The sequence below is a fragment of the Saccostrea echinata genome, unplaced genomic scaffold, assembly GCF_033153115.1.
Source record: "Saccostrea echinata isolate AGI-Se365-2 ecotype Australia unplaced genomic scaffold, CSIRO_AGI_Sech_v1 ptg000001l, whole genome shotgun sequence".
NCBI lineage: Eukaryota > Metazoa > Mollusca > Bivalvia > Ostreida > Ostreidae > Saccostrea > Saccostrea echinata.
Genome location: NW_026889750.1, coordinates 49,313,037 through 49,385,125, shown reverse-complemented (window position 1 = coordinate 49,385,125; position 72,089 = coordinate 49,313,037). Strand labels below are relative to the sequence as shown.

At 32.6% G+C, this 72,089-nt stretch overlaps 5 protein-coding genes across 5 annotated transcripts in view; 3 read left to right on the top strand and 2 right to left on the bottom strand.

The window, feature by feature from the left end:
* Positions 1-1,628: 1,628 nt before the first annotated feature.
* On the top strand, positions 1,629-8,361 carry LOC133193825 (heat shock 70 kDa protein 13-like). Its single transcript, XM_061329759.1, has 7 exons — positions 1,629-1,737; positions 5,140-5,229; positions 5,760-5,865; positions 6,466-6,610; positions 6,732-6,951; positions 7,380-7,550; positions 7,677-8,361. Exons 1-7 carry the CDS (start codon positions 1,713-1,715, stop codon positions 8,216-8,218), a joined length of 1,299 nt encoding a protein of 432 aa, XP_061185743.1. The 5' UTR covers positions 1,629-1,712; the 3' UTR covers positions 8,219-8,361.
* Positions 8,362-24,380: 16,019 nt separating this feature from the next.
* On the top strand, positions 24,381-25,007 carry LOC133198211 (acanthoscurrin-2-like). Its single transcript, XM_061334339.1, has one exon. It carries the CDS (start codon positions 24,381-24,383, stop codon positions 25,005-25,007), a length of 627 nt encoding a protein of 208 aa, XP_061190323.1.
* Positions 25,008-38,434: 13,427 nt separating this feature from the next.
* LOC133198202 (prisilkin-39-like) lies at positions 38,435-39,122 on the top strand. The gene is made up of 2 exons (XM_061334330.1): positions 38,435-38,862; positions 39,001-39,122. The coding sequence occupies exons 1-2, from the start codon at positions 38,439-38,441 to the stop codon at positions 39,120-39,122; spliced, it is 546 nt and encodes a 181-aa protein (XP_061190314.1). The 5' UTR covers positions 38,435-38,438.
* Positions 39,123-53,812: 14,690 nt separating this feature from the next.
* On the bottom strand, positions 53,813-54,775 carry LOC133180437 (ctenidin-1-like). Its single transcript, XM_061314968.1, has 2 exons — positions 54,218-54,775; positions 53,813-53,881 (listed from the first exon to the last, which is right to left on the bottom strand). Exons 1-2 carry the CDS (start codon positions 54,771-54,773, stop codon positions 53,862-53,864), a joined length of 576 nt encoding a protein of 191 aa, XP_061170952.1. The 5' UTR covers positions 54,774-54,775; the 3' UTR covers positions 53,813-53,861.
* Positions 54,776-65,600: 10,825 nt separating this feature from the next.
* LOC133193814 (thioredoxin reductase-like selenoprotein T1b) overlaps positions 65,601-72,089 on the bottom strand; it is a 12,160-nt gene continuing 5,671 nt past the window's right edge. The window contains exons 2-5 of the mRNA XM_061329750.1: positions 68,085-68,322; positions 67,553-67,640; positions 66,993-67,118; positions 65,601-66,629 (exon numbers count right to left, since the gene is read on the bottom strand). Coding sequence (XP_061185734.1) covers positions 67,012-67,118; positions 67,553-67,640; positions 68,085-68,322 — 433 coding nt within the window. The 3' untranslated portion in view covers positions 65,601-66,629; positions 66,993-67,011. The remainder of the gene's footprint in view (positions 66,630-66,992; positions 67,119-67,552; positions 67,641-68,084; positions 68,323-72,089) is intronic.

Genomic DNA, 72,089 nt, shown 5'->3' with positions numbered 1-72,089 from the left:
CTTACATTATCAATAAAATTAAAAGGAAATAATTTATTTGTAACCATTTACTCATCAAATACTATTTCATCCATACTCATTCATTCAACCAAGCAAATGACATATAAAGTGTTAGTAAAAGAAATTAAAGAACTTACTGTGATCAGGTCTTATAGTCCAGTCAAAAAATATTTGTACTGTATATATAACTAATCAGACAAGATCCCAGCACTATGGCTTGTGGCTGGATTCAAAGTGAATTTCAAAAGACAAAAAGTAACTCACTAAGGAATTTGACCTCAATGACCTACCAATAAAATCTCTCCAAAACAAGAATAGCCAATCGACTATTTCTGACCTCTAAACTGGTTCTCATATACTAATGAATAAACTAGAGAGTTCTAACTATGAAAGATAACTCTAAATCTAAAATAAGTATACCATGCAATATGTGCAGTAAGGTTAGTAAATGTAATTATCAAACGGAGTTTAAGTTTAAATTCATATTTATTTATGGCAATGTGTTTATTTATTAAATTATTTTATATTCAATTTATTTACAGTTTAAAATATATATAGCAAATAACCCATTATTACATATTTAAAACAATAATATAGATTATTAATCTATCTAGGTGATATGGAGCTGCATAAAGACAGAGAATGTAAAGAATATCGCTAACATGATAAGTGTATACCTGATTAACCTCAAAAGTGCAAGGGCATAGACTAGACTGTTTGAGTTGAAATATGGAATATCAATTGCTTATATCATGTATATTTTGAAAAGTGCTGGTAGCTGATTCCGGTCTGCATAACATTATTTTTTATTCATGTCAGAATTTAATCGAAGTGGGAACTTTTAGCTATTATACGCATTTGCGGCAAAATTACGAATATTTCCGAAACAGCTCAAACTAGCTCCCAGCACTTTTTGGGAAGCCGATGTAATTTTTTTTTAATATGTATAATTTTTTTCTCCAAAAACATGCGTATGCCCTTGCACTAGCGTCATTTTCTTCATTCAGCTTAACAATTCTATTTTTATACCAGCCACGTGATACACAGCTGATACATGCGATGTAACTGGTACTGAGTATGCCACAAACCTATCCATTATGGTTATCTCTATTACCTTCCCTACATTTATACAGTTACTTTGTTACAAAAAATTTTAAAAATAATACATATTAAGAATGTACTAAGATCGCATTTTCCATTTCCCTCCTAACATAGCTGAGAAGGCCATGTTGTTGATTGAATGGATATTGTACGTTGTGTGGATTCAACTTTGATTAAATCGTAGCTCTCTTAGGGCTAGATTTTGGTCCACAATATGGAGTAAAAAAAATATGAAATTGAAGAAAAAAATCAGCTGATGAAGAACAACAATGTCAAAGTGACTCGGGTGAGCGTTTTGGTCCATGGGCCTCATGTATTATGTCTGAATTAAGAGGTCACTTGGGTAAAATTTAATTTTATTATATATTTTTCTTATTTGTCGAACAATAAGCATAATTTTCTGCTTATTTATCCGTGTTTTTTTAATTGTTTATTTGGAAAATCCGGAATTCTGCGGTCATCTGCCCGACTTCTAACATTCCCTGAGCATGAACACGTACACTTCCTGTTTTGCGAACATATGTTGAGTTGACTTTTTTCTCTTGTCAATAGTTAAAAGCAAATTAGAGGGGGATATTGGATTGACAAAGATAAAACTCCACTGAAATATTATGAGTAGTACATTTATTATTCTAGGTGAGTCGTTTGTAGTGTTACATTAATTTTTAATTTGCTTTTTTAATCGGTCTGGAACAATCAGACAATCACTAGATTTAGCTGCTGTACGTAGCTAAAATTACCTACATAGCTTTATTTACCTACCTGAAGTAGCTTTATTTAGCTTCTAAATCAGATTTATTTATTAAATTAGCATTTTTATCAGGATATGCAGAAAATCGCACATTGATACAGTGATCATTTTCAACTTTAAACTCATCTGAAAACAATTCATGAAAAAATTACTCTTGAAGGGTGCTAGTCACTGCGCCCCAAAACCAGAACGCCCCATGCATGAGCACCCCAAAGTTTTTCACCGGCGCCCAAGTAGAAATATGAGCGCCCCAAATCTAAATCACGAGCGCCCCGATCTTATTTCATGAGCGCCCCAAATTAGCACTTCGAGCGCCCCAAGGCTTATTAACTAGTAAATAAATAAATTATTGCTTTTATTGCATTTTTTTAATTACATTTCAATGTTAAAAAATATTGATATGAACAATTGACGAGCGCCCCAAATTATATATATCATTAAGGCACCAAATTTTACGTAAAAAACGAACGCCCCAAATATTTTAAACTAGCAGTATATGAAGTTATTATAAAATGTACTAAAATTCTTTCCGTGTTCATACCTACATGTACATATACCCGAACCATAATTTGTTATTTTGGGTTTTTTTTAATTTTAATTTAAAAGTGCTTATAAGCAGGTTCATCACAAAGAGCTACTATGCTGTACGAATAGAATAGAATAGACTTGCATTTGAACACTTATGTGTATTTCTCCAGTAATTAGGATTTATAACCCACAGAAAAATTTTAAGAATGTCATTTATTTATAAGTTTAGAAATATTTATTTTAGAAAGATGTGGTCTTGTAGACCTTATAGCTTACATGTATCTTCTGTAAATCGGTGTACCAATTATTAAAAAAAAAAATCATGCACGTGTATTCAACCCATCCATCCATATAAAAAAAGTCATTTATTGAGTATATTTGTTAAATTTTTACTGATTTTAGTGATGTGGTTCAAAATCTCGGTATATCCATGATTCCATCTTGGAGTTTGTATAGTGCACATGCCTCGTGTTTTCATTGATTGTCGTGTACCTGATTATGTAATACCACATAATATTACACACCTATCACTAGATCGATAACTTAACCCAAGTGGGATTAGCAGTCTGTTTATACACAGTAAACATAATTTCAGGCATCCACATCATTTCAGACCAAGTTTTACAAATATACACCGTAATTCTGGTCTTTCTGCGGCATTTTTAATACTTATGCAACCTTTCCATGTGAATTATATCAAGCATGGTTACACAGATGGATCATACATTGAACAGTCTGTTGACAATTTTTCTCATCACAATGTGGTAAAAAAAATTATGAGATTTTAATTGGGGGTTTCTTTTATTTGGGATAACGGCGGTGCTCAGACTTTGATACTATCATTTTTAATTACACAAAAATAATTAAAAGTTGATAATTTAAAAGAATATTACACCAGTGTTCTTTTGAAGAAGGAAATGCAAACAGAATATTTCGTACAATTGTTTGCAACTAAATATGTCAATTTCAACATAGATTCAAATGAAATGTTCAAAAAAAAAAATAATATATATAACTGTTGAAGTGCTACGTAAAAAAATATCACATAATGAGCACCTGTGTATCTGTTCCTTTAGATCGGACAATATTATTTGGGGCGCTCGAAATACTAATTGGGGCGCTCATGAAATAAGTTTGGGGCGCTCATGATTTAGATTTGGGGTGCTCATACTTGTACTTGGGTGCCGGTAAAAATCTTTGGGGCGCTCATGCATGTGGCGTTCTGGTTTTGGTGCGAAACGACAGTAACCCCTCTTGAAGATGTGTCATTTTCTGCGCAATTGCAATCAAAGTTCGAAAAGTTTTGGGACTATATACAACAGTTAATTTGTGACCAAACAGTTACTTCTTAGATGAAATAACAAAGAAGAACAGTTCTGGTTACCATGATAATTGATTGGTAATTATTCATCACAATGTGAAGAAATCATACTAACCCATGCCTCACTGCACATAAGATAGTGAACAGTTACTTATCCAAACAATGGAATTACATGTTTTGCTTCAAAATGTTCAAACACCGCAATGTTCATACTATCTCTGCTTTGGATTACTTTTTTAAAAATCCCGAGTATAAATAAAAAGCAAAATTGTGAAAAGTTGCATTGAAATAGCTAAATAAAGCTAAATAAAGCTACCTGAAGTAGCTAAATAAAGCTAAGTAGGGAATTCTAGCTACATAGCTAAATGTACTGACTGTACTTATCGTTTTTAGCTTGTGCTGACCATGAAATAAATTGAATGAGAGATTAATCTGTTAATCATTGTTGTAATTCATGTTGAACACTTCGAACTGTCATTGGTATTTTGTAAGGCTGGGCAATAATACCGATATCTGTATATTTCAGTTCGTTCTCAAAAAATATCGTATTGTGATACAATATGTTTGTGTAGTACCAATATAGTGGCAAAATGCTTGAACCTAGGATTTCAGTTATAAAATTTATGCAGTGCATCAAAACACCGAAATGATTGGTTTTTAGTGAATTGACGGTTGAATATCGTGAAATGATCGACTGATAAAAAACTGCAATGACTGTGGATTTCAATTCATAGGGTTAATAATGCTAATACCTTACAAGTATAGACTTTTTTTAGTTCAATCCTTACCCTTAGGGTTTTATAGCCAATTTTATCGTAAATAAATCTGAGGAAATTGACCACCATTTATGGGTTTAATAGTATACTGTATACCACGTATTGTTTTTTTCATGATATTCAACCATCATTTCACCAAAAACTGATCATTTCGGTGTTTCATGTCACCCAAATTTAAGAGGTCAGAAACGTTTGCGTTCCTTGTTCCCAAACAGTAAGACATAAGCTGTTGTATTTGTGCGTTTTGGTGCATCACTGTAATTAAATCAACAAGACATTTTTTTCTTGGTTATTTATCATAGTGATGTATATTCTGCATACAAGTAAAAGTAAATAAGAAAACTCCATTTTAATTTTATTGAAGATATTGCAATACATTTCACAAGACAGGTAAAAATATCACAGTAATTGTAATACAAAATTTAAGCTAGATTTAAGATAAAATTTAAGATAATACCCAGCCCTATTATTTTAAGAACAACAAAGTCTACATTAGGAAAAGAATATTTGGCATCATGATACAAAATTGCTTAGATTGTGATAATGTTTGTGAAAAGATAATTTCTGAATGGACCCCTATCTTTTGTCCAAAAATACTTCAAAAGATATATATAGAAATACGAATTTTGAGCATATTTCTGAAGTTGAATTTACCTTTGCAGGTACATCTATTCTAGCTGTGCTGTTGGCAGGATATTTTGCCCAAAGATATCTACCTCCTCCAAAGCCTAAAATAGTTGGCATTGATCTAGGTAAATAGATTTCATTGCAACTGTATATAGTAACTTTTAAGTCTTTTTCATTGAAATTTGATAGGGCCCAAATTTTGTAACAATTTTGTTACAATAATATTGATATATGGTTCACTACATTAATTCATAAACCCCAAAGAAAATTTGGAAGGGCAATTTTATTTTTTTCAGGATGATCAGTGCCCTAATTTTCAAAATTACAAAAACTCTGTCTTCTTTTTGTCAAATAGATACATTGTTATGCAATTTCAAGCTGTTATGTCATGTATAATATTATAATGTGTATATGATAGTAAAATCACTGTTCTCAAGTTTAACCATGTTAATAAGTAAATATCTAAATAATTTTTTTTTTATCTTTCAAATTTTATTACAATTTTATTAATATATTACTCATTAACTTTACGACATATCTCCCTCTCTCTTTCTCTCTCAAGAGAGATGGTACAATGTATATCTAGTAGAAATTAAAGTTTCTTGTTTTTCGTTTATATATAAAATTCAGCAGTGTAAAGTTTGATTGATTTCAGGAACAACATTTTCCTGTGTGGGTGTTTATCATGCAGTGAGTGGAGCAGTAGACATTCTAGAAGCCCAAGATGGTCACCAGTGTATCCCCAGTGTGGTAGCTTTCAGGTAAATTTTTATAAGTATTGGTCACGTACAAAAATTGGTGTATTCAAATTTAGCACAATCACACTGGGTATGGAGCTATTGGCTAAGTCAAGAATTAGCACTATACTTGTCTGTGCTGTATATTGTATTTATAAATGATTTCTTAGCAGTATTCATGAATTAGTGCATCAACCAAAGCTGATAAATGAGAAGCTGGCTTTTTTAAGTACACACACAGTATTTTTCATGTGCAAGTAAAATTTTGTCAACATATGTAGTGTATTAAAAAATTGACACCCTCAGCACAGAGATTTCTGAAGTATATAGCAGGTTATGCAGTTGAAAAGCTAAATTAAATAAACTTTGTAAACTTTGCTGCATTATACATATTGCACATGATCCACAGTATATTTACACCTTTGTGGAAGGTATAAGGTGCATATAGACGATGATTCACAGGAACTAAACATTTAAGATGATCTCCAGCAGTAGGTAGCCCTTTGTTGTAGATATCAGCTCTTGACAAAGAACACATTCACTTTTTTTACACTTGTAAATTCCTCTGTAAAACAATTTTGGAAAACTGCAAGAATTTGACAAAACCTTGTAAATATTTTTCAGTGAGGATGGGATTGTGGTGGGGTATAAAGCTGTAGCGCAGGCAGAACACAATCCTAAGAATACCATATATGATGCCAAAAGATTTATAGGAAAGAAATACACCACAGATGAGCTGGCACAGGCACAGAAGAGATACCCATTCAAGGCAAGTACTCTAGCTTAATTGTCAAAGAAGTTTTCATGTTTGTGGATGTCATTGAATTATCATTTAGATAACAATTCTATACAACTCTTGTAAACAATTTTGTCAAATGTTTTAAATCTAGCTTGAAGCTGATGAGTATGGAATGGTGCGGTATGTAATGAACGTCAATAAAACTGAGGTGAGATACACCCCTGAGCAGATTGGGTCTGTCATAATAAAGTTCTTGAAAAATGTAGCTGAGAAGAACCTAACTGCCCCAGTCACAAAGTGTGTCATGTCTGTCCCAGCAGAATTCGATGAAATGCAGAGAAATTACACGAAGAAAGCAGGAAGTATTGCTGGTAAGATATTCAGAATTGAGACATTTATACATCTTTTTTTAAAAATAAAACAATTTTTTATGTACAATAGTAGTTTATGGTATGTATTTCATAATGCTTTTCCCACACTTCTACATTTTTTATATATTTCTTTTTAATATAAGCAACAGATTATATCTCATCAGAAAAAAGAAAAGGAACAGAAACTCATTACTTCTGTGTGTGCACACATATACATGCCTTTTGTTCAAAGCTTAGAGATGACATTGTCCTGCATTTGTCAGAGTCAGTGTTGACCTATATTAAAAAATGACTTAACCTGTAATAGGTGTGGTGTTAAAGTCAATGCAGACCTAAAGTCAATGTTGAATGACTGTACCTGTTACAGGTCTGGAGGTGTAGCATTTTTCCTGAGTCAGAGTTGATCTATTTTGATATACCTGTTACAGGTCTGGAGGTGTGGCGAGTGATCAATGAACCAACAGCTGCAGCCTTAGCTTATGGACTCCACACCAAACCACAGCTGAAGACAGTCCTGGTGGTGGATCTAGGAGGTGGGACTCTAGATGTGTCTCTACTCATAGTACAAGGGGGGATGTTTCTCACTCAGGGGATGGCAGGTAGGATTCCAATTAAATATAGACTAAGATAAATCAAACTAGATCATGTATGTTTTTTTATTATAGAGGAATGATGATAGGGTTAGGCATTTAGTATCCTAATATTTGTTATAATTGTTATTTCAGGAAATAATAGACTCGGTGGACAAGATTTTAACCTAAGATTGTACAATTATGTAAAAGAACTAATAGAAAACAAGTTTAACCTGAATATATCAGACAGGGAAGACTTACAAGCCATTCGATTGGCTGTTGAAGAGGTCAAAATTAATCTGACCCACCAACAAAGCACTCCACTAAAGCTTTACCTTCACTCTCTGGGAAAATATTCCCATATACAAGAAACCATCACTAGGGACAAATTTGAAGAATTAAATAAAGATCTGTTTTTAAAAGTGTTGGAGCCAATCAGGACAGTGTTGGAGGCTACTCATCTAGAAAAAGATGATATTGATGAGATAGTATTAGTGGGAGGATCCACAAGGATTCCAAAGATTCGTGGTTTGATTCGAGAGTTTTTCAATAAAGATCTGAACACTCATGTGGACCCTGAGTTAGCTGTAGCCATGGGTGTGTCTATACAAGCAGGAATCATAGGAGGGATGTGGCCCCTCAAAGTTAGTGCTGTAGAACTCCCCAACAGAGTGGTCAAGATACAGGTCCATTGATCATATTAGATTTTAGTAGGTGCTTATGAAGATATTAATTTATTGATATATGTTAAAATACTGCAGTGCGTGTATTAAGATACACAATGTTTTCAAACAAAACAAATGTTAAACATAAAATTTAAGTCAGATTTTCTAACTTATCATCACAAATGTTAAAAAAAAGTAATTTTTATTACTTTACTTTTTTTTTGAAATTATTGTTTGTTCAAGGAAGAATTGTGATTCAATGGTGCAAACAGTATATGTGATGCAAGGCCAGGGTTGTGTGTTTTGAATATTTATTGTACATGAAGCAAGGGTTTTGAGTGTGTGTTTAAATATCAGTTGTACATGATACTAGGGTAACAGTGTTGTGAGATCCAGTAGACCTTTTCACAGAATATCTTAACACTAAGACAAAATTTTCTAATTCTTTAAAAGTATTTAGGCAGCAGTAGGCCATAGAAGATCACTAAAAATCCTATGTTTCTATCACATAAGAATGTATATCTGGTGAGTAATCCTTTAGAAAAAAATTATTATTAAACAAAGAAATAACGGAGTTGTCAAATTTTAATCGTAGTTGTAAGATTTTCTGTGGAAAGGGCTATGGTTGTCTATACCTAATATTGAGAATCGAGTGACTGTGTGAAATAGGTGTCCTGCATTGTAAAGGGAGAAGCTGTTTATCCTTTGTTATCGGTAAATCAAATTTTCTGTTAATATCTCGGTTAGTTTTATTAGCTCACCTGAGCTGAAAGCTCAAGTGAGCTTTTCTGATCACATTTTGTCCAGCGTCCGTCTGTCTGTCCGTCTGTCTGTCTGTCCGTCTGTCTGTCTGTCTGTAAACTTTTCACATTTTCGACTTCTTCTCAAGAACCACTGGGCCAATTTCAACCAAACTTGCCACAAAGTATCCTTGGGTAAAGGGGATTCAAGTTTGTTCAAATGAAGGGCCACGCCCTCTTTCAAGGGGAGATAATTAGGAATTAGTGAAAAAATAATGGCAACATTTAAAAATCTTCTTCTCAAGAACCATACGGCCAGGAAAGATGAAACTCATGTGGAAGCATCCTCAAGTAGTGTACATTCAAGTTTGTTCAAATCATGACCCCCGGGGGTAGGGCGGGGCCACAATGGAGGATCAAAGTTTTACATAGAAATATATAGGAAAAATCTTTAAAAATCTTCTTCTCAAGAACAGCAAAGCCATGATGAGTCATATTTATATGGAAGCATCCTCAGGTAGTGTAGATTCAAGTTTGTTCAAATCATGACCCCCGGGGGTAGGGCGGGGCCACAATGGAGGATCAAAGTTTTACATAGAAATATATAGGAAAAATCTTTAAAAATCTTCTTCTCAAGAACAGCAAAGTCATGATGAGTAATATTTATATGGGAGCGTCCTCAGGTAGTGTAGATTCAAGTTTGTTCAAACCATGACCCCCGGGGGTAGGGTGGGGCCACAATGGAGGATCAAAGTTTTACATAGAAATATATAGGAAAAATCTTTAAAAATCTTCTTCTCAAGAACAGCAAAGTCATGATGAGTAATATTTATATGGAAGCATCTTCGGGTAGTGTAGATTCAAGTTTGTTAAAATCATGACCCTAGGGGGTAGGGCGGGGCCACAATGGAGGATCAAAGTTTTACATAGAAATATATAGGAAAAATCTTTAAAAATCTTCTTCTCAAGAACAGCAAAGCCATGATGGGTCATATTTATATGGGAGCATCATCAGGTAGTGTAGATTCAAGTTTGTACAAACAATGACCCCCGAGGGTAGGGCGTGGCCACAATGGAGGATCAAAGTTTTACATAGAAATATATAGGAAAAATCTTTAAAAATCTTCTTATCAAGAACCACAAAGTCATGATGAGTCATATTTATATGGAAGCGTCCTCAGGTAGTGTAGATTCAAGTTTGTTCAAATCATGACCCCCAGGGGTAGGGCGGGGCCACAATGGAGGATCAAAGTTTTACATAGAAATATATAGGAAAAATCTTTAAAAATCTTCTTCTCAAGAAAAGCAAAGCCATGATGAGTCATATTTATATGGAAGCGTTCTCAGGTAGTGTAGATTCAAGTTTGTTCAAATCATGACCACCGGGGGTAGGGCAGGGCTGCAATGGACTATCAAAGTTGTACATAGAAATATATAGGAAAAATCTTCTTCCCAGGAACAGCAAAGCCCAGATTGTTCATATTTATATGGAAACATCCACAGGTAGTGTAGATTCAAATTTATTCAAATCATGACCCCCGGGGGTAGGGCGGGGCCACAATGGAGGATCAAGGTTTTACATAGAAATGTATAGGAAAAATTTTAAAAATCTTCTTCTCAGAAACAGCAAAGCCCTGATTAATCATATTTATATGGAAGCATCCTCAGGTAGTGTAGATTCTATTTTGTTCAAATCATGACCCCCGTGGGTAGGATGGGGCCACAATGGAGGATCAAAGTCTTAAGTAGAAATATATAGGGAAATATCTTCTTCTGAAGAACTGCAAACCATGATTAGTCATTTTGATATGGAAGCATCCTCAGGTAGTGTAGATTCAATTTTGTTCAAATGATGACCCCCAAGGGATAGATGGGGCCCATTGGGGGATTGAAAGTTTTACATAAGAACATATAGAGAAAATATTTCTTCTCAAGTACAGGAAAGCTATGTTTAGTCATATTGATATGGAAGCATCCTCAGGTAGTGTAGATTCAAGTTCAAATGATGACCCCTGAGAGAGGGAGGAGCCACAATGGAGGATCAAATTTTTACAAAGGAATATATGGGAAAATTTTTTTAAAATCTTTACAAGTACAATAAAGCCATTTGTTATATTGACATGGAAGCATCATCAGGTAGTTTAAAATTCAAGCCCCCCTCCCCCCCAAACCCCAGGTAATCTTTTCAATACTGAACTGATTTGTGCTTTTGCCTAGCCAATGTGCTCAGGTGAGCGATGTGGCCCATGGGCCTCTTGTTTTTGTATAGATAGAACCATTCCATTATCCCTGTAAATGTAGGTATCCAGTGACTCGGTGATTGTAGTAAACACCTACCTGTATTTGATATGGAACTCCTACTTGACAATTAAGTACTGGGATCTTTAAGATCTGACCCTCTCTTTGTACAGAACCTAATTCAAAATTTTAAGAACAATCTTATTAAAGTTATATTTTTGAGAAAAAACTTTGACCTCTGACAGATATGACAATGATGATGGGAAGCACACCATCCTGCTGTCATCTATAACTAAGGGAAAAAGAGTTGTCCAGAAGCCTGCTCAACAAAGCAGGCACCAGAGTGCGCTCAGGATTATTTCTGGTAAAGAGATAAAGAATTTTGGAGAGTTCTCAAGAATTGATGAGCATACCTCAACTGACAGAGTTGAATGCTGGTAATTTTAGAAATGTAAGCTGATTTTATATTTATTAGTCCCCTACCGGTAAAACCGGAGGGGACTATAGGTTTCCACTGAGTCTGTCCGTCCGTCTGTCTGTCCTTCTGTCTGTCTGTCAATCTGTCCCACTTGGTTTTCCGCAATTTTCTTCTAAACGCTTGCAGATATTGAGCTGATTTTTGGTATGTGAGTGTATCTTGATGAGTTACAGATCAAGTTTGCATTTTGTTCCGCTTCAGTGATTTTTGACAGAATTACGACCTTCTCAATTTTTCAGGGTTTTCCACACTTTTTTTCTAAACACTTGCAGATATTGAGCTGATTTTTGGTATGTGACTTTACCTTGATGTGTTATAGATCAATTTTGCATTTCATTCCGCTTCATTGATTTTTGACAGAATTATGGCATTTTCAATTTTTAACGGGAACCAGATTACACTTGCCGGTAGGGGAATAGTATTGCTAATGCAATACTCTCAGAATGCTTGTTGTCTTTGTAATTTTATGAACCTGTACATTTTAAACCTTGCCGGAATGCTTCTACTTATTTTCAGTTTGTCAATATTTTTGCTGTAGACACAACTCAAATTACTGAGTTGGCTACAGTCATTGAAACAGTATGTCTGTTGCATTGATACAGGTAACAGTTTACTACAATTTGTGAACTACAGGATTATAATACAATGACAGTGGAATGGTAATAAATCTACAACTGTGGAAAAATAAAACGTACAGTATTAGTGATACATGTACACCCAGAAGGAAAAAAAAACAATTATTAAAAGCATTGCTGTGTATTATACCATGCTGGCTAACCCCCTCATTGTAATATGTTTCTTTATGAAGGTGATTAGTTTCGGTTTGAGAGAGATGAGTAGTTTGTATGATCTGCAGTAATACAATATTATTGATCTAGTCAACAAGTGCTCTGTACAGCATGACAGCCATTCCATGATGTTATCATTTTATTTCTGGCCATTTTTGCATTTTTGTTTATCATGCAAATTTTATCATTTTTAACTTTTATGTACACCCTGTGTCTCTATACATTGCCAGATCAGTGCAATTTTTCTTTCATGATTTATTATTTTTTCTTTCTTTACTGAAATGTGTACTGTCTTGTGCAATGTTTTGATTGGTGAATTTTCATTTTCAGATGCCTGACACATTTTATATTGTACCTCTTCATTTTTTAAATTATTTTATTTCCTAATGTTGTAACATTGCAGTTTTTTTAGGATTAGAAACTATTGCAAATGGATATAAATTATTGATAATTATTTCCCAGTATTTTATAAAATATAAGCTAGGGCCATATGTATTGTACAGTGCATGAATTCAATAAATAAAATTTACCTGTAATAAAATATTGTTTAATGAAAGAAGTAGAAAATTCAGTTACTGGTATCTAAGAATTGCTTTAAGATGAAGGTATAATAGCATTTTTGTTCAAGTTCACAGGGTTTAAAATTATAGATTGTTTGTCTAATAAGGACTCTAATTTATGTAGATCATGTTAACTCCCTTTTTTAAATCTTAGCTTAACAAATGTGAATGAGCAATTTCTTAGAAATTATTTTTTTATGCACATTTGATTGTTGATTGTTATATATATCTTTTGTCATGTTTATTGTTATTGTATGAGTATATTTTACTTTTGAAAAATATATTTATAGAATGTTAAAGAAATGAAGTCAGAACTTTATTACGTTTCATGTTTTGTTGATGAAAAATGTCCATTTAGTTCCTCTTCTTCTTTTGGTTCATACACTTAAAAATGTATGGCATAAACATGTTTTGGACCAAAGGACTACATTTATGTATAATGCATACATGAATGTTGTCATTCTGTAGCAGAAAGATATTTTATCAAAATATAATAGTGTGAACTAGACAGAAGGTATATGTGTACTCAATTCTTATAATGTAAAACAGTTTTGGCAAAAAAAATATATTCTTCAGAAATCATAGAAAGTAAATTACATGTACTTTGTGTTTAATTTCTTTGGAGAAAAAAAGCTTCAACCGAGTGTCTTACATTACAATATTGCATTTGATTCTTTTTTAAATATTGTATTTTTTAAATAAATTATCCAAATAAAAAATGGCATCTATTAAAAAAAAACAGAATTTGTAGAACATAGGCAAAAAAAAAAGACACAAAAAAAAGAAAAGCAACTTCTGTAAAGTAAACTAATCAGCCTCTTGTCTGGCTTTATAGAAGGAGTGACTTTCTTCTGAGGCTTCAAACATGAATCAAATGAATAATTAGATCAATGGCAGCATTGACCTTGGCCTATAAGATTCGCCCATGGATCAAAAGAAAATCAGCATATTCCAAAACAGGAAATAGTGTGAGGTAGTTTAAAATTTTTGTTCTAAAACCTTACCAGGCCAGAAATTACAAAATTTATATTAAAGTTTTTCCATTACTGTGTAGAAACTTATAAATGAAAAAAGGTGTGAAGATAACAAACAGTGGTCGATATAACCCCCCCCCCCCCCGAAAAAAAAAATAAAAAAAAAAACTACAGACAATACAAAAACAGGGATTTAAACAGACTCCAAGAAATTCCAAAGGTAGGATCAGGTGCTTAGAAGGCGTAAGCATCCTCTGTCAACTGGTCAAACCCGCCGTGAGCTTTTTTGATCAGGTAGATGGAATACTGCAATCAAATTTAGTATAAAAACAAAGGAAATTGTTCATGAAGTCTTTCTTATTCTTTTTTCACCTCCGATTTAGTGAAAACGATTTTTAATATATTTCAATATCACTTACATCATTCTTACAGTGCTTAAGTCGTCCCCTTCATATTTCGCCCAATGTTTGGCATAATCTTCAACAAAATTCATTATTGAAGTGAAGTTTTGCCACCAATTGAAAGACCAGGGCTCACTGTAATTAAGATCTTTTTAAAATGATTGCTTTTAGGTCGTCATTTTCAACTATATTAACATCACCAGCAATGACGTATCCAGCGGGACTGTAGTTGAAAAAGAGCGAAAACACATAAAGGTGGCAGGGGATAGTTTCGTACTAAAGACCCGGTCAAATTTCTTAAAAAATTGAGATATCCCCTGTTTGATGTGATATTTTATGTAGAAAAATGATTAGAATAATTATGGGACACATTTGCAGTGTAGCAGAGTGCTTGCTGAAAAAAATGATGTGCAACATGTAGGTGTCACTATGACGCTTATCATATACAGAGTTGTAAATGCGAAACTAAGACACGTGGTCAGTTGCAGAGGAAATTCAGCTGAAAAGCAGTAGGCCTTAGAAGAAGGTGTGTATCTCAGAGGGAAGGTGAATGACCCCATATCAATTGGTGAATTTTTATTAGGGCTTGCATTGATTTACAGACAACTGGGTGTTTTATCCTGCTCGCTCGGGCCTGGGGGTGGGTTGTATGGGTATGAATGAGGCCCAAATCTTGGAAAAACAAGCCAAAATTTGGGGAGTCCCCAGGTGCATTTTTGGTACATGTGCACTCTAATACGCAGATTACATGTAATTTGTTGACATAATTTGTGAGCCATGGGCATATGAAGTGTAATTAATTAGCCCCTGGAAAACTGTCCCCATGTACATGTTTTTATGGATCGCATGTATATGTGTACCCCCTCGGCACATGTTTGGCATTTAAAAAAACTATCCTCTGCCACCTTCAAAGATTTATTTTAGATGTTCATTATATAGGCACTGTACACAAGGTTTGTTTATGATTTGAAAGGTTTGAAAGCAACAGGTTGGGGATATGTCTAGGAAATGCATGGTTTAGACTTAAACTAAAATATATGGTGGAGAATGCCAGACTGACCTTAATTATAATTAAAATGTTACATTTCTTCACAGCAAATATTCCTTTGTTGGCAAATTTAATTTTTAGGAACCGAGGATTGAAACAAAATTATTGTTTTCCGACACATCAAGCGCATCGAAGACCCTGTGCTGGACATCTATAATCATAAACACCAACTTGTCTTCTGTAGTTGACGAATCCAAGTATGAGCTTGCTTTAGCTTCTTCAAATAGTCCATTAAAAATTCAAGGGAATCGAATAAAGTCTAGTGTGAATGTGATGAGAACCTAATTGTTTTTTGACGTTGAGTGAATCAGCAGAGACATCATGTATATTGGTCTATTGTATGATCGATGTCCATGAGTGATTTGTTAAAAATTCCCATCTCAGTCACACAGGAACATTGTAGACTTGAAAGATTCCCTATACTGTAAATTCCTAAATATACACGAAGAATTATTTATCGCGTAATTTCGCGAGAAACGTACGCCCCTCGCGAAATAAAATTACTAGCTTTTATTTTCATGGTGCAAAAATCCATGTAAAAAATCTCTTGATCAACCGTCCACTCGCGAATTATTGTTCTCGCGATTTGACATTAAAACGCCATTTCACGATAATAAGTACTCGCGAAAAATAATGAATCTACAGTATTATTTATTCGTAAATGCACTGCCAAGTTTTCTGATTCAAATTCTCCTTGTCTACAGAATGGAGAACTTAAAGTGAGACTACATGTAGTAGTTGGATGATATTTTTTTCTCCAAAATTGTAAACCTCACATTGAATTTAGGATAGAGTGATCAGGCGAATTGAAATATTTATAAAGATGTTGATGGCCTCCATTATTCGTTTCAATTTGCCCGAAATGAATGTGATGCATAGGTGTTACGATGGAGTCAGGTCTGAGAATAGACTACATGAATATTGTCACCTTTGAATTGAGACAGAAGATCCTTTTAACTTCTAAGGGACAATAAAGCTAAACTTTGTCAGTAATATTCAAGCAATATTATGAAGTACACATTTAAATTTGTTCAAATCCTGACTCTAGATTGGGAACAAGAGAGGGTAAAAATTTACCCCCAAAATTATATATTAGAATACAAATTGTACTTCAAAAGTCTTTGTCACAACAAGAGTGAGGCTACAATTTGTCAGATTATTGTGTAAGAGTAGTTGAAAATAAATTATTTTAAAGAGGTCCAGAATCAAGAAAAGGAAGCCCTGATCCTTCAAATTGCTGCAGAATTTTATATCAATTATAACTATGTATGCCAGAAGATGTGCCATCTGTAGCGGGAAAGACCTTGACACTTAAAAAAAATCGTTTTAGACAATATATAGGAAAATGCGAACCATCTATCACTTCGTTCCTAGAAGAAGAATTATAAAGATTGCATAAATAATATGGTATTGTTCCAGCTGACGAAGCTTGTACCAATATATAGCTTGTTTGTAAAGCTTATTATTTCAACAACGTTTTAGGAGGACTTGGCTTTAACTCCACATCTAGAATCCAACTTATACTCACTGTTCCCTTTCAAAGGATAAAATTCTTCAAGTTCAAAATGCAGTACTATATTACTTATAAACTTCCAGTCATTGGACGTTAATTTGATTAATCGTATCAATACTGTATTTTATTTTCCGCACCTTTTCTGTATTTCAAAACTCTAGAATCATCTATCTTCACTCCTCACAGAAATACTAACAGTGAATGAGACACTTCAAACCTGCTGTGTCACAGTATATCCGAGAAGTGTAAATTAAATATGGATTCTCAAGAACTTTTGCAAAATTTAAAATTACATTTTTTTTTTTCAAAATCAATAAAATATATGAAGTTTCAACACTTAATACACACAATTCTTTTAAAATTAAGAATTAAAGACCAAACATTATTAACAACCTCTTCTTCAATAAATCAAAATGGAACTCGGAAATATTCAGATATTGTGAATGGTCACCTTAAAAGAACCTTGTTAAATTCGAACAATTTCTATATACAAGTACTCTTAAACGCAGAAGTTACTCGTCGACAATATCCCTTTGGCCTTTGTAGACCATGTCTTCCAACACTCTGTTGGAATTCAATTTGATGATAATTTGCTCATTTTCTTAGCCGGCCTGGTTTTATAATCCTATGAAGAATATATGCAAAAACTTCTACATGAGAAGAAGAAAACTCTTGCGACATACAATTTGACATACAGTTGACATACAGATATATCGCCGACGTTTTTTTCAATAAAAAAAATATTTTCATTCATATGTCGACTTAAAATATGCCAGTGAACTTCAAATAAAAGAAACCACGGAGTCATTAGAAACGGGATGGTTTAAATTTTTAATGGCCAACTTCCCCTTTTATTTTGTAATATTCTACTATCACCTGCTGTTCATGACTCTCCCAACTGAACTTGTACACAAGACCATGCTAAAGTACAATAAATGTTTAGACTGATGGAGGCTACTGATGAATAAGTTGATATTACGTACATGCTTTCTATAATCCTGTTTAGAGTCAGCAATTTGCAAATCTTATGGTTGTTATAAGGACCCTGTTTGCAAAGAAAGGTATGTCGATGTTTTGACTAACATGATTTTATACCAATAGTTAACCCATTGCTTTTACAGTAATTTTGACTAATGGTCGACGGTGGATTCTTAAGTTTCCGTGGTTTTTGCCCTATTTTCAATTTGTATTGATTACAGTATTTACCTGATACATGAATTTAAACACTGTTCGTTATCTTCATCTTTTCATTATTTTACTGATATAAAATGGATTTAGCATGAAATATATGGAGATAACGAACAGTATTCAAGCTCAAAAGTCCATTATACAATACAAAATAGGAGCAGAGCAAACACGGACCTCCAAACATCAGAGGTGGGATCAGGTGCCATGGAGGAGTGAGCATCCCCTGCTAGTTTCATTATTTTCGAAAAAAAAATGTTTGTACCAAGTGACTTTAGTCCATTATTTAACTTTTCAATTTCTTAAGATCTACTTTAGGATCATTTCCGATGACAGTTTTTGTGGCAACGATTTTTGAGCATGTATAAATTGATAAGTAGAAAATCTTGATTTCTTTGAATACTATAAGTATGTTTTTGGAGGTCTGTGTTTGCTCTGCTCCCTATTTGTATTGTTTTAATGAACTTTGATCTTGAATACTGTTTGTCATCTCCATATTTCATTGGAAGGTTTTGCCCATTCTTGAAAGTAAAATACTTGTGGACATTTACCTGACGATCCTGAAAAGTCCAATATATCGCCATCACGTGTCAAGGATGTAATAAATATCCCCCTTTTGTGGTACTTGTATTCTGTTCACTCTACTAATGACGTTCTTGGGTTTACTCGATGTATTCAATTAATATATGGCATAATCAGGGAATAAATTGTTCAAACTCAATACAGTTCTCGATATGAAAGGAATGAAATGGAGTTAGTGAAAAGTCTTGAACAACTTTAGAACACTATCAAAACTTACAAAAAGTAAGTAGTTATTTATCTATGGCTATCACTTTTCACAAAAGGGAGGTTCATAGGATCTTCATAGAATCTTTGGTATTCAGTTAGGTAACTGGTTTCCTGGGTTGGTTTAGTATCACTAGAAGATTACTACTGTCTACTACTGCCTTTTAATTACTCCTGTCTACTACTGCCTATTAATTACTACTGTCTACTACTGCCTATTAATTACTCCTGTCTACTACTGCCTATTAATTACTCCTGTCTACTACTGCCTATTAATTACTCCTGTCTACTACTGCCTGTTAATTACTCCTGTCTACTACTGCCTATTAATTACTACTGTCTACTACTGCCTATTAATTACTACTGTCTACTACTGCCTATTAATTACTACTGTCTACGACTGCCTATTAATTATTACTGTCTACTACTGCCTATTAATTACTACTGTCTACTGAATACTATTCGTATTTTTTTTCGTCGGAATTGTTACCTGATCATTTTTCTACTGGGGTTATTATTCTTTACTACAATGGCCGCGGAGATTTTGGAATATTGATTTACAGTATATTAATTCTCTTTTGATTGAAACTGACATTTAATAGAAATACCACGTTTTGATGCCATTCTGTTGGAATCAGGTCTCATAATATCTTTATGGTAAGGGCATTGGCTCCAGCGGTGAGATTAAAAAATAAGACAAAGGCATTTATTTAATCTACAGCTGTACAATGTTATATCATCAGCATTTAATGCATCTGTTTTCATATGCACAATAATTTATACACACTGGATATGCTGCTAATTTACATGTGTATGCCTTGTGTCGTTGTCAAACACATGCACTTTCATGATTTCCATTGAATTACATATCTTCCACCATGCTTCTCTTTCGTAGGTAGACAACCTTTCATTATTTTTTAGATTTTATTCAGAAACTGCCACTAAATCATGCATTCTAATTTTAAGCTCTAGGATTGTCAGTTTCCATAACTGGACTCATATGGTATTAATGTGATATCCTTAGCGTATGTATTCAAATACATGATTGAAACTGATAGAATGACTATGGTGACAAAAGCATCTTTGGGTGAGAATATTAAATTAATATGCCTCCTCTCCAGTGCTCGAAGGCTTTTGTGCATGTGGTTCAAAACAATGTTGTTGTCTTGCTGTTTTTTCTCTTTCTTTCGCAACTAAATGATAGTTGCGAGTTATCAAATGTATAATTCTCTTATGAAGATTAAAAGTTTTTCTTATGTCATATTTATTTTAGGTCCAGTTAAATGTCACATGCCTTGTAGAGCACACTAATGTCAATGTTACACAATGTTCGGTTAACCACAGAATGATATGAATTACACGAACATTCAGAAGGACAAACTAGGTCACGATGGGTCATCAGTCCCATTTTCAATGTCCACTTTTTAATAAAAGAAATAATTGGTACTACTAAGTACTCTTAGCAGCTCAACTTCTGTAAAAATTTAACAATTTTAAAAGTTATATATCTTACTATACTTTCTCCTTGTTCTCTTATGTTTGTAAGTGGTGAATAGAGAAGGCGCCATAGTATCTAAAAAAGTGAAAAATATGGTAATAAAACGAAAGAAAAAGCAAGACTGAGATGAAAAGGGATAATGGAGCTTTAAAAAGGTTATTTAAGGTCGAAAAATGATCCATCCTTTTGCCTGTAGAGAGATTTATCATATTTAAATCTGCATACTTATCTGAAGAATTGATTGTGTGTTGTTACATTCCCATTCGAAAAATTTTCACTCATCCCAAGAGAGACGTCACCAAATGCCGGTGAAGAACTATACTCTTTACCCAGGGTCATTGAGCAGTGAGGGTTCTTTATCGTGTCAACCCTACCGTGGCACGGGACATCGGTTATTTAGGTCTCCCCTATCTGAAGAAAAATGACTCCTGTAGAATATAACGACCCCTTGAAGATTTTATTATAAATGCATTTTTTTCTTTTTGGCTAAAAAAAGAACGGAATTGTCTACAGATTTTCCTGTTTACCAGATCGTGATAACGAGCACACAACGGGTGTGACCGGTCGAAGGGAATGCTTACTCTTCTATGGCACCTGACCCCTCCACTAATATTTGTTAGGGATCTATGTTTGCTCTGCTCACAATTTGTATTGTTTCAATTGACTTCTGAGTTTGATTGCTGTTTGTTATCTTCATATTTCATTGAAGAACTGAGACACTACGTGTATATGGCAAAATCTTAAAAAACCAACTGAATACAATTTGAATAAGAAGAATATTAAATGTTTTAAACACTGTAAAAAAATTGTCATTTAAAAAAGTGGAGATGCAAACAATTTTAACCGAAACTGCAAGCAAACTTTCAGTGTCACTAATTGGCGTCAATGAAAAAAAAAAACTTGACTCCTATTCCCTCTAAATGTACTTTGATTTTTTCTGATGGTCTCCTTTATCAGAAAAATGATAAATTTTGTGCAAATAAGAGAATTTTAACATCAAATATGTAATTCATTTAAAGGAAGAGCATAGTTTTATCCAGATCTTCCGAACAAATACAATTTAATCATCTTTCCTCTAACGTAAATTTAAATCGTTCGAAGGAAGAACTTATTTGTCTACAAATAAATATCTTGTTCGGACGAACGAAGAACAAATTCGTTAGAATAAATATTTTATTTGTCAGAACAGATATCTTATTTTTCAGAACAAATATCTAATTCGTCCAAACAAATATACCTTTTTTCCTAGGCTTCAACGTCTTTTGCATTAAATTCGGTTTTTAAAACGTTATGTTTTCTATGGATTATTGTTTACTTGTTAAAGTTATCAAAATTCTAAAATAACAATAGTGTAAAACCTTATAACATAAAAAATTGAAAAAAAATAAATGTGTTCGCAAACAAGGTCATTAAACCAAGGCATTTTCGAAATGCATATTTCATCGAGGCTGTTATAAGTCTTGCGGAATCAACGTATTTGACAGTATTCAGCCTTTGCCTAAAAGATGATCATTCTCAGAGCAAGCTCTGGCGTTCCAAATAAGTTGGGAGACATAAACTCCACATGTGTATTACTACATTTATAAGGAGAAAATGACAATGGAAAAGCTGAAATCATCAAGTTTGTCATAATTTAGTTGTCGGTTGGCCACAAACGTCTATAATCAGTAAACCATCCAAATATGAAATGGTACATGAAGGTTGAGATAACAGCTCTTACCAAGAAAGGAATTAAACATCGAGACCCAAACCTTGGCATCAATCAAAACTTTGAATTTTGTGTCACTCTGTTGTGATAGGGAAGATTTTTCAACGGGGGCCAATTTCTTATAGAGTTCACATATAGAGAACCGGCCACTGGGGTTATTTTTCTACAAAATATTCGGCGGGGGTCTCATTTTTTAAAAAAAATTGTTTGTCCTTAAAAATTCTCATTTTATATTTATCCAAAAAAAAAATCAGGAGGAGATGGACCAAATATTCAATATACCCCCTTCAACTAACTTACCATAGCATTAATTAAAGGAAAGATTCCGATACATTAAAAAAAACTTACCTGTTGTTTCACATAATAACTTTACTATAACAGTTAATATGAGCAGACCTTCTCCGAGTGTTCTGAATCTTGTCTTAAAGAAAATAAAATTTCAAGATACGTTGATCACCACAGTTATCAATAAAATGACAAGAAGTGACAAATGTATATAATGTTTTTAACAAATATCAATTTGTCAAAGATATTTAGCTTCCTAACAATTTCAATTTATGTATATTTTATTTTCCTTAATTGAAAGAAATAATATCCATTGTGAAAACTTTGATTTGAAAATATTTGATCAAGCAAAACGTAATATATGGATTTAGCATACAGCATTGCTTTGGAGAAACATAAGAATTATCCATCAGAAATATTGTGAATATTCACCAAATTAAAACATAATCACAAATAATTGTCAATTCATCAAAAAAATAGTTAAAGTTTACTTTTTGACTTTTGATTTGTTAAACACACAATTTAATAAATACATGTATTTTTCTTTCAGTGTTGGTAATAATAAGTAGAATTTCAACTTATTATTACTGCGTGTAGTTCATACTATAATACAAGATCATAAACACGACAAAACGGACCTTCCTCTTACGTGCTTACAATAAGGAAGGTGTTAAGGACAACGTAACTGAAAACTCTCTCTCTCTCTCTCTCTCTCTCTCTCTCTCACCTGAGAAAATACTTCGGAATTTTTACAAACAATAACTTTTCATTCATGCACGTTTTAGATATAAACTTCATTTGTTCGTTGTTAACAAATAAATTAATTTCCGTGTATATGTCGCATGACATGATGACATACAAGTTCTGGACACATTTTCAAGGTCAACGATTGGGAGAAATAATCGAAATGTGTACATCCAATCGTTATTTATTTTAATTTAGCGTAATATTGAGGGAATATTTTGGAAGTCAAAGACCTTTTACCGTTTCTAAGACACCAAAGTGTGTTATATGACACATGCAATTGTAATATTATTAAATAGAATAATTCTTGCACTTTGAAAAAAAGTAGCTCATGCAATAAAACAAAAAGTTGTGTCAAGAAAATTAAGAACCTATAAGCTTTCGTATATAGATATCACAAATTGAATTTTATTAAAAAAAATATATACCAGTAGTTCTATCCTGGTATCTGTGAGAAAAAATATAAAAACTCTCTCAAATTCCCACAAGCTTCGTATCCCTCCCTCCTCTTCAAATACACGAACTTCTTAAAGAAAGGGATGTTGATGAGAGAAACGATGTTTGAAAATACAAGTTTTTAAACGACAAAGTTAAGGACGAAAACTTTCATGTTATATTAATGGTCAATAACATAACTGCTCTCTCTCTCTCTCTCTCTCTCTCTCTCTCTCTTTCTCTCTCTCTCTCTCTCTCTCTCATAAAGAGATTCTGGACTCTAAGAAAGATCCCCCATCTAAATGCATTTTTTTCTCTTTATATTACTAAGTGTTAATTATGAAAATCTTAAATATACGCACAATCATATAACGTTAGATTATAAAATGCACGTCATGTTAAATCACGTGGACTTTTTTCATAATGACGACGTAATTTATATAAATTTAATTAACATCATAATGATTGATAAATTGTAGTCGTTCAAACACAATAAACACCTGTTTTTAGGTCGTATACAGAAAAAATTATGCCTGTTTTTTAATCAACTTATTAATCAACAAATGTCACCGAAAACCACAGAAACATTATTGGACAGTATAAATAGAAGGAACCAACTTGGAACTTTCATTCAAGACTTCGGAGGTACAGCAGTATACATCAACGCAAAGTTCCAAGGTAAGGTATCTATTCATATTAGTATACACAAACATCAAAGCGATCTATAAAGACAAATTTTCAAAAAGATAAAGTGACTGAAAAATGATAAAGAAAAAATTCATTACTTTTGAACATCATTTGTAGTTGAACCATGTTGGCTCTTGTTATATTGGGAGTTGTATGTGGGCTGTCTTCAGCCTTTAATTACGGTTACGGTGGATATGATAACTACGGCGGATATGGTCTAGGTTCTGGTCTTGGACTAGGAGCTATTGGTGGACTTGGTTCTGGTCTGGGAAACCTTGGTGGACTTGGTTCTGGATTGGGTTCAGGTTATAGCTATTACAACAGCTACAACACTGGTTCCTATCCCTATGGATATAGACTAGGAGGGCTAGGTAGCGGACTTGGATTAGGAGGACTAGGAAGCGGTCTTGGATTAGGAGGGTTAAGTGGTTTAGGGGGATATGGAGGATACGGTGGATATGGTCTAGGAGGATATGGAGGATTGGGTAACCTTGGATATGGCCTGGGAGGATATGGAGGATTGGGTAACCTTGGATATGGCCTGGGAGGATATGGTGGATTAAATAGCCTAGGTGGATATGGCCTAGGAGGATATGGTGGATTAAATGGCCTAGGTGGATATGGTGGATATGGACTTGGAGGATATGGTGGATATGGACTGGGAGGAGGACTCAGAGGAGGACTGGGCGGAGGCAGCCTTCTGGGTGGAAGACTAGGCTATCCGACAGGAGGTAGATATAGCAGTAAGTAGAATTCTATTTTTGATAAACAGACACTGAATTCCAATCTCTATTTTTGATAATAAAGTTATTGTAAATTTATTAGATCAGGATCCAGAATAATTTTATCTTTATTTACTTTCTTTCAGAGAAAGTCTACTAAGGAATGCTTGAATCAACCTCCGATGCGTTTGTATGACTTTTGTCAGTGCACTGAAAGTCCTATCTTGCTTGCAATTTCATATTTCAAACGACAGTGTTTATATTTATGATTTTGTGAGATGATAATATGGAACTTTTGATATATTGTGCATGTCGAAATCATTTAAAAATAAACATTTATTGCTTTTATTGACCAGAGCTGTTTTGTTTTTACAACTGAGACTCTGAAATTCATTTTCTGTAGCGGACAAAACTGTGACAAATACTTGGAATCGGAAACAGCTGCTTGAAGACTCTCTCTCTCTCTCTCTCTGTCTCTCTCTCTCTCTCTCTCTCTCTCTCTCTCTCTCTCTCTCTCTCTGTGTGTGTGTGTGTGTGTTCGCAAAGGAACGGGTTCAAGTCAAGAAATTGAATAAAAGATGGCTTAAATATAGAAATTTTTAACGACTGCGCTATGACGATTCTTGATTGCAATAACTGTCAATCAAAACCAGTATGCAAACTAATGTTTGGGAAAACACCTTACATGCATTTCAAGTAGAATTCTTGTTGACATAAAATGGTAAAAAATCTTCAAGATTTTGGCCTGCTGGGTGATGCCCAGCTCACAAAACTTAGCCTGCAGCTCAAAATTGCATTTTTCATACACAGAGGTGGATCAGGTGCCATGGAGGAGTAAGCACCCCCTGTAAAATTTGATTTATTTGCTCCGTGTAGAATAAAAAAAAAATCCAATATATATATATATATATATATATATATATATATATATATATATATATATATATATATATATATATATATATATATATATATGTATGTATATACAGACCCTAAAACGTGCTACTACAACACTTGCACGGTTCGTTTCATTTACGTTTTGTGAACGCTTCTTGCACGGAACGGTTCGTTTTGTGAACTGTACGCTTTGGTGAACGCTTTGGTGAACGATATGTAAATTAAGTGGGTTCGCTTTAGTTTATGATTGACTACTTAATAAAGTCGTTTCTTTCTTTATTATAATCTCTTTATTTTATATAAATGGATGGACGGTCTCGCAAGCATTTTTGAACAAGTTGTTTTAAAGTTAAAGCTGTTAAACATATTTTCCTTTTTACGGCTGTATTTTCGTTAATACATGTTACTAGTTGTCTTATTTACTATATCTTTTTAATTTACTTTCTGTATGAACTTACTTTCAATTTTTAGAATAGAATAATTTTAGTTGTCTATTTATTATCTTATTTTGTACACCATCGCCTTATCGTTCAATAACTTGGAAATAAATCGAGCATATCAACAAACACTGTATAACAAGGATGAAAAAAAATATTTTGGTTGCGTCGCCATAAAGGCCTCTCTGCATTTTTGTTTTTTAAAGAATTAGTGTAGATATGTTTTTTTTTTTCTTAATTGAATACAATTATTATTTTGAATATTCACTTAACATACTTTTAAACAAATGAGTTTGATTTTATAACTCCCTCATGCTTTCATTTCGTCTACCATTCTTTTTCAGGTTCTTGTCGCTGATGTTTCATTAAAAAATTCTCTTGACCGAATGATCAAACAAACAATAAAATGATAAGTAGGTCTTATTTTATTTGCGAGGAATTATATTTTATTTACATAGATTCCTTAGCTGTTTGTCTCTAGTAAAAAATACATTGTAAAGTAATCGGTAGAAGTGCACATACATGTAATTAGTGCAAAATATTACTTTATTTTCTGTGCGCGTAATTGTTTTCCCTTATATATAAATTTAAATCTGTCTTTGCAGTCAATATATATTATATACATTTATACATTGAAGATGGAGTTGTAGTTGTCTTAACCGTTTTCTTGATTGTAACACTTCCCTCTAAAATGCGTTTTTACACATTGATGGAAAATTTATATAAAAAGGAAAACAATTATGCGCAAAAAATGAACCGTACCGTACATTAAACCGTGCAAGTGGTGTAGTAGCACGTTTTAGGGTCTGTATATATATATATATATATATATATATATATATATATATATATATATATATATATATTTATATATATATATATATATATATATATATATATCACAATGATTCTCAAAATGAATCGCCATTCATATAGTCAGTTAAAAGTGTATCTCCCTCAAACCCTCAGTACCGTCCCTTTAAGGTGCATCAAACTCAGTTATGAGAGATAACTCTCAATTAGGTAAATGACAATGTCAAGTTTATTGAATTGTAGAGTGAAAAGGCCATTTCTGTTAAGTTTTCCTCCGCAAAGTATGCTGAAATTGTATCCATATTGCAGATTAATTAAATTATCAGTTATGAGTCTGATTTACCCCTAAAAGATGTCATAAAAATATTTTTTTCTAAAAAAAACAATGCACATACTTCACCACCTTGCAAATACAATATGTCGTTGAGTCGATTGTTCACGGACCTTTTTACAAAACAAAATTTCTTACTGAATTGTTTGCGTATAGCTCCGGTCACCCAATCAAGACAAGTCATGACAGGTCGACGGGGGATGCTAACTCTTCAATTGCATCTGAGCCTATCTCTGTTTTTCAGAGGCCTGTGTTGGCTCTGCTCCCGACTTGTATTTTTAAATGGACTTATTAATCATGATCAGTGTTCGTTACCCTCATATTTCATGTACATATAGCTTTGACCTAACATTTGAATTTTTATTGCTGCATTTAGACACGACTGTTTCAAAGTCATAGTGTTATATTCTTTAAAGAATAGTCTCTATATTCTCATTTTATAGAAACAGTCAACATAATTTATATTAGCTCCTTCGAAAAAAATTGACGGTCATATCATTTTTACTATTGACCGAAAAAGAGAGATTTCCCAGAACATTATTGATTTTGCTTCTGATTAGAATATTGATTTATTTTGACGTAATGATGCCATCGCGACTTCCAAAATACATAAAGTCACAATAAAAAAAAAAAACAAGAAACACAATCAAGGCAACTTTATTAGATTCGCTAGCATTTTAATCAGCTTGCTGGATAATGCATTCGATAGAAATGAGTTGCTGAATTTTAATGAATGAAATCAAAATACTATTTTATTGATTTGTTTTTCTTATAACAAAACAATTATTGACTGTGTTTACTGGTAACATTGATTATGTTTGCCCCCTCGGGACGAAAATATTGTCCTCCTCTCCGCGTCGGATAGTATTTCATCCCTTGGGGCTAACACAATCAATGTCGTCCTCAACCCTAGACAATATTTGTATATAATTACACATTATAATCCTATAAAACGTGAAAGAAAAATGAGATAATTTAGCAACATAGGATGACATTGCTTGAAAGGAGTTCAACTTAGACAACAACATCTTGGACAATCTAGTGAGATTTTCAGAATCTACAACGTATATCACGCCTTTTCTTCGTAGGTAGTCAACCCTTCATTAATTTGAAATTTCGAGAAATACTCTATAATGCATCATTTAAGTATTCCAAATTAGACAGAGAACAAGGAATTTTCCTTGAATTATTTCGAAAGAATTTAAACATTTTGTTTTACTACATTTTCTTCTTTTTGAATTAATGTAACTTAAGACCTTTTTCATTGATGGATTTTACCTACCGGGATTTATACGAGATGTGGAATATTTTTCTTGTTCAACAATGAATTTATTCTACTGAACTGTAAGATTTTTGATACATTGATGGATGAGATTGCAAAATCAGAAAGTCAGTTCCCTTGTTTGGGGCACGGCACGAGGTTTTTTCTGTCTTACAACATTGAGGGAAACTATTTTTTTTTCGCTGTGCCTACCGCATACAATACTTAAAAATCTTTATCTTTTAAATCAATCTGTCACTTCATACATCATAATATTGACCACAATGAACATACATCTGCACTAAAAAATGATATGTAATCCCACTTTTAATCTTGATAATCGGTGGCCAGTGTAAACATCTTTCCCATAATGTCCTACATTATGTATCTTTTGACGCCAAAAGCAATGGATGAAATGAATTTTGAATTCAGCACCTCCATTGACTACCTTATTTCTTTCTACCCTTTCAAAACTTTGTCTAATGATTTTTCCTACATATAACCATTGAAAAACCAAAGGAAACCTGACAGGAATATCAAGGACTTCAAAAATTTACCTCACATTCACAAAACTTCAGATACTGCTTTCTATTCACGGATAAGCATTGTAGACATGTTTCATTGGGATTTTAGACGAATCTGTTTCACTTAATTGCTTTTTCTATTATCTGGAGGGGATTCCTCCTAGTCTTTTGCATATATTTTCAATATTTTTCGTTGAATTAAAATTCTCTGAAATCAGACATTTTAGTTTTAAAATGAAATATAAGTTAACTGTTACCATTAAGCATCTCTTGTCAATCGGTAGCTTTCGTCCTTCCTTTTTGTATTGATCGGGTGAGTGAGAAATCCTCAGATAATCCAATATTGAAAATGGCCTCACGATCTGTAATTAAAAAAAAACACCAGACATCATTGGACTAAACTGAAATGTTGTATTTGTAAAGAAGTTAATTGTATCGACCATATATTTCGGAAATGTTCACTTCAGGGGAGGTTTATGATACCTTTGTAGCATCTACTTACTTGTCAGTAGCCTGCCCCTGTAAAAAATGTTCCTACGCAGAACAACACGCTCTTGCGTGTCGAATCAACTGTGACACGTAAACACAATTTACATGGTATATTTCTACATAAATAAGAGAAGTTAAGGATCGATGTAAAAGATAAAATCATGTTCATCATGAAGATAAGGTGTTAGATTGCAATAATTGATCTTCTCTGGATGTATGAAACAGATGTATAAGACTCTAAATTCTTTTTTCTATATCGAATGAATGAATGTTAATGAATATTGTTAATTGATAAAATGTCGTCCATGCAGCTAAATGTCGATTTGCAGGCAAGAGACTTCTTTTCAAGATTTTGTATAAATTTGAAAAGAATGCAAAAAAGGGGATGCAATTAAATCTCATGAGCATTCCAACAGATTGCTTTAAGAAATTTCATATCTGAAATTACCAAGAACTCCATAGCTTAAACAACCAGGTTCCTAACTAACATTAGCAGAAGAAGAATTTTACAAATGTATTTTTTTTAAACAAAAAAAAAAAGGCTGAAGGTTTCCTTTTTTCATCAGAAGAAAGCAGACAGATTCATTGCATTTTTCAAGTTTTTATCTTAACCGCGACTAATTTTTTTTTATTTGAGCACATTGTCTAAAATTGAGAATCATGATCCTAACACGAATAAAATACACAAAACAATTCAAATGAAAACCTGACAAGCTCGATCTTTGTTACATATGTACTTTTAAAGAGACAAAAACACTTCGATTCAAATTAAATGATTGTTTTAATGATTTTTGCATATTTTTTCAACATCTTCATACAGTATTTCTTCCATGTTCTGATTCGAAAAGTAATGTTCATTAATCATTAAAATCTTCTTGGATTACATTTTCATTTCAGGAAAACCATTATAAAATTAAAAGACATTTATAAAAAATTACTGAGTATTCGTATTCTTTTTTTTTTTATTTAAAACAAAGCAAATGTAAGGATGGAACAGCATTTCAGATACACGGAGACAATGTAGATAAGAGCCAGTACTCAATGTATTTCCTCCGTACGACATGACATTCTTTTAAACCTTTCTGCACTTACATAAATTGTGGTCATTTCAACGATAAATAATTGTTAAGAATTGTTTGCTTTTAAATGTCAAAATATTTGTCGTCCTTCAGCAGTTACGTATTTTTTTAATTCAATTATAGTCTGCTTGATGCATTGTTGAATACATTTACAAAAGAAACTTAATGAAAAGGACCAGAAAAAATCCCCGCCCCCTCTCTCTCTCTCTCCTTTTTTTTTTTTTTTTTTTTTTTTTTTTTTTTTTTGATTTAATTCGTTTTGTCGTATGCTATATTTACCACAGAAATTGCCAATATATCATAAGCATTTCACATCATATTTTGACACCAAAATGAACTTATAAAACATTTGAAAAGATTCATTTTCATGCCATGTGCAGAGAAGATTTATTATAAGATTTATTTTTAAAGTCATTATTTACAAGAAATACAAACAATACATACTTTGTGTCCAAAATATATATCTTTTTTCAATCCCTTTCTATAGAAAAATATCTGCAAAGAAATAGTGATTTGGGATGAATTTGCCCGACCGGACTTGGTAATGATTTGATTCTTCTATAGGCAGATGTTGAAAAACATACAAAGAACGAAAACATACAAAGAGAAGGAATTAATCATTGTTAGTAAGTGCTGCTTTTGTGAATTAGCTTTCATGATACATTATAAATTTGTTCGAATTCAACTCGTTTAAAGTCAGCATTTCGTAAATTTCATGGTCGTTATAATTATAATGACCTTGTTAACAAATATAACCTATCACTGGGTTGTATTTTGGCTGACCAATTTTTAGGGGTTTTTTTTATTTACTGAATTGACTACGGATAGTTTAACTACCTGATCAATACATAGGGCTCACGGAAGGTGTGACGGGTCAGCAGGGGATGCTCACTCCTCATAGGCACCCGATCCCACCTCTAGTATTTCCAGGGGTCCGTGTTTTATATCCTCTTCGCATATTTGTATTTTTTATAGAATTTTTGAGATCGATCACTGTTTGTGATCTTTACCTTACACATTTACCAGAATTTTTAATTATTTAGGACATACACAACGTAGTTATGAACTTTATTTTCTTATTCCCTGTATAATTTAAGAGTTCCGATAATTGAAAGACTTTTGTTTGATTTCATGATGTCTGGCAATAAAATTTTGAAGAAATATTAACTAAAGCTATTTTTAAAGTTTAGAACGTTTTTCGCCTGCGTCATGCATACCTTCTGCGACCCCATAAGTCGACGAATTCTACGTCAAATTTAAGTTCAAACAATAAAATCTAAACCAGTTTAGCTTGGAGCTTTACAATACATATGCATAATAGACCATTAAAAATCACAGAAAACACCATTGTCCTCGAAATTTTTGGACAGCCCTAGTATATACAATTATCTCAAAATCTCTTGAAAGAGAGGGTATTCAAAATAGATCGCTCATTACTTGGAGATTACAGGTTTTCGTTTTAACTGAATTAACTATAAAGTGTACGGTGATTCAATACTCCGTTTAAGTTAATGACAGAGTGTCAACCTCGGGAATCTAAGTATAGAAGGTGTATGTAAAGAAGAGTTATCCCTCTTTTTATTTGTAGAAAGGTACGTGTTATAAAATAAAAAATGTTGAAATGGTTTCACCTTAATCTAATATCCAATTTTAAATAGCATCTTTGTTATCTGACCATATCATTTTACACATGTCGTTTTGATGAGCCTAGCATCATTTGATTCCGTAATCTTTAAGACGCAAGTCTATTAGTTCAATAAGAGTTTGTATGTAAGGTTTAATATTTTTTCCATAATTATTCAATATAACAGTTCATTCGACATGCAAGAGCATGCTCGCTTTATTTACGAACAATTTCTAAAACGAGGCAAGCTATTGACAAGCTGATGAAACAAGGATATCAATAATCCCGTTTTAAGGTCAACATTTTGCAATATCTATGGTCCATACAATAACCTTGTCAGCAAATAAATTTATAATTAAGTCGAATGCTGATTGACATTTTTCATACTAATTATAAGGCCATAATTTAAACATTAAATTGTCTATGGATTTTTCCGTTTTCCCGATCGTAATAAGGAGCACAGATGGGTGAGACCGTGCGGGGGGGTTGCTTACTCCTCCATGGCACCTGATCCCACTACTGATGCTTTAGATGTCTGCGTTTGCTCCCAAAATGTATTGGGAATGGACTTTTGAACTTGATTACTGTTCGTTATATCTCCATATTTCATTTATATGTCTAAATCATTTGAGTAAAATCATATTTGTAAATTTGAAATGGACATGCTTTACTGGACAGCTGATATTTAGACAGTTTCTGGTGCATCAAAATTAGCATCGTATATGATTTACATTATGACCCCCTGGATCGAGGCCTCTGCTGATGGACTGTGAGTCCCCGAGGATCTCTACAGCCCAGTAGTTAAGTACTTCGGTACTAGCTTGAAAATACAGAGAGAGAGAGATTTGATTTCTGTGGTAAAATGTGGAAATTTATTTCAAAATTAAGGATTTTCTCCCTCATGCATACATGTAGCTCTGATCCAATCGACGTATTTGGTTCCAGTCTTTGGCACTTTTTTCAGCTCTTCAAAGTCTTTTTCAATTAAATATTTCAGTTTTCCAACGTTTCTCTTTTAGTATCAGAGAGTGTGAATTTTTATAAAAGGTTAGTTTTAGGTTATATTTTGGATTTTTCAATTGTAATACTTTGTGAATATGTAATAGAAAATTATTTTATTTTAAAAAAGTCAAAGAACCCTTGGGGTACGGAACACGGGGGGGGGGGTCCCGTCCCCAAGCACCTGTGATTCTGCCTTGTTAATGATTTAATATCATCATTCCTTCAATTACAACTGAAGATAAACTAAAACTGATATGTAACTGATATGTAAATATGGCAATGTTAGAAAACTTCAAATTATTCGAAATGTCAAAAGGCTTGTCTCTCAGCAATTAAGTGAGGTTTAACTTAATTGTACTTTACTTAATACATTGATGAATGAATTAACAACACCAGGAAGTGAACTCCTATGAATGGGACAGAACAAAATATTGATCATTTTTTATCATGCAACGATAACTTGTTTTATGTTAAGTTACCGCAGAAAAATATCTTCATTTTTTGCCTCACATATCTTATCCAGTCTATTACGTATTACTATATATATATATATATATATATATATATATATATATATATATATATATATATATATATATATATATATATATATATATATATATATGTATATGTTACGTATTCATTTCTGTACTGTAGTTTTTTTCAGTAAAATAATTGATATGAGAATTCGAATCTCTTACTGATTTTATGAGCTGCATAATCATATCATTATATTCATATACCTTTCTCGCACTACCTAATTAGTACATCTACGAATTAATGCATCAAACATTATTTCAAATTGTAGCATTGATATAGATGTTTCTGAATATGAAACGAATCTGAATCGGAGGGATCTCGATCCCGATTTGAAAATTTACAAATATATACATGATAACTAAATTATGGTTACTGTTTGTTTTTTTTAACTTTGCTAAATCAATCTGTAACCTATATAAAGAGTTTAATGTTTTTGTGCCCCTACCCCCCCCCCCCCAAACACCATCACCATAACCTGGAAGTAATAAAGTCCATGATTTAAATCGTACATGGATGTTATATTTGTATATTACTTGAAATAAGCGTTTATAAAGTAAGCTAGATTTATTTTTTCTTGGGGGCTAGGGAATGTGTTTAAAATATCACGGGTGAACCACGGGCCCGTTTTACAAAAAAACTTACGACTAAGACCAAAATTTAATTCTGCTAATTACTTTCTTATTTACATTGATTTGAAAATGGTTTTAATCTTTTTAAAAAGAATTTAACAAGATATTTTAATGCTAGCAATTTCAAACAGAATAATTAATTTTGCAAAATTTTACATTCAACTAAAGTTTTTGGTCTTAGTCGTAAGTTCTTTTGTAAAACGGGCCCCAGAATTTTAGTTATGGCGGGAGGAGGGCATAGTAATAAATTCCTATTGGCAGATAAATGATCACACAATTTCTCCGACTCTGATATTTTTTGACAAAAAATCCCAACTCTCTCCAGACGTTTAAAAAACCTATCTGTGTGTGGGCTTGTGTAATTCTCCTCGACCAACTTACGCCGAGTCCGTTTTTTCCAAGGAAGGAGGGGAGAGGGCGGCTGGCAAGTTCATCTTTGCTTTCTGAAAAATAGGGGGTGGAATTTGGGGTCTGGGTTTGACTACTTTGACACCTTCCACCACTTGGTCACTACTGAACGGCCTCTCAGTTCAAGTCGTCAAAATTATTGGTATGACTTCAAGCCCTTAAGAACTGGGGAAGTATTGGAGGCCAGTCACCCCCTCCCCCTTCCTATTAATTTTCCCATTATATACTACACAAAATAATCAGATCAAAATTATCAAAATTGTGTCCCTCATAATAAAGTTTTTAGCCTTTTGTTTTGGGCTCGTTAAGAAATTTTTGTTCAGTTTCGCCCCATTCCCGTACTGTAACCGCATCCTACAGATCATCCACATTACATATTATAGGTTGTAAAACGTGTCTTTTCAATACACACGAAGCTATATTTGTATAATTGTATTTTTCAATTCATTAGATATTCGTTTTTCGCAAGAATTGTGTTCAATTGTCAGATAATAAAGACAGGAGGAGACAGGCAAAAATCGTTGAGATATAAGAGACAAATTAAACTTTTTACTACTCATTTTAACAAGCTACATTCTTCGCCAATCAAGTAAATTAAAACAAAGTAAATCAAGAAATGAAAGGAAACTAGAAAGTTGTAGACATCAATGTCAATCGCCGAAAACTTTCGAAAAAAAATGTCGCCATTGGGTTGCTGAGAAAGTTATTCATCCGACATAATTTTCAATTACATTTAAATATATAAAATGAATCGTATGTATACATTTACACAAAAATATTTTTTAAAAATAGGGTCCAGAACACGACTCTTACGAGTAACAAATAATTTAAATAGGTGAATAATATAACAACAATACTTTACGAGCAGCTTTTCCTGTGAATCGAAAGGGTACCTGTTCTGTCATTCAGTCTATAGAATTTGTCTTTTCCCTTAGCATCCCCATTTCAGTGACAAAACCCTAATTACCTCCACTATTTTGTTTCATTATTGTTACATGATATTTTTTAATGACATAATAAACATAAGATGCATGTACTTGTACTCGTATTTCGTAAAAGTAATTATGAACTAGTTAAATTCGGAAGAAGGAGGAGTTTCAAATTAAACATTTTTCAAATTTAAATTCCAAATAATTGTCGTCATCATACAGGTGAAAAATAAAATAAAAAAATAAAAATAAATCAAAGAAAGATAATAATACTCAAATATTACCATGCTTGTTATTACTCATTGTATAATTTAGGACTTTTCTAGTGCTGATATTTTTGTCAGTTTTCAAATCGGGATCGAGATCCCTCCGATTCAGATTCGTTTCAGATTCCTTTTCAGATTCGGATTCGATTCATATTCAGAAACATCTCTGATTATAAATTTTATTTTGCAATTCACCAAAAGCACAAAATAACAATTTATTCTTAAAACAATATTGCCCCTACCTGTCCCAAAAATCTTTTGATTTATATATATTTTAATAAATGCCAATGCTTAACACTCTGAAACAGAGAATTTTGGCTATACATAGATGTATAAGCATTATAGAAAATAGTCCCACGACATTAATTAATTTTAAGAGCTGTAATGGGCTAACACTACAGAAAACTCCGATTAAGTTTTGCACATGAAAAAGAAAACAAATATTGTTCCTATATCTGAAAGATTAGTTTTGAAGAAAAGAAAACATTTAGAATTCATAAATAGAATTCATGAAATTATTCTTTTAAGATTCGGTAGTGAGTTTATCAAAAAGCGTAAAACCTCAAGAAACTCAATTTGATCTACAACTTTTCTATGCACAATAGTATACTATATCTTAATCCAATATTTCAAAGTTTGCCATGCACAGCATATTGATTTGGAAAAAGGAGGCGTTTATCAAACAAGGATAAACAGTCAGACAAGAAAAGGCTGAAATCTCCAGACTCTAAGGTTACTTTGCAACTTTTCATCAGTTTACAAAATAAAAATGTAATACTGCAATTCTTAATATTAAGGACTTCTGGAGGAAAGTTATGAACAGATGGACAAACAGATTTACGAAGGTTAAGCCTATGTCCCTTTCTGGTTTCATGGTAATTAAAAATTATATGGACCAGTATTACAACGTAAACAATCTGAATTGAACAATTCAACGCTATCCAACTATAGAATTTATGTATATCTTATTATTTACAATACATTATTACAATATTAATTGTCAATGTTACAGATTTTTCTACGTTCCTATTTTGATACCGACATTAATTTTACTATTCAAACATATCCTCACTTAATTGAGTGTCAGAAAAAAGTATGTTACAAATATTTTCCTGAAATATTTTTTTATCAATACTTTGAAAAATAATTATACTATTAGAAAACTCAATGTGCACGTTGAAACTCGTCAGTTGAAAAGTCTCCAGCCCTAAATATGGTGGGAAATGGAAATATCTACATTGCATATTGATAGTACTTACTGTCCCTGAGGCCTCTGGCGTATAGATGTGGATAAAATTATATGTGATATTCAATGAGTAGTTTATTAAGTTTTCCTTCTTTTGTTCTCTTTACAAAGTGTAATATAGAACTTTCCCGTGATGGATAATGACTACCTAGCATTATTTGAAACACATGTATTTTTACCATCTTTATTTATCAACGAAAGACGTATACTTTGCTGAATTCTAGTTAACTTGATCTATTGACCAATGAGTTTGCTAAATTAGAGACTGCCAACTTATGAATGGGTCTGGACGGCAGATAGTTCACACTTTTCGACATGGAGGGAACATATGAGTGTTATGTTCTGCCTACCGCAAAGATATGAACCTCGTCATCTTTTAAATCAAATCCACACCTCATACATCATTTCTTGACCACAGTGCACATAGGTTTGCACTCTAGGATTTATATATAAATCCATCGTGAATTTGTTCAATCACATCACTCAGTAATCTTCCATAAAAGGTGAGTTAGAATTGAATTCGTAATAAGGTAGTGGTCATTTAATGCATTTTTATAAAATAATATATTATAAAGTAAGGATTCAAAAAGCCTTCTCCTCGTCAGGTAGTTTAATCTGCTTTATCAGTAATACCTTTAAAAAGATCACCTTATCTTATCAAATAATCAGATGAAAAGTTTGAGTTAAATTTGAGGGGGGGGGGGGGAATGAAAACATGTATCTTGAATCATTTATAGAAAGTAACAATTTTTTTAGTCAAAGTAAATCATAATATTTGTAATATTTTGGTTCTCCAAGATCTTATCTGTTTCCTTCGCCACAGGAAACAGACCTGGTCGTAGGGGAACAAGAATTTAACTCACGAAAACGTATACCTTAGTTTTTTAAATATTAAATATAGAATTTAGCATTTCAAACGACTATTAGAGACACAAAATGCCAAATTAATACAGGAAATATCATGTTTTATTTTCCAGAAATAACAATGAAATCATTGTTGATTTTATCTCTTTTCTGTGGATTAACATTCGCCACATTTTCACCCTATACTTCCGGTGGATATCTGAATTACCAGACATATCTTCCTGACACCTACAATACCTTCAGCAGCGGATATTATCCATCCTTTAACACACTCAGCACTGGATACTATCCATCCAATTCATTCAGTTCTGGATACTATCCCTCATCCTTCCTTTACAATACAGCATACTATCCTACTGTCGTAAGCCATTACCTGTACTTCCCCGGCGGAAACCCATGGGAGCCTGGAAGGAATTTCATTGACTTGAGAATTAATCCTTATCCATGGTACCTCAGATATTATGGTCCGTACCTTGGAGGTTTGGGTGGAGGCTTCGGTTCCGGCTTTGGAGGTTTGGGTGGAGGCTTCGGTTCCGGGTTAGGAAGTACATATTTTCCAGAAACATTCCGAACAGGATCTCTCCCAATTAACGGAATTTCCACAGGATTAGGAGGATATTTAGGAGGTTCCTATCCAGGAGGATTAAGTACTGGAGGATTACTAGGATTTCCGACAGGTTCAGGACTTACCGGAAGCCTAGGAACAGGTAGTTTAGGATTTCCTGGAGCTGGAGGGTATTTCCCAGGCGGAAACGTCGGAGGATTTGGTTATAGAAGTAAGAAAATAATTTTAAGAAACTACTAATATATCGAAAATGTATAGTTATTTTCTAAAGTTTTCATACGGATATAGCCAAGTAGTGATTAGCATAAACCATTAAATTACTAAAAGCGTATTTCATTTATTGAAATTGTGAATATTATTGTTAACATAGGAAATTAGGAAAAAACCGTGAGCAATATTACGAATATCTTCAAAGTCTTTAAACAATAAACTAACCAGTATATGGTTAACGTTAAGGTTAAAGTGGAGACGTAAGTCTATCCTGCTTTCTGAAGGAAGAACAATTAAATGACCTTATACAATAAAACCTAGAAAATTTCTTTTTGTATAGCTAACGTCCAATCTTACTGAAATTAGAATCAGGATAAACTTAAATCCAAACAGGTTATTCAAAAGCCAAAACTCCACTCAATAATTCCTACTAGATCACCCATATAATAATATTTCACTAAGTAATATAATTAGAACAAAATCATTTGTTTCAATATTGAAGAAAAATATTACATTAAAATCTTTTACTTCTTACCAGGTAGTTTTCAACTAATATAATTGAAAAGAATTTAAGAATTGTTCTTTTTGTGCTCTTATAAAATTGTTAAAGTCCATAAGAATATACTTGATATCTTCGATGCCACTAGAACAGCAGAATATAGCGATTGCGGATATTTCTTCAGAATAAATGTAAATTTAGAGGGCTATATTTGAATTCTTGAACAGAGCTTGACCAATTCTACTCCCAACAAAAAGTTTGATATTTGAATATGTATTTAAAAAAAAGAGGGATGAGTACAAATGACTAGATATTAGTTCTGATTATTCTACAGACCATAATATTTAACTAGAATTTTGATGAAAACTTTTGTTTTTAATCTTTCATTATTTTTTTTTTATTTATTTATTTTCCAGAGAAGAAAGTATACTAGGGAAACCAGATGAGTAATGCCATACTTTGATATACTTTTATACCTTTAAAATAAATTGCTGCATTATATTTTTTTCTCTCGGTTGTAATTTGAACTACTAATCCGCAATATTACCAGTGACAACCAGTGAGATGATGTATAATTTAGATATTTTGGAAAGGTGATTCCTTAACGAGTCTAAATGATAGCTATTTTACTTTAAGTTTGTTTGTTGTTTAACCTCCCTCTCGAGATTTTTTCACTCATATGAAGACGCTACCACTTGCTGGTGGAGGGCTGCACATTTTGACCTATACTCGGTACTCAAGGCCATTGAGCAGTGAGGAATCGTTACCAGCACCCACTGCGACAAGGGACCTCGGTTTATACGGTATCATCGGAAGGACCGGTCTCCACGTTTCGCTGTTGGATTTGAATCCACAACCTAAGGATCAACTCCTTACTCCTCAACTCTAGAGCAAACGCTCTAACCACTGCGCCACACGGGCGACTTTTGCTCTACGTACATCATCTGTGATAAAAGTTGACACAATACATGTACTATGTTGGAACTAAAAAACACAGGCTATACGTTCACCAACCATGGAAATCTCATCTTATTTGAAAAAAAAAAAAATTGTTTTCATTATGGTAGGCAAGATTACGGAATATATGACTTCTGGATCAGACAATTTTTACTGTTTTCATTTCGTTCTTTGCTCGACATTTAGATATATCGACGACGTATTGTCAATAAACAATGGCTATTTCCATTCTTATGTCGATACGATATATCCTGGTGAACTTGAGATAAAAGATACCACAGAGTATGACACATCTGTTTCATATTTGGATATTTTACTTGAAAAAAACGTTAATGGTAATCTAACAACCAAGCTTTATGATAAACGTGATGACTTTAACTTTTCAATCGTCAACTTCCCTTACTTATGCAGCAATATACCTTCATCACCTGCATACGGGGTATATATCTCTCAGCTGATTCGATACGCAAGAGCATGCTCTACGTATGTACAATTTCTAAAACGAGGTAAATTATTGACAAATAAGTTGATGAGACAAGAATATCAGCTGTCTCGTTTAAAGTCATCATTTCCTTAGTTCTATGGTCGATACAATGACCTTGTCAGCAAATACAATTTATCATTGAGTCAAATGCTGACTGACGTTTTTCATACTAATTGTTAAGCCATTATTTACACACTAAATTGTCGATGGATTTTTCCGTTATTTCCCGATCATGACAAGAAGCACATGGCGGGTGTGACCGGTCGGCAGGGGATGCTCACTCCTCCATGGCACCTGATCCCACCTCTGATGTTTGGAGGTCCGTGTTTGCTCTGCTTCTATTTTGTATTGTTTTATGGACTTTTGAGCTTGAATACTGTTCGTTATCTCCATATATTTCATTGCTATATACTTCATGATTGGACTGAACTAAATCTAGTATTGAGAAGCTACTAGTGCTGACCCAAGACTGTGTATTGCATCTTCTGTGATTTACTTCATCCGTCAAAATTCTTTGTAGATAACTAAAATTCTTCAATTAGACATTATAATGACAGATGTTTCTGGTTCTTTACATCTTATTGCATATATTTTATTTTAGTGCCAGTCATTGAAAATTTTATCCTGTCTTTTTCCTCATATTTCAAAAACTACCAATTCAATTTATAAAACAAAATACTTTGGTTTACAACACATTATATAAAACTCTATTTAAAAGACAGTTGTGTTTCCCTTCATGCCGTTGTTCATACATTATATTTGAAAAACGATGACTTTGTGTTTTAAGTAAATAGTATTCAAAGATTAAATATAAAATTATAACATTCTGCTCGAGTATGTTACGTACATTTTACGTACATAATAGGGTATTTGATAACAATAGAGGCACCAAATGAACAAATATGGCAAAAATCTTATCTTTGAAGACGTCTTGTCGCAAAAGAACGACTCTATGCATTTTTCTTAATACTGACCGTTAAAAGATATCTTTAAAAAAAAAATTTAAAAAAAAAACATCAATCTTCTAATTATTATTTCGTATTTGAAAGGACTCAAGCAGTGCAACTTTCGTCTGTAATGAAAACAGCTTGTTTAAATCTTCTCTTATGCAGAGCATCCAGCACTACAAATAAAAAATTTAAATCATTTCCAAATGATACTTTTCGAAAGAGCAAATCAAGTAACTAAAAAGAGTACTAAATTACAAAAACTGCTGAACCAGAAAAGCATGTAATTATGAAATAAAAGTTTGTAGCTACTTTACGAAATTTAAATATTTCAAAGATAGCATTAATCTAGACAAGGCTTTGACCTTCTAAAAAATATGCTCGAGAATCCAAATTATAACTTGCAGATTTCATATATTGAAATTATTGTTTCTTTATTATATGGTATGATGTTTGAAATGAAAAAGGTGAAGATAAGGAATAAGGATTGATCTTTTAAAAAAAACTATAAAAAAAACTACAAACAAAATAATTGCATGCACGGGGTATAGGACACGGACCCTCGGAAATTCCAGAGGTTTTTTTTTTAATACATAAATAGTGCAATATATTGTTCATTGTGGTCAAGACATAATGTATGAAGTTTAAATTTGATAAAAAAAAAACTGTTGAGTTTAATATTTTTGCATTAGGCAGAATGAAACAGTTTGTTCACGGCACGTCCTAAGGTGCGAACTATATGCCGTCCTGACCCAGTCATGAGTAAAACTTAGATAATCTTCTTCTGTAAGAATGACGCTCTTATTAAGTTCATTTTCCCTCTGCTTACTCATATAGAATCTTTCCTTATAAAAGGAATTATCCAAAAGAAATCTGATTTGCGAGTAAAATGCACACATTCTCAGCATACCTCCCCGGGCAAAATTAAATAAAAATAGTAATATACACCAGTTAGAGTTATCTCTCTTATCAGAGTATTAATGAACCTTAAGGGGGATCTGGTGTGCTTTTCTTCACACTTTATACATAATATATTCACGAATCGTGTTCAGGTTTCTGCGGTTGCTTTGCTTTCAATTTTTACCGTTAATCAGATTTTTGAGCTTGGTAACCGTTCATCCATATTTTATACTCTGCATTTTATCAAAATGGCATTGCTGGTTCTAATGGACAAATTTGGAAAAGGACTTAATTTTTAAAAACAAATTTGACTGGAGTGTCTAAACTTAACTGTATAATCACGTGCACTATAAAAGTAAGAGAAATGGAAGTGACAAGAAATAGAGATAGAATATTTAATGTTGTGTGTGTATTGTTACTTACAATAACGTGGCTGTTTACTCTTTAAGTTTTGGTTGTCATTATATTTATAATTATATATTCCAGATAAACACGTGCTAATGTTGCTTTATTGATGCCATTGTTGATAATTAACGATCAAGAAGTATAGATGATAATGATTATTAAGAAGATTCAACAATAAGAAGTCCTCACAACTTCAGATTGCTTTTCACGCCATTATGCTTATTTGTGGTAATGGCACTGAAATCAGAAAATGATTGAAAACAACTACTAGTATTTTCTGACATTCAGGAAATATTTCCTTTTTTCTTACTTGAAACCAGTTGTTACAATAAATATTAAAACTTTTCTGTACTTAAATTAATTCAATCCAGTTGAAATGTGTAAGAGGATCCTTATAGCTAAATGAAACCAAAGTTTTTTAAACGCACTGTTTATTTCCACTCTTAAGCAAAATTATTTTAATGTTCAAAACTTCTTTAAGAAAAATGAAACTCGGATTTTTTCATTCCTTTTAACTGGTCATTGACAACATAACTTAGATAAAGATTTTTCTGAATCTACAGACAAAAACTCTGAGATTGATCTTAAAAGGTTGCTGAAGTTCCTTACTGACATCTTTTTAGTCTTTGAAGATCAGGTTTTCGAACAATTTGTTGGAAAACCGATGGGCACTTATTGTGCTCCTATATTAGCCAACCTTTTTTTATATTCCTATGAAGCAGAATTTATACAAAAACTTTTAGAAAAAACTCTCGCTGTAGTCTTCAAGACTACATTTAGATATATCGACATTTTGTCTATGAACAACAGTTACTTTCATTCATATGTCGTCTGATATATCCCAGTGAACTCGAAATAAAAGGCACCCCGAAGACTGTCACATCTTTTTCATTTCTGGATATTTTATTGTCTATAGAAAAATAATGGTCAACTAACAAAAAACTGTGCGACAAACGGGGTGACTTCTGCTTATTTAGGTAGTAATATTCCACTTTCACCTGCACATGGTGTTTACGTCTCCCAACTTATTCGATACGCAAGAGCATGTTCTGGGTACGATCAATTTTTAAACTGGGACAGGTTACTTACATATGTAAGGTTAAGGGATTTCCACAACCTCGTTAAATGTCAGCAAAATTCTATGGTCATTATAATGATATTGTTTGCAAATACAACCTTTCATTGGTTATTTTGACTGACTTGGTTCATACCAATTGAGGCCATTGTTTTTATACTGAATTTGACTACGGAGTATTCTGTCTAGCTGATAAATACACAGGGCTCACGGCGGATGTGACTCGTCAACAGAGGATACTTACTCCTCCTAGGCTCCTTATCCCGCCTATGAAATTTCCAGGGGTCTGCGTTTTATGCCCTTTTCACAAATTTGTATTGCCTTTGAGATCGATCATTGTACGTGTATGTACGTTATCTTCACATTTTCCACATCGATGAAAATCATTAACTCTTTTCTTTCATTTTATGAAACGATTCGTGAAAGACAATAGATGTTGTAATGAATTTCCATTCTAATAGTTTACAAATCGATAAACTGTAATACATTTATCATTGATTTGTATGAAAAATATTTGACCTTTTTGCTAGATTGATGAGCTCTTATATTACCTTGTATTGCAATACAAAAGATGACTCTATATGTTTGACAAGAATATGACGATGTATTTCCATTATCACAATGTACTCAGGTCATGTTGAAATTCATTAATTAGGACAAAAACGTCAATGCATGATTCATATGCTCAGTATCATTATGTCCCACAAGAATGCAGCTTGTTGTAACTGATGTCATGATAGTAGAAAACTTGCAAACATGATAAGGACACCATTCGTTCTTGTATATTTCATCATTAGAATTATGCAAGATGCAGTGGTTTGAAGTTTTACGTAAAATATAAGATGAAGAGATTTTTAACTTTTCTTCATTCTTATCAAGCAGGCTATAGAGTGGTAAGGTTGGATTTTTTTTCCGGACATTTTTTTTTTTATATTTAGAATCTTATTGCAAAAGTAAATAATGATATGTTAATTCTGATATAGTTTTATTCAAAGTATTATTATTATTATTATTATTATTAACTTCCTTTTATCTGAAAGATATTATTGCCGCATTATTTAGTAATTTGACTCTATAATGTCAGATTCATCCACATATACATATTCCTCATAATTTCAAGGTTTTATTTTTGGTTTCAGAATAAAAAAGCATCGAAATGAAAGACATTGTTCTTCTTGTTCTTTTCTTTGGTGGTCTCTCCTCTGCCAGGTATCTAGGCTTACCATACGATAATAATAACATTGGGTATACAGAATCTTTACCTCCAAGAGTTACCTCCCTTACCATGCACTTTCCCCTTGGTAACCCCTTCAGACCTGGTGAAAACTTTGTAGATTTGGGAAGAACCGGTCCATATTACCTTGGTAACGGCTACAGAGGATACACTTTTTATCCTACGACTGGAATCAGTGACACATACAACAGGATGTTCGGAGGACAGGATCCATTTACTGACTTTAGTGGAGGAAACCTAGGACTTGGAGGAACCTTTGGCCGCGGACTTTTTGGAGGAAATTTTGGCGGCGGACTTATGAGAGGAAACTTTGGCGGACTCCTTGGACGAAACTTGGGAGGCAGTCTTCTCACAGGAAATTTGGGAGGCAAATTTGGTTAAAATGGGGAATAATTTATGCGTAAGTATTCATTCATTGTACTTTATAATATAAAAGTAGGAACGTTTATGTTTATATGCAATAAAAACAAATACATCTAATTCAGTAATCATTCCTTAATTATGACAGAAAGCTGTTTAAATGATACATCTTATTAATTTATTTTATTGTATTTTATTCAATTATCCTATAATCTTCAGCTCAAATTTAATTAAGTACAATTTATATTTTTATAATTATTTATAATTAAGGTTTAAGAAGTGGCTTATTGATCTCAGTTATGTTTATTTTTACAAAGTAAATGTTTCATTTGTATTATTTATACTAACTTATTGTAGGTGATCGACGGGTGTGGAGTTTATTCCAATAGGATTTGTATTTACTTATCTAATTCATTTGTCTGTTTGGATTGTAAAGATTAAAGAATGGAAGTGAAGTAACATATTTGATTACGTTTTCTAGTAGTTTGCTAAATTCCCCATTGATATTGAAAATTGAATCATTGTTATAATAAGCAAGGCATCTCTTTTTTAGAATTATAAATAATTTTTCCATGTTTTCCATTTCTCTTTAATTTAGCACGTAATTTTTCTAATGCTAGTTTACTCAATAAATAAGTATTGTATATAACTTAAATGGCATGTGGAATATTACTGGGTAATATATATTTGTGTGACAGGTGTATACACAAAGTTTATAAAACTGGAGCTACGAGGCACGGATGCTGTTGTGTTATCCATCATTCTTTATAAAAACTAAGACTATTTGTTCTCTGAACATTAGGAGAAAGTAGGAAATTCTTTCCTGTTATATCTTCTGTCTGCAAAAATTATTTTTAAAAAATAAGAGTTTGATTTTTTTTTTATTTGATAGGATTTTTTAATAAAAATGTGTTGTAAAATTTGCTTTTTTAATATTCTCAGACACACTTCTTCTTCTTTTTTTTTTTAACATTTTTACCAAGATTGGAAAATTACAGTGTATATCATCTGTTAGTGTAATAAGCATAAAGAATTCAAATTCAATCAAAAAAAAAAAAAAAAGTCTTTTTTATCACTGTCTACAGTAAATTTTATTAATTATATCTCGAAGATATCTTTATTCTAGATCGTTCAAGTGAATTTCATAATCCTTGATACTTCTTGCCTCACAAACAGTTGGATGCACATTCAAAATATTTTCATTGGAAAACCTACATCAAAGAAATAAACAATTTGCATTAAATGGAAAAGACTGTAATTAAGTAGAAATTGAAAATACATGTAAAGACCTACTAAACATATAGACTTAAATTAATGTGATCGTGAGAGTAGAAATGGACCATATAACTGAAAGATCATTTATGACAGTCCTAGAGTCTATCATCTTTTTTGGCTAGCAGGAAAGAAAAAAATCTACCTGTATAAAATATGTCGCCACTGTGCTCATTGTTTGTGATTCCTGCTGAACCAAAACTTTGCATCAGAGTAGATGATATATCATTAATTGTTGTGCTCAAGTCTCCAGACAAAGCGGCGGTGCTGAAAGAATTGTCGCCAAATGTGGTAGCAATCGAATTCCCGCCAAATTCAGAATTAAAAGAACTGCTGTCGAAAAACCTGCCTCCAAAATCAAGACCAAGGGAACCGCTGCTTAATCTGGGGGTAAATGAATTGTCTCCCAGTCTATTATTAAATATATAACTTCCGAAAACAGGATCTAAGGAATTATCAAACAAATTGTTCCCGATCGCAAATCCAGATGATGGACTCATGAAACTTGCACCAAAGGTCGGGCTCGACAGTTGACTTGCAAATCCGATTTGGTTGTTTCTAAATCTGTAAGATTCGAATCCTGTACCACTACCAAAATATTTTGATTGTTTTGTAAACTAATAACTGTAAAATTTCATTAGATTGTTAAATGTAAAATTAAACATGCGAATAGAAAATTAGAATTAACAAAAATCAGATTCTAATTTCGATGATGTTTATAATACGAAATCATTGGCTAATTTAAATGACGCTTGTGGAGAATGGGGCACCAAAAACAAATTATTTGCTTAAAAACATCAATTTTTTTTTTAAATATTAAGTTCTTTCATTTAAGAAGAAATATTAGATATAACATTTTAAAACCGACAAAAAGACCCCGGATATATTTTGTGTATGTCTTTGTATTTAGGGGATGGATAATGAAAAAAGTGGAGATAACAGTCAGTTAATACATCTCAAAAACACCTTCAAACATTACAAATCTGTACATAGGGCATAAAAACACGGATCCCTAGAAGTTCCCAGAAATGGGATCAGGTGCCTAGGAGGAGTAAGCATCCCTTGTCGACCAGTCACAACCGCCGTGAATCCTATGTATTGATTAGGTATACAGAAATTTCCGTAGTCAAATTTTAGTGTAAAAAATAAAAAAACAAAACAAAAACAAAAGCGATATCAGATTTCATATAGTGAACAAACCCAATTGATCCTGCATTGGGAGTCATGGATGCTTCTAACGGTATTCCAAACTCTTGCCAGCCAAATCTTAATGGTGAAAAGTTAGCTTCTGTGACACCACCAGGTAGTGTTTGAACAGGAGAGTAAAATTCCGAGGACGATTGCATCGTCTGTTCCCCAAAAGACCCCCCGCCAGTGAAGTGTCTTCTTTTTGTGGATTCCTGTGCGGATGTAAAACCAGTATCCATACTAAAGGATCCGGAGTAATCCGTAATCCGGGAGGGCGTCATATTTATGTTTGGTAGTAGTGATCCATAAGCACAGAGGACACTAGATAGAAAAACAAGGACACAGTCTAAACTACCCATCCTGATTTTCTGATATTGGTAATTCATATATTTTGCAGTATCATTTTATACTGCTTATAAGGTCGTGGCCTTCTCAAGATAAGCTATTCATTGTTTAATGTTTCTTGTTCTATTTCTAAGGTAATGAGAGTTTGTTGTAATTTATTATGAATTAGAAGAGCTTTTTAGAAAGTGTGACAAAAAATCAGACATGAATTGTCTTTTACGGTAAAGATCAGATAGTTGTCTGTTTTTTTTTGGTTGTGATTACAACATGCATGTCTAGCTTATCTTTCAGTTGTCCACATTAATTATCAAAATTAATTATTCCATTGTTTTACGTGTACCATTGGTGCTTCAATAAAAAAGCAAATCTTTTCGGAAAATCTTTTTGGCTAAATCAGATGTAACTCAAAAGTATTCAGTTGTTTTAATTTTCAACACTTTATACAATTATTTCTCGCGACGTTTTGATCCACAAATTACTTTCTTAAAAATTAATCTTATTCTTCACACAAATACTTTGATATAAAAAAAAATGACTGAGTTCCTCTTTAACAACATTCTTTGTCTTCAAACATTCTGTCGGCATTCCCATGTGCTAAAATTGGTCGACATGTTTTGTAAATGCTTAATATGAAGCAAAATATCTTTGTAAAAATTCAACTTAAGAACAAGAAAAATTGCACTGTGGTCTTCAATCTGACTATTTTATGCTGATGAATTATAAATTAATTATATTTATTTCTTTTCGATCAACAATATTTACTGTCATTCATCTGACGACTCGATTTATCTCAGTGAACTCAAAAAAGACACCACATTGTGTGCCACATCTTTTTTATTTGCATGGTTTACTGATAAAAGACGTTAATCGGCAAATTATCAAACTAATAGTATATGAAAAACGAAATAGCTATCTTTAATATTTTTAACTTCCTATAATTACGTTATTAGCAGACGTATTTTTGTATATTCATATGAAGCAGTATTTATACAAAAACTTCTACATGAAAAGCAGAAGTCTCTGGCTGTGGTCTTCAAGTGTCGACGACGTTTTATCATCTAAGAATATGCATTTTTATTTCTACGTTGATTTGATATATATCCTTGAAGTCAAAATAAAAGATACCACAGAGTCGCAACATCTGTTTCACATTTGGATATTTTACTAGAAAAAGACATTTTAGTCAAACTGACAACAAACTTTATGATAAACGTGATGACTTCAACTTTTTTATTGTCAACTTTCCTTATTTAAATAGCAATATACCATTATCGCCTGCATATAGATTTTATGTCTCCCTATTGCATGATGTACATATGAATAATTTTAAAAACGACGCAATCTATTCTCAAAAAAGTTTATGATATAAATATATCAACAGTCCCGTTTAAAGTCAACACTTCGCAAATTCTATACTCGATACAATGAGTTTGTTAGCAAATACAATCTATCGTTAAGTCGGAATATTACTACAAGAAATATGGAGATAACGAACACTAATAAAACTCAAAAGTCCATTGAAACGATACAAATCGGGAGCAGAGCAAACACAGACCTCTAAAAAACATCAGAGATGGGATCAGGTGCTATGGAGAAATAAGCATCCCCTGCCGATCGGTCACACCCGCCGTGTGCTTCTTGTCATGATCGGACAATCAGTAAAATCCGTAGACAATGCAGTGTGTAAATAATGACCTAACAATTAGTATAAAAATGTCATTCAGCATTCAACTTAATGATATATTGTATTTGCTGACAAGGTCATGGTATCGACCATAGAACTTGCAAACCGATGACTTTAAATGAGGTTGTTGATATTCTCGTTTCATCACCTTATTTGTCGAAACTATAGTTTGCCTCGTTTCAGAAATTGTTCGTGGAGCATGCTTTTGCTTATTGAATCAACTGGGAGATATAAACCCCATATGCGTATAATGCGACATAAGGGAAGTTGACGATAGGAGAGTTGAATTAATCACATTCATCATAAATTTATCATAAATGTTAGGTTACCATTAACGTCTTTTTCTAGTAAAATGTCCAAATATTTAAGAAATACAACAATGTTGTAAATACACAAATAAGAAAAGTTGATGGTGGAAAATCGTTTGTCTTACAATTGGCATGTTGTTATTAGCTGGTCTTTATCGTATATAGTCAGTAAAACATATACTAGTAAACAAATGTTGCAGACTCTGTGGTGTCTTTTATTTCGAGTTCGCTGGGATATATCGAGTCGGCGTATGAATGGAAATAATTATTGTTAATTAATAATTAGGTCTGAATGTTGAGCAATAGTTTTCTCCTCATGGAATATTGGAATAAATTCTGTTTCATAAGCTTATAAAAACAAGTCGGCTAACAAGGAGCGCAATTAGCCTATCGTAAATCCAACAGTTTGTTGGAAGTCCTGGTTTCTAAAGACTACATAAATGTTGTCAATAAGGAACTCTCATCTTTTTTAATATCAACTTCAGAGTAAATGTTTGTAGAGGCAGAGTGTATGTGACCGGTCGACAGGGAATGCTTATTCCTCCAAGGCACTGGATCCCACCTCCGATATATTTAGAGGTCCAAGTCTGCTCTATTCTAATTTTGTATTGTTTCAATGGATGTTTTATCTTGTTCGTTATCTTCATGTTTCATTGTACATGTAAAATCAGACTGATTTGTAACAAAGTAATTTTTATGACCAATCACAAGATTTGAAAATTTCTCATTTCCATTTTTATTGAAGGAGCAGTTGTTTATGATATCAAAAAGCCTAGTTTTTTTTTTCATAAGGAATTGTTGTATAAAGTGTAGAAAGGTCGTACGTTTTGATGTTACTGACTTTTGAAAAATTTAGTGATTTTAAATTTTCTTAAAGTTCTTTGGAGTTTTTGAGAATCCACATCTAATTAACACCTCCTCTAGAATATTCTGTACCACAGAATGTCTTACGTTTCTGCTTTACACTAGTTAATTTTTTTTGGTGAGGAATAGAGATAAGGGCTTGGTAGAGATTTACTGGATCCGGCAATATATCTTTGTTTGTAAAGAGTTTTATGAAATTTAGTATTAAACACTGAAATATGATTTTGAAAATTTTCACCCTTATACCTTTAAACAATTATATTTTACATGATATAATAGTTGTAACATTGCAGAAAAATACATAACCTTATTTAGCGGGTTGAATAATTTCTGCATAACACGAAAAGAAAGACATTACTGTACATCAGCAAATTTTCGCTACACTTTATTTATGTCAGATAGTTGTCCTGGTATTCATAAGCAAGAACAATTTTCCACAAAGGTTAATGTTTAATGTATTCTTAGTAATATAGATAAAGCGAGAATTAAATTTTCGATTGTCAATTTTTCGAAAAATAAAATTCTATATAAATAAACTGTGATTTACAGATTATTCTCTCTACTTATATCTTTCGATAAATCATTCACATAAACATTATAAAGTGGATGAAAATTTGTAAAATACCCTTTTATACATCCGTACTATATAAAGATAGAAGAGCCATTAAACGGTTCATTTTTGATACTTCTACCACATTTGACGATTTAAGGATATCCGATTCTCAGCCAGGAAGGATAACTCTTAAATTTATTGATTTATTTTAAAAAGTCTCAAAATGAAGCTTGAAATTGAGATCTTTTCATGCAACAATTTTCATTTTATGCATCTTAATATGATTCAAGGTTCTTTGAAGTCTTAGAAACGGTCTTGTAAAAAGTTGACATTTGTACCCCATGAAAGAAAAAAATTAATTCATTTTTAAAGAAATAGAATTTCCTTTAGTCTAGCATTAGATACCACTGCTTATTAGCATGATATGAAATTAGATGTGATAATATGTGATGTCTAGCAATGATAGCACAAGTTTTTACACTATGTTTTATATGAAAATTGAAGTAAAAAAGAAGAAACAAAATACTGTATAAGCATATAAAAGATGCAATTTTCTCTAAATGCCTGGATACCTATATTTTTCTATCCTAAATTATGTTTGTTGATCAATTTTCAATTAGAAAATGCATAGCTGGTGTTTTTATTCGCATTTCCTGAAAATATATTTGAGATTTGATAATTTTCCCTATATAATATGATTAACTATAATGATGAACTTTGAAGAAATTCCATGGGTAAATTCACATTACTATGTGAAATCAAAGACATTTTTGTGAGCATTTTCAATTACTTAAAAGCTGATTTTCAGAACCTGAGGATCGGACTACCTTAATGGCTTTTAAACCCAAATCTATTTAATCTAATGGATTGTTTGTTATTAGTCATCCGATCATGACAAGGAGCACACGGATGGTGTGACCAGTCGGCAGGGGATTCTCACTCCTCCATGGCATCTAATCCCACCTCTGATGATTTAAAGGTCCATGTTTGTTCTGTTCCTGATTTGTATTGTTTGAATGGAATTTGAACTTGAATACTCTTCGCTCCATATATTTCATATGATTTTCAAAATAAGAGAGTAAATATTTTGTGATGTTAAAAAACAACTACATGTTTATAGCTCACAATTTCTACTGACTATATAATTGTGGTTTAATCAAGCAAGTGTCTTAAAGCTATTATCTACATGTATTTAACTATGTCCAATGTTTATTCAATGCAATTACCTTGCTCAATACAACAATCATTATTGTTTGATGGTATGAAATGATATATACACGTGTATATACTGACAGATTTACTCCTATTTCTTCTTAAGCATTTTTGTTCGTGCTTTTCAAGTATGCAATAACTTTTCCGTATTCATCGGCATTTCAAATTAATACATATAATGTTATTTTACCTGGAATAGTTTTCGTTTGTCGGTCTTTTTCCTCACAATTTGAAGAAGTTTCATTCAGAAATTAAAATTGTCTATCCTGAGATAAATGGTAAATAAATAAGATCTCTACCATACATCTATTACATTTTTCAACTTTGGAAACTTTATTTTCAACACCCCTCCCCCGTCCCAAAAAACAAAAAATGAAACGAACTCAAATTCATATACATAATTTCAATATTTTATTATGTGAAAAGTACAAATGTTCATAAATAAATAAATACGTGCCTTGTATATTAGTATGTCAGAGTAATTAGTACACATTCTTCTTTCCTGGAAAAGAAATGAAAAACACATTTTTTTTCATGATGTGGGATATTACTGGGAATAAAATATATATATAAGAGGACGATAAAACATCAGAATTGTTTTGAACTGAACACTACCGCTTTTACTTTAGATTTCTATCATGTATTGTTAGTCATCTATAAACTTTTTTTAAAATGGTTTATCAATTAAAACTCTGCATTGCTTTTTAATGTCTGGGATTAGCGATTTTCTGGTATTACTTTTGCTACATTGCATATTACAGATTTCTTTAAAATAGCAAAGGTATGTCCTTGTTACAATTTATAAGTTGCTGATAATATACTGTTATTTTTCCCTTACCTTTGTAGCCATAGTTAGGTCTGTAATTGGGATATCCGCCAATACCTCCACGAATACTGGGATATCCACCAATACCTCCTCGGTAGCCTCTTCCTCCTCTAATTCCAGAATATCCATAGGATGGTCCGTATCCACCGTATCCTCCATATCCCATTCCTCCATATCCACTTCCGATACCACCGTATCCACCTCCGATACCACCATACCCTCCCCCGATACCACCGTATCCTCCGTATCCGCCTCCGATCCCGCCATATCCTCCCCCGTATCCGCCACCGTATGGATAACCAGCACTGCCATATCCGTAACGGAAACCTCCAATTCCTCCACGTCCTGAGTATGGATTATAATAGGCGCCACCAATGGCTCCTCTACCGTACCCATTCATACCGTATCCGTACCCACCAATTATTCCCCTACCCCCGTATGGGCCCCGGAAGCCAATGTATCCTCCTCTGTAATAATCATCGTCATCCCAGTCATTCCATCCGCCATAGTAAGGGGTTGCTATGGCAACGCCTAGTAGGCAGCAAAGGAGGATAACTGATGACGACATTCTGAACTGAAAAAAGAAAACATCTTATAAATCCGTACATAGAAAAAGCATTTTTATGAAACGGAATACATATTAGAAATCTAGGAACGAATACAAAAAAATATTGTTAAGATGAAGCAAAAATTGTATATATACCTTTCATTAAAAATCTGAGTTATAATTGGAAGAAATATTCTTTAAATAGATGGCATTTTTGCCCAAATCCATTTTTTAGGATCCATCTTAATTAGCAATAATTCCCTTGTCATTAAACCAAAGACATCAAAGGGTTTATTGCTTTGTGCGTTAAAAACGCCTTGTTTAAGTATCTGTCCATTAGCCCCAAAACTAACCAAATACTAGCTTATACATAAACAATCCATTACAACAATCAATTACTTATGACTAAAATACCATTATTATTCCATGTTGGTATATTAATGGTTTAGCTATATAGGTAAGATTAATACCTAATTAACAAACGTCTGGGGCTTTTTTCGGGTTATTCTTATTTTCTAAGTTGCATAATACACTGTATGTTCTTTTTGTTTTGCTTTATAAGTTTTTTGCAATATTTTTTCTACAAATTAAATTCTGTAACTCCCTTCGCCACTAGAAAATATATGGGTCTTTCGTACATTTTGAGTGATTTAATTCAGAAAAATTATTTATAAAGTTTTCTATCAAAGATTTATCTCTTAATTATTACTATTCTATGGTTTTCAAACCAACTAATCAACTAACTATCTATTTCGATGAAATTCAGTTTATAAAATGATTCTGCATGGACTTAAATTTAAGTTTAGTTTTAAAAAAATTTCTTTTGGCATGCCAAAATTTTCTCACTCTAAAAGAGCAATTAAGAGTTCTAAAATATTTTATCCCTATTGCATAGACATGGTGGAACACATACCTTTCCTTTCACGATCTTTGGCAATGTGCACCAGACCCCGATTCTGGCGGGCTTTTATAACAGAAGTTTCCCGCAGTAATCCCTGATTGATGGGTGGGACGTTAGGCTAATGATACAATACACCTGTTTTGTGGGATAAGATGGCGGAATTGTTTGACCGGGTCTGACCTTTATATTGACAGCTATATGACCACTAACAAAAACAACTACACATTGTACTTAAGACTTCTAAACTGACCGCTTGTTTTACATAGGTACACTAATTTGTTGTCATTAGTACAACATTACGGTCGTAAGAATCTGCTTATTTAATTATCATATGCAAAATTAATTTCGTCTTCCGGGAAAAATTTACACCTCATAAAAATACGCAATAATGCACTTTTTTTTGCAATCATCGTGTTAATTGCACATAATAAAAAGGATATTTAATAAGATATGGAGTACGCATAAGTTATATTGGAATTACTTTCTTGGCGAAAGCTTTAGACAATTTTAAAAACACCAATGTTACAAAATATCATTAAATCCCGACAACAGCATTTTCTGTTATTAGTCTTAGGTTTATCCAAAAAAAAAATCAATTTTAGCAGGTTTACTCTAGGAAATAAATATATCTTCATAGGACACTTGAAAATATCGCCCCCGGTGTAAACTGTACATACTTTCTTATGTATACATGACGAAATATTATTTTTATTTATTTAGATCATTTTTTATTGTAAACATTAGCAAAATAGCAGTACTACTACTACTACTAGATTACAAAAACATTTTGATAGAGGAGGATTTTACAAATTTTAGAAGTCCTTCTCTCAAGGAAGAAAATCTGAATTTTTAACATCACAATTCTTTTAAATTAAAACTTTTTTCACTTGCTTACGAAAGATGAAAGTTGTGAACAATTCCCAATACGAACGGTAATCTTTAAACTTCTACTATATTTCTGTCAAACAGAAAACTTTGGAAAAAAATAAACATACTGTTTATGGAATTGTATTTATATATTTAAAAAAAAACCTGTAAAAAAAAAATTGCAGCTTTCCTCAGATTTAATTTTTTTTCCTTTGCAAATAGGAACAAATCTAGATAAAATAAACTTTTTTTTAAAAAAATGAAGAAAAAATAATATATATATATATATATATATATATATATATATATATATATATATATATATATATATATATATATATATATATATATAGATAGATAGATAGATAGATAGATAGATAGATAGATAGATAGATAGATAGATAGATAGATAGATAGATATAGATATAGATATCTGCGTTGAGGTTTGATCTGTTTTGTTTTGTTTTTTTAAAAAAAACAAAACAAAACATGATACACACATTATACAAACAGCAGAAATCATTAAAATCAACAACACACCTAAGACGTGTATAGCTATTATCTTTACTAATGACTTTAAAAATAACTTTATCACTTCTTTTTCTTAGTTATTAAAAAAAACAATAGTATATCGTTATTAAAATACGAATTATCTTACATGTATATGATATTCATCATTCCAAGTATTTTTTTTAAATTAAAACTTGGATTATAATTGCTTACACACGAACATTCATTTACTCTTTACTAGGGATGTCAATCGGATTAATTTTTGTAACCGGTTATTCGTAAATTTTTCCGACCGAATAACCGGTTAATAGAACAATCAAAACTCGTAATTTTAATATGTTTTTTTTTCCAATTTATATTCTTATAAAAAAAATGTATAAAAACAAAAACTGAACTATGATTCTTAGAATTCTTTAATTTTTCTTATAAAAAACGTTTAATTTGCTATATACTAGTATTGAAACCACTGTAAAACCATATTTTCGCCGAAATTCACATTAAATTTGCTTAGAACTCAACTGTTATTCCTATCTTATTTTTATTCTAACTGATTTCATAAACCACTGAAGATTAATGGAGGCTTCGCAAAATTTTCACTCCCCCTCCCAAATAAAAAGAAATGATATAATCGTAAAATCGCTTTGATGGCACAGATATATAGATATATATATATATATATATATATCAGTATTGTATTGTTACTATCTTGATTTTAAAAAGTAAAAATAAAAATGTACTTCATATAAATTATTAGTGTTTATTAATCAAAAATCGAAGTTTTCTGGTAAATATATTAAGTTGTTTTGAGATAATTCCAAGACTACATATAAACATATATAAGTGCAGGTTCTTCGAATATTAAATGTATATTTTTCTCGAGCACATTGGAATTTACTTCCTCGATTTCCATTCACCTTTCTCTCTCTTCTCTGGTGACTTAATGAGAATATATTACTTTTAAACTACTTAACCTCAAAGATTTTACACAATAACAACCACATTATAAAGTTTTCCATTTACATTGATTGAGAAGGTAATAACGTTGATGGAATATGCGCAGATCGATTATCTGTACAGTCATAAACAACGTCATTGTTTGATTTCTTTATCCACTTAAAATAATTTTCATGTTACAATTAATGCCTAGTCTGATTTCAAAAACATTAAAAAGCTAAAAATCCTTAGCGTCCATCACATAAGTGGTACAAAGCGCCGAAAAAATCATTTAAAAAGTAATAAACTTACTGACTAGACACAATAAAAATGCTCTTATCACAACAAAAGTCTTCTAGGATCATTCTGGGAAGACAGGGGGAAAAATAAGTAATTAGTAAGAAGTAATAAGTCGTAAAAATCCTTTGTTGAGACGGTGTTAGATAATTTAGCGGATTAACAGAAAGTTTTAGCGGAAAATTTTTGGACATTTTTAGAGGAAGATTTATAGGACATTTAAGTGGAATTTTAAAAAGCTGTTGACTTGTTGACATTTAAGTGATAGAGTTCATGTATATATATATATTCCATCGGCATCGAAAGCAAGCTTTTTGACTTGCCTAGATAGCCGAGCGGTCTAGCGCTCTGTTCCTGTACTGCTAGGAGAAAGATTCCGCAGGTCGAGAGTTCAACCCCGGGCTGGGGCGGAAGTGGGTATCCTTATAAAAGTGAATTTCTTTGTGCTTTCTCTCTCTCTCTCTCTCTCTCTCTCTCTCTATATATATATATATATATATATATATATATATATCGGGCTTATATATATATAGGGCTTTTATCTCTCAGTTGATTCGATACGCAAGAGCATGCTCTACGTATGAACAATTCTGAAATGAGGTAAGGTATGGACTAACAATTTGATGAAACAAGAAAATCAACAGTCTCGTTTAAAGTTATCATTTCGTAAGCTCTATGGTCGATACAATGACCTTGTCATCAAATACTATCTATCATTAAGTCAAATGCTGACTGATGTTTTTCATGTTAATTGTTAGGCCATTATTTTCACACTGAATTGTTGACGGATTTTTCCGTTATTTCTTGATCATGACAAGGAGTACACGGCGGGTGTGACCTATCGGCAGGGGATGCTCACTCCTCCATGGTACCTAATCCCACCTCTGATGTTTGAGAGGTCCGTTTTTGCTCTGCCCCTGATTTGTACCGTTTGAATGGACCACTGTTTGTTATCTCCATATATTTCATATATAGGATTTTAGTTCATGTTTGTAGTGTTTGGGAGGGGGTGTATGAGAACGGTCTGGGAAGATCTATTAGTTCGAATACGAGCTTTGAGGTTCCAAGAAAAAGCGTCAGATTCAATTATTCCACCAACTGTTGAAACCTGTCACAAATATACATATGATATTACATGAAATTACATAAATGAATATGAGTTGGTTGATTTTATTCAAGTGAATAGATTTTTACTTCGTAATACGAATTTTTGAAGGTAACTGATTTATCTTCCGCTAAAATGTCACTAAATCTTCGATTTATCTCAAAAAATGACTTTACTTAATCTACAATGTATTATCTATTTATCATTTATTTTAATATTTCTTTTGTGTTCCATATATACTAAGCTATCGTATAATATCAGTCATCATACTATGAAACTTTCTATTTATTTTTTTCTTTTCTTTCTTAATTTCTTTTATATATTTAATTAGCATCACTGCAATCGTTCTGTGTGTATCACTAAAAAATTCCAAATTCAAATATCATTCATTTATCATTTAAATACTTTTACAAGTATATTCAATTAATATTAGGAAGAACAACGACCCTTCACTATTAAATGGAATTTTCTTTGCAATCACAATTCTTAAGCAGAAGATACAGATAAAAATGAAATTCAAACAAATTAAATTACTTAAATTAAATTAAGTAAATGGTACGAAAAATCACTGTAAATATAAAAACGTTCAGAGGAAAAAAATCAAATGTAACATAACAAATGATTTTTCCCACGATATGACTGCATAATTATTTCATATTCAAAATGTTTCCCTTGTTGTCTGTTTGTTTGTTTGTTGTTTAACGTCCCTCTTGAGAATTCTTCGCTCATATGGAGACGCCACCACTTGCCGGTGGAGGGCTGCATTTGAACCTATGCTCGGCACTCAGGGCCATTGAGCACTGAGGGATCTTTTCGTGCAAATATCTACTGCGACACGGGACATCGGTTTATATAGTCTCATCCGAAGAACGTCCCGCATTCGATTGGAACTCACGACGTAAGGATCATCTCCTTACTCTGCAACTCTAGAGCAGACGTTCTAACCACTGTGCCACGTGGGCGACTTCCCTTGTTGTCAAACAGTGTTGGAAAAATATGCCTTAGTTTTTTTTACATCTACTCGGAATTTTAGACTTCCGAAATAAAACAAGCTACATTTTGCTTCGTTTACATATATTATTAACATGCTTTATTCTATGGATTGAAACATACCATTCACATTTCAAAGTTTTGTACAATATGAATGCAATTTAGAGGTTCATAAACCCTCTGCTCACTCATATAAAATGTTTCTGTAACTCCTATGATTTTCCAAAAGAAATGCATTTTTTTTAATTAAAATACAAACAATTATAGCATAGCTTGTGGGGCAAAAGTGGACAAAAAAGACACTTCAACTTGACAAGATTATAAAGGAATAATAGAAATTTATGTCATTAAGAGTTATCTTTCTTATCAGAGTATCGATGAACCTTAGATGAAAAATATTAAGAGTGATTAAATTCATTCATAAATTCAATAAAGAATACGAATTGTTAAAACACGGACTCTGGGAGCACCTGAGGTCATATCAGGTGCCTAGGAAGAGTAAGCTTTCCCGGTTGAGTAGTCAAATCCACTGTGAGCTCTCTGTATTGACCAGGTAGACGATGTAATCTGTAGTTAAAATGGATAAAAAATATTGGCCTAACAATCCGTGAATACATTTCAGTCAAAATACGACCCAACGTGATGTTGTATTTATAAACAAGGGTCATTATTACGACTTAAGACTGTGCGAAATGCTGATTTAAAATGGTTGAATCGCTGTAACATCAACTTATTTGTCAGTAGCCTAATTTAAAATTGTACTCAGAGCATGTTCTTGATTACAGTATCAGTTTGGAGACATAATCAGTTTAGAGACATAATCTATCATTTAGACAAGGAGAGTGTGAATGCATGCATGGTCATTTGAAATGGAAACCAATTGTGATGTCCGTGAGATCTGTGTATAAAAACATGTAGCACTTAAAATGTGTGTGTATGTTTGGTAAAACTATATTTTTGGTTAAAGCGACCATGCAGTTACTTTATAACAGAAAATTGAAAAGATAGATTGGTTCACATGAGTATATGGTCATGTGCCTCAATAAACTAAGGTAGAGTCATGTTGACATAATTACGTATTAGGGAAAGTCCTAACATATAAGGAAATAGAAAAAGTGTTACTGTATACTGCATGCATAACTTCCTTTATGGTAAACATGTGGTTATATATCAACAAAAAGTTAAGATGGATAAGTGATACGTCCAGTCAATTGCTGGTATGTCAAACACCAAAATAGATTAGATTGATTTAAGAATACATCACTTAGTTTGGCTGTTAACGACAGAAATTACAAAAAATATTGCATGTTTGGCTGTACAGGTATGTATGTTATTCCCTTGTATATTCACATTTTCTTAATTCTTATTCATATAATTTCAGTCTGTGGTAAACTGTCGGAATTACACTTTATGTAAATTTTCAGGAACACTTTCAGAAATTTTCCATCTGTTTGCTAACCAAATTTGTAACAATATTGTCTTTGTTTGTAGGCTTATTATTACAGAACTTGGTTTCAATACAATTCGCAATTCACTTTCTAAAGCTCTCTAAATTCTTCATAATCATATTTCAGACATTATACTTTTTCCATCTAAGGTAAATTAATTTGATTTTTCCTACCTATATACTGGATTCTTAAGCTTCAGAAAAATCCCTACAAACCGAGATACATTTTACATTGCAGGGTCCAGTAATTTACATACTCTACCAAACTCCTATCTTTCACAGAAATGTTAACGGGTGTGGAGAAACTTGAGATATACTATGCTATAACATATTCAAGAATTGGTGTAAATCAGATGTTGATTCTGAAAAATTCCAGCAAACTTTCAGAAAATTTTAAATCACACAAGTTTTCCAAAGTCATCGACATCAAAACGAACGGCTTTTTAACACTTTTTACAAAGATTCCTTGACTAGGCTTTTGATATCAAAGACAACTGCTTCTTCAATAACTCGGAACTCGGAAATTTTCATACGTTAGTCATCTACACAAAATTTGTGATCCTACACGAAAGTACTTTGAGGTTAATAATAAAGTTTGTTTGGGTTCCTCTTTGACAACATCTACATATATACTGAACATACTAGTCTTTTGAGAACAGATCATCCAACAATCTGTTGCCATCCTGATGGGCACCATTTGTGCTCCTTTATTAGCCGACCTGTTTTATATTCCTATGAAACAGAATTTATCCAAAGAAATATTACACGAGTACTCTTCCTGTGGCCTTCAACTCGAAATTTAGATACATTTGTATATCGACGACGTTTTTATCAATTAACAATAGTTACTTTCATCTGTTTATTCATGTGTCGACTCGATATATCCCAGTGAAGTCGAAATAAAATACACCACAGAGTCAGCCACGTTTCATATCGTGTATGTGTCCAAAATCTTATACGTGAAAAGAAGAAAACACTTGCTGTGGCCTTCAACTCGACATTTAGATATATCGACGACGTATTGTCAATTAACAATGGCTATTTTCCATTCTTATGTCGATAGGATATATCCCGGTGAGCTTGAGATAAAAGATACCACGTAGTGTGACACATCTATTCCATATTTGGATATTTTACTTGAAAAAGACGTTAATGGTAATCTAACAAACAAGCTTTATGATAAAAGTGATGACTTTAACTTTTCAATCGTCAACTTCCCTTACTTATGCAGCAATATACCTTCATCACCTGAATACGGGGTATATATATCTCTAAGTTGATTCGATATGCAAAAGTATGCTCTACGTATGTACAATTTCTAAAACGGGGTAAATTATTGACAAACAAGTTGATGAAACAAGAATATCAGCTGTCTCGTTTAAAGTCATCATTTCGTAAGTTCTATGGTCGATACAATGACCTTATCAGTAAATACTATTTATCATTGAGTCAAATGCTGACTGACGTTTTTCATACTAATTGTTAGGCCATTATTTACACACTGAATTGTCGACAGATTTTTTCGTTATTTCCCGATCATGACAAGGAGCACACGGCGGGTGTGACCGGTCGGCAGGGGATGCTCACTCCTCCATGGTACCTGATCCCACTTCTGATGTTTTAGAGGTCCGTGTTTGCTCTGCTCCTATTTTGTATTGTTTAATGGACTTTTGAGCTTGAATACTGTTCGTTATCTCCATATATTTCATTCTAATAAAATTCTAGCAATATGTTGATTTTATTTTTAACCTTTCTATTCTTGGCATTTTTCCTTTTCTTTTTTTTTCCTGTACTGAAATCTATTCTGGTGGGGGGAAATTACACAAGATTTTCTTCAAACTCTTACGGATTTTCTTGACAAATGGCATAATATTATATTTAAGGAATCACTGTCTAGTTTGTTGGATATGCCAGGGCATCCACGATAGTTGGAAGCGTGGTATAATTTGCATACGATTATACAAATTACCCACGTTTCCATCGTAACAAACTTCCTTATTCCTTATATTTACATATGTAATAAAATTGTACATAAAGATTTTTAAAAATGCTGTCTAATAGATTTAAAATACATGAGGCACCTCATGTTAATTTCAATAGTCCCCGCCCACTGACGTCAGACACAAAGACAGCCGCACGAGACTGACAAGCATTTAAGGCTCCAGACCTTTCACTTGGCGAAATTTACATTCAGGTGTAATTATCAAGAAATCAACTCACCTAACTTTCAAAGAGTTATTACAGAGAAAACAATTTGAAATGTAAATATTTTCTGATATTTCATTGAATTCGTAGAGAATGTTTGGAAAATATTGTGGACACATGAAAGAGCAGATATAAAAACTGACCTATCAAACAATATGAACTCTCGTAACATAATGACGAATACTAACATTCCTGTTTTGACACTTTTCGTGGCTTTTATGAATGCAATCTGTACATAGTCATTCAACATACTTTCCATTAAAAAAAACTATGTAATTGTTCTTTACCATTCATTTCTTTGAGTAAACTCAAATAAAATAGCCAGTGAATGTACACTAATTTTCCTTTAATAATTTTTATGGCATCTGTTTACCTATCAATAAACGCTCCTAACCTGTAAGTCCTGAAGATTTCATAAGGTTTACCACTTCCGGATCAAATCTTATAACTATTATGTATCTCTCTCTCTCTCTCTCAATTTTGCAAATACATGTCTCCCCAGTAGGAAATCATGAGCACATTTCTTCTGCATTCAAAGCTGGAGGAAGATTAGTATCCTCATTAGTGTAGAATGTAAATAGATTTCAATCAAAAAAAATATATTAATGGTAATTTCTTAATATCAGGAGTACAATTACAGACCTAATGTATATGAAAATGTATCCACAATCATTAACTACATGCACCAGTTCTACAGATCTATGTGGATCTCAGGAACTCCTTGATAAAATATGGGGACAATGAACAATAATCAAGCTCAAAAGTCCATCAAAACAATACACATCAGGAGTAGGGCAAACGCTGACCTCCAAAAAACATGAGGTGGGATCAGGTGCCAGGGAGGAGTAAGCATCCTCTGTTGACCAGTTACACTCGCCGTGGGCTCCTTGTCATGATCGGGAGAAATGTCCATAGATAATCTAGTGTGTAAACAATAGCCAAACAATTCGTATTAAAATGTCAGTCAGCATTTGACTCAACGACAGGCTGTATTTGCTGACAAGGTCACTGTATCGACAAAAAACTTGCGAAATGATGACTTCAAACAAAACAGTTGATATCCTTGTTTCATCAACCTGTTTGTCAATAGATTGCCTTGTTTTATAAATTGTTCATACGCAGAGCTACTCTTGCATGTAGAATTAACTGGGAGATATAAACCCCATATGCAGGTGATAAGGGTTTATTGCTATATAGATAAGGGAATCTGAGGATAGAAAAGTTGAAGTCATCACGTTTATTATAAAGTTTTGTTGTTAGGTTACCACTAATGCCTTCTTGTAGTAAAATATCCAGACTCTGTGGTATCTTTTATTTCAAGTTCACTGGGATATATTGAGTCAACCTATGAATGGAAGTAACTTTTGTTAACTGATGATATGTCATCAATATATCTATATGCTGAAGGCCCAGCAAGTGTTTTCTTCTTATGCACTAGTTTTTTAATAAATTCTGCTTCAAATGAATACAAAAATAGGTCTGCTAATCTATCTATATATATATATATATATATATATATATATATATATATATATATATATATATATATATATTACATAGTTTTTAAATTTTAAATGACTAAAAACACATATATTTAAAAAAAAAAAACAAGTTTATTGAAAGGTAATAATTTACAAGCCTCCACACATCACAGCCTGCATTTCTACTCAAAGAAATTCTGCTTACATGTAATATACTGACACAAGTCATTAGCGAAATAGAACTTAAAGCTTGCGTATATAATAAAACACAAGAAAAATTTCACACATGAAAAACAAATTACTTCAACAATTTCATCATCTTTCTAACAGATGAAATTTAAATTTTTTTCTATTCAAAAATCATTGTATTAAATCAATCTATATATTATTCACCATTTTTAAATTAAACTCCGAATAATTTCTTCTAAATTCTGAAGTGTCAGAGGTGTATAGTGTGCATTGGAATGTTTGAAATTAAATTATAATTTGAGGATATAAGCTTTAATTCATTATCAATCAGAACAATACTACCTTGATGAATTTAAATTGATTTGAATAATTTGTAAGATGACATTTTATCGACTTTCTCTGCTTTAACTAATTACAGGGATCGAAATGTTGAAAGAAAAAATTCAACAGTTTACTCAAGACTTAGACTGTCACTATTACAGGTAGAGATGAACATAAGGAGGACTGATAAAGACCTATAATCACATTTACAATATCTAATTCTTCTATTTAACATTAAATTCACAAATAACATACATGTATCATGACATAATTCAAATGTTTATCATTCAGTCCACATCACTCAGAAATAATTCATGTCACTATATACATCAAACACACTCACTGAACAAAACTCCATTTCTTCAATGTGGTGAAGCATTGTTCTTTAATTACAAATGTTTAAACAGAAGATTCTTGATCACATTTTGTCAAATTGTCAGATTTTAGATCAGACATGAAAGTCGTCAGATAATACATCACTACTGATTAGTTGACAATAATAGAAGACAGATCCTGATTGGTTATCCAACACTCCATCAACAGCATAGCTGTTTGCAATGAAGGTTTTCATTGGTTCAGTTTCTGCTCCTCTACTACTGTTAGTAAATCAGGTAGCTTTGTTATTTGAAGACTGAAAAAGACAAACAAAAAGAATCAAAAACAATACCAGACACCCCTCACAGTTTTTATGCAAATATAGGGTAACTGCTTTTGAATATGATTATCAATTTGGAGTTGTGGAAACTAAAACTACACTGAAAACTGCAAAAAATAACAGATTAAGTTTTTATTATTTCTCTTTCTACAGCCATAAACTGCTGATTGTTCTCAGAGATGTTCAACATTCAACCAAATTTTACATGAAGACTGTACATCATTTAAAGATTCATTGGAAGAGTTAATATTTTCATGATTGATATGACACAGTGGAGAAAGTCATTCTATTTATTTACTATTTAAATTTCTACTGTTTTTTCATATCTCTTTTACATACCTAACATGTCAATATTCTCTTATTGCACTGGATTTGTGTATAAACGCATGTGGTTTTCAATGATCTGAAACATCTCATTCGGTTGGGGGATTCTCCCCGTTTCTAATTTTGACCACACAGGAACATCTGCAGAAAATCAAAAATTGTATAATCAAAACCATTACAATCTGAAATCATAAATGACTACTCATCAGAAATATTGTTTTCAGAAAATTCTTTGCTGCTTCTACATTTATTTTAATAACATGATTTTATGAGTTAGTTCTAGTTCTTCATTTATGTAATTCTTGATACTGTGAATAGTCAATACAAATCAGAACCAAATACAGTTGAACTTCAGTATCTCGAACACTGATATCTCAAATACAACAGATATATCGAAGTGATTTTGAAGTCCCATGTGCTTATTTCTTAAGTATTTTACCCTGGGTATCTCGAATCCTCAGATATCTTGAAGCATTTTCTCCCTCCAACAAGTTTGAGATAACGAGGTTTGACTGTATTTCTATCACATAACCATGATAACATTTATTTGTATCATTATAAATAGCTTCACAAACCATTAAATATGACTTCAAAGGCTCCAGTAGATATCATTTGTCCTTCAATAGCATTGCTGATAAAAAACACCATAAGGCAAGCATAAATCTGAAAGAACCAAAACAGATATTTATGACATGTATTATAAAGATATAATCCCCACTTCTCAAACATCTCCAGTAAACAGGCCATAGCAAACTTTGTTCAAATTATTTTTAGCACACTGCAGAATGAAACTCTCTAATATTACATAAGTTATATTATTTTCCTTTTCAATGAATTCAATTCACAACTCCTTATACTTCCATATAAATGTCAAAGAAAGAAATACATGCTGCACAATAAGATGTAAATTCTCTTTATAATATATTCTATTCATTAAAGTTGTACATTTAAGGTTTACCCAAGAAATACGAGTCAAAGCTGTATGTGATTCCTAATCCCTACAAGTTTCACATATATATTTGACACCCTCAACATTTTTTTAATCTTTTAACAGTTAGTAAGACTGCCATTGAAATATCTAGGAAAAATTTACAGCAAGCATTTTACCTTATTTTCTGACGCCCAGTTAAAAATACTAGGTGTCTCCATATTGAGATGAGGAAATGGGTTTTGTCCACTGACAATCATAACAATGAGAACAAGTTTGAAAATACTTAAAAACTGAGCAACTGCCGCACGACCCGAGGGTGGGGGGTAGTTATCACCCTGGATGTCAAGCGCTGGAAATCGCTCATGAAGAAGCTGGGCATACTGGTCAAAGACCTTCCTGTACCCTCAGGAGTAACTGAAAATAAAAATAATAAAAATGGTACAAATTTACTAATTTGTTTACAAAGATTCTCCATTCTTATGAACTAATATTTACAGTATTTATGCATTTCTTCTGCTTATTGGCACTCTAGTGTCACAGTGTTGAGACCAGTATTACAAGTTTACAATTATTGTTTCTAACAGTTAGTAAAAGTATCCTCCATTTCTTTATTGTGAGAATATGGTCTCATACATTTTTACAAAATGTCAACTGAACTTTAAAAAAAAGAGTATCTTCCCCAGGATTAACATAAACTTTCAAAAAGATCAATTCTAAGATGAAGGAGATGAAATGAAGCCGTCAAATAGTTTTTTGACTATTTTTACTTAACAGTACTGTGGAGTCGGTAGAACCTCGCACCATTAAAATCACATAAATCTTTAAAATTAACAAGGATATCGAAGACAAACTATTTACAAACTATTGAACATTTCGTTTTCATGTTTCTTTGTTTCTTTATTCAATGCAGTAACAAAGGAAAAATCAAAAATACCAACACATTACAAGTGACTTATGGTTCAATGGCCCCAACTCTGAGATTTTGCCAATTTAGATCACTGACAGCTTTAATTTGCCTAGTTTGCTTTTAATAATCTTTATGTAGTATTTCAACTTTAAAACACATACACCCATACATAGAAAGAATTAATATTAATTAAACCATGTTATCTTTAGATCCAAATACACAAACAAAAAAGATCATATTATGGGACTGTCATATAGTTAATATTTATTATATATTTACTATATGACAATAATAGACATGTTAATGGCAGAGTTGTGAATCTGTTATTTAATATGTCTATCCCTCTCTCTCTCTTATAGCAAAGGTAGTGAGCTCACTAGATTAACATGCAAGAACAAAGAAAATTTAAAATAAAATCGGCACATTTCTCTGACAATTTTTTGTGTGAATCTGTCATAGTGTGCTATTTTGTGTAAAGATATTTTTTGTAACTATTTAGGATTTGACTTTAAAGTTTAATTGACATTTAGGATTTGACAAGACTCAATCTGTTAAGATAATTATCTGTAATTAATGGCATATGGTCACTCGGTTTCAGCTTAAATAATTATCTGAGTGGTCATCATCAGTGACTCTATATGTCTCATTTATAATTATACTTAATTAACCTCTTCATTATAAATATACTGTTAGGAATTTATTCCACAGTCAGAATATTTTGGAACATTCTACGACACACTGCTTATGTCTATACACTGGCTAAATAAGAGACTGTCCACCAGTCTGCCAGTAGACTAAGTAGTGTGGCGGCTAAATTTATTTTATTATTTTAAAAGTTTATTTCACTTTTTATTTTATCTATCAACTAAAACCTCCTAATTCATACTTCAATTTATTTGTTTTGGCTTTGTTTTATTTGATCATTGTTTATACAGTAATTGAACTAAATTGTAACCTAATAAATTGTAAAAACTGTCTAGCTGCCTTCGAGTTATAGCTCTATGCATATTCGATCTTGGTGTTGTTAAGCCTAAACATAGGCTGACCCCCTGTCTCTTGGTTAGGGCAATGTCAGAGTTAGTTCCCCTTATCTACTGGTGCCCTGTACCTCGGTGACAGATGTGGTGGAGAATCCGGGTATGCATTGTGAATTGATGCTATAATTAGAAGGCAAAAGTAGGAATATTTTTGAGGCGCTGAAAATTAAGTTTACAGAGATGTACCTCCAAGATGAAGATACTGGTAAATCCACACATAAACAAAGATAAGTACAACTTTATTCATGTTCTTTCACTCTTAGATAAGTGAGAAATAAAGGTACAGAAATTCTTTGTGTGGAATTGGTAATGTTTAATTTCTTCATTTCATCTCTAGTACTTTTAGTCAGTTGAATGTCAGTAAATCTTATTCAATTTTGAAGTATGCTGACCTTCTGCAAATGCTTTAGTTCATATAGAAGGATAATACATTTCCAAAATTCTGACTAAGATTTCATAGTTTCAGACTGACAGTCCTGATATAAACATAAGTCATGGGCAAAAGAAGAGCGTCAAAAGGATGGTGCTGTGGAAAGAAGAGGTGTTCAAGGATTTCCAGTGTGACCCATGGGACCCCAGAATGCCAATTCACTGCCTCAATGGAGAGGAACTTTGTAGAAGTTAAGCTGCAGAATCTTCCTGTCAAATGTTTAATTGACAGTGGAGCCTCTATTAGCTGTATAAGTCAGCATCAACTACAGCGACTTAAACCAACTACAGCAATAGACCGATCCACAATAACGAGTGCAGTCGGTGTTTGTGGAGAAGTACATCCCATTCTAGGAGAAACGGTGCTAGAAGTCACTCTTGGACACCACACAGTGAAACAGAAATTCCGAGTTTTTGAAACACTTCATGCAAGAGCCATTTTAGGACTGGACTTTCTATGTGAGAACAAAGTACAAACAGATTTTGAAAATATGACACTGACTATTCCAATTCAGAGGAAATCATCAGGAAACAACAAGAGCGGAAGTACCCCTCATGTTACCATAGCAACAATTCGAGACAATGGTATATTTACAGCAATGGCAAAGATGATCAACTCCGTAATTCTTCAACCCCATTCAGAAACCATTTTGCCAGTTGAAATTCCAAAATTTCCACCATGCACAACAGTGATTCTAGAGCCCTGCCACAAACTTCAATCCAAGTTTCCTATAGCTGGAGGAAAAGCCATCTCTTACATTGACGAAAACAACATTGGCATTTTCAGACTCTTAAATCCTACAAGCCTTCCAATTTATCTAAGGGCTAATCTGCCAGTTGCTTTGGCACAACCTGTGAATTTTGAAAATGTCTATCCTGTTGAAGAGAAAGATCCAGCAATGTTGTGCAGTGTGTTTGATGACATCAAAAATCCTAGCACAGACTGTGAAAGTGTCTTGTCAGACTTAGGAATAAATCTAGATTCTTCAAATTTGACTACAACTGATCGACAGAAACTTTGCAAGTTTCTGTCACAAAATCAGGACATTTTTGCAAAGGATTTATCCGAACTTGGAAAGACTGACATGCATTACCATACCATCCATACCAAGGGTGATAAAGTTGTCAGTTCTGCGCCATACCGCCAGTCTCCTCAGATGCGTGCTGAGTTGGAGCGGCAGCTTGAAGAAATGGAGAAACATGGTATCATAGAAGAATCTACATCACCATTTCATAGTCCTGTGGTGCTAGTGAAGAAACGCAATAATGAGTATCGGTTCTGTGTTGACTTTCGTGCTTTAAACAAGATTACTGAGCCTCTTTCTTTTACCATTCCACATATGTCTGATATCCTTGACACACTAGCTGATGCCAAGCCAGAAATATACTCAACACTTGACCTTCGATCTGGATTCTGGCAAGTTCCATTAGACCCTGCTACAAAACACAAGAGTGCTTTTATTACCCACAAAGGCGTGTATGAATTCAACAGGTTAGCCTTTGGCATGATGAACTCTCCGATGACTTTCCAATGTCTGATGACCAAAGTCCTCAGGAACCTCAATTTCAAAATTGCTTTAGTGTACATTGATGATGTTTTAATATTTTCAAGGAACTTTGATGATCATCTACACCACCTTCACCTCGTATTCTCTAGCTTACGCAGTGCTAATCTAAAATTACATCCCTCCAAATGCAAATTTGCACAGAAAGAAGTTAAATATCTTGGACACATAATTTCAAAACATGGAATTAAAGTCAACCCAGAAAATACAGAAAAAGTGAAAAATTTCCAAATTCCAAAGACT

What these genes read in the sequence shown, in the direction of transcription:
- LOC133180437 (XM_061314968.1), bottom strand. Translation starts at nt 54,773, where the DNA reads ATGTCGTCATCAGTTATCCTCCTTTGCTGCCTACTAGGCGTTGCCATA. An exon ending in ACCTAACTATGGCTACAAAG is followed by an intron (nt 53,882 to 54,217) that starts GTAAGGGAAAAA and finishes TTTCTTTTCCAG; the next exon opens with GAAAGAAGAATGTGTACTAA.
- LOC133198211 (XM_061334339.1), top strand. Translation starts at nt 24,381, where the DNA reads ATGTTGGCTCTTGTTATATTGGGAGTTGTATGTGGGCTGTCTTCAGCC.
- LOC133198202 (XM_061334330.1), top strand. Translation starts at nt 38,439, where the DNA reads ATGAAATCATTGTTGATTTTATCTCTTTTCTGTGGATTAACATTCGCC. An exon ending in CTTCGGTTCCGGGTTAGGAA is followed by an intron (nt 38,863 to 39,000) that starts GTACATATTTTC and finishes CGACAGGTTCAG; the next exon opens with GACTTACCGGAAGCCTAGGA.
- LOC133193825 (XM_061329759.1), top strand. Translation starts at nt 1,713, where the DNA reads ATGAGTAGTACATTTATTATTCTAG. An exon ending in AATAGTTGGCATTGATCTAG is followed by an intron (nt 5,230 to 5,759) that starts GTAAATAGATTT and finishes GATTGATTTCAG; the next exon opens with GAACAACATTTTCCTGTGTG. An exon ending in GAAAGCAGGAAGTATTGCTG is followed by an intron (nt 6,952 to 7,379) that starts GTAAGATATTCA and finishes TACCTGTTACAG; the next exon opens with GTCTGGAGGTGTGGCGAGTG.